The sequence below is a fragment of the Phaethon lepturus genome, unplaced genomic scaffold (genome assembly GCF_000687285.1).
Source record: "Phaethon lepturus isolate BGI_N335 unplaced genomic scaffold, ASM68728v1 scaffold15571, whole genome shotgun sequence".
In the NCBI taxonomy this organism is placed as follows: domain Eukaryota; kingdom Metazoa; phylum Chordata; class Aves; order Phaethontiformes; family Phaethontidae; genus Phaethon; species Phaethon lepturus.
Genome location: NW_010517161.1, coordinates 1 through 54504, shown reverse-complemented (window position 1 = coordinate 54504; position 54504 = coordinate 1). Strand labels below are relative to the sequence as shown.

At 37.3% G+C, this 54504-nt stretch overlaps 1 protein-coding gene across 1 annotated transcript; it reads right to left on the bottom strand.

Moving 5' to 3' along the window:
- Nucleotides 1-9510: 9510 nt before the first annotated feature.
- Nucleotides 9511-54244, bottom strand: LOC104627902 (usherin-like). The gene is made up of 13 exons (XM_010296304.1): nucleotides 54212-54244; nucleotides 53612-53670; nucleotides 53424-53484; nucleotides 49176-49371; nucleotides 45263-45904; nucleotides 39413-39596; nucleotides 34201-34364; nucleotides 29897-30055; nucleotides 24896-25390; nucleotides 22944-23216; nucleotides 21291-21448; nucleotides 19852-19996; nucleotides 9511-9749 (listed from the first exon to the last, which is right to left on the bottom strand). Exons 1-13 carry the CDS (start codon nucleotides 54242-54244, stop codon nucleotides 9511-9513), a joined length of 2808 nt encoding a protein of 935 aa, XP_010294606.1.
- Nucleotides 54245-54504: the final 260 nt, after the last annotated feature.

Here is a 54504-nt window from a genome sequence, read left to right as displayed (position 1 = left end):
AACTGCACCACTCAGCTTGGTGTTGTCTGCACCAGATGACAGGTGGGTGCACTCGATCCCACTGTCTATGTCATTGATGAAGATATTAGAGTACTGGTCCCAACACACACCCGAGGGACACCACTTGTCACCAATCTCCATCTGGACATTGAGCTGTTGAGCACTACCCTCTGGATGCTGCCATCCAACCAATTCCTCATCCACCCAACAGTCTACTCATCAAATCCATATCTCTCCAATTTATAGAGAAGGATGTTGTGGGGAACCGTGTAAAAGGCCTTGCAAAGTCCAGATAGATGACACTGGTAGCTCTTCCCTTGTCCACTGATGTGGTCACTCCATCATAGAAGGCCACTCAGTTGGTCAGGCAGGACTTGCCCTTGGTGAAGCCATGCTGGCTTGTCTCAAATCATTTCCCTGCTGTCCATGTGCCTTAACACAGCTTCTAGGATGATCTGCTTTACCCTTTCTAAAAATGGGTGCAATGTTTCCCTTTGTCCCGTCTAAGGACTTCACCTGACCACCAGGACTTTTCAAATATCATGGAGAGTGGCTTGGCAACTATATCAGCCAGTTCCCTCAGGACCACGGGATGCATCTTGTCCAGTCCCATAGACTTGTGTATGTTCAGGCTCCTCAGGTGGTCTTGAACCTGATCTTCTCTTACAGTGGGAGGGACTTTGGTCCCCCAGTCCCTCCCTTGCAGTCCAACTACTCAAGAGGTGTGGGAAGAGTGCTTGCCACTGAAGACTGAGGCAAAAAATTTGTTGAGTACCTCAGCCTTCTCCTTGTCTGCTGTTATCAGCTTCCCAGTCTTGCTCATAAGGGGGGTACACTTTCTTTGACCTTCCTTTTCTGGTATATTGCTTTTCATATACCTGTAGAAGCCCTTCTTATTATTCTTATTAGAAAGCTTGGTGTAAGAACTTAGTTTGTAATAGTTCTTCCCTCAGAAAATCTTGTTTACCTTCTTCAGTTCAATGTAAGGAAATAAAAAAAAAAGGATGATTCTTAAAAAGCTATATAAGGAAAAAATGCCAGCAGAGCGACAGAGAATACATAAAGCCAAACTAAACAAAAAGTTTCTCTCCTTCTGTTCCAGTTCTCTTCATCTTTTCAGGGTAAGACTGAAGCAAAAAAATTTAATAGCATTTGCTGTGAAGTTGTGTCTATAGATTAGGAAAACTATAGACTGGTTAGCCTAACCTTTGTCCCCAAGAACACTATGCAGGAAGCCACAGACACACAAAGATGATGATTTGGAACAGTCACTGTGGATTTATTATGGCAAGTTGTGCCAGACCAACCCGATTGCCTTCTGTGATGAAAGGACTGGCTCAGCAGCCAAAGGGGAAAGCAATGGGTGATGTGTACCTTGGCTTTAGCAAGGGCTTCAGCATGGTTTCCCATAGGATCCCTGCTATCAGGCTGAAGAATTAGATGGACCACAGGTGGACTATAAAAGTGAGAAAAAAATTGGCTGAACAGCAGGACTCAAAGGCTTGTGACAAGTGGCACAAAGCCCAGTGGACAGCATTTACAAGGAACTGGTACTGGGACCAATTCCATTTAACAGTTTTATTCATTCAAATGAATCCTGGGCAATGGGATGGAGTGTACTGTCATAAAGTTTGCAGGCAATAAAAAAAATTGAGGGCTGCAGTGAATACACTGCAATTCAGAGGAATCTTGACAGGCTGGAGAAATGGGCTGACAGGAACCTTGTGGAATTCAAAGGCAAATGCAATGCAACTTTGGGTTGCATTCTCTGGCATAAAAAAGATAATGAAATACTGGAATGAATGCAGTAGAGGGGCACCAAGATAGTCAGAGGGCTGAAGTACATGATGTACAAAAAGCTGAGAGAACAGGGTTTGTTCTGTCTTAAGAATGGAAGGCTGCAGGAGGTGACCTTGCCGCCTTCAACTACCTCACAAAAGGATATAGAAAAAATGGAGCCACGCTTTCTTGGAGGCATACAGTGACAGAACAAGAAGCAATGGACCCAAGTTCAAATACAGAAAATTCTGTATAGTAATAAGGGGAAAAATATTACTAAAAGGCTGGTCAGATTGGAAACTGAAACAGACTTCCCAGAGAGACTGTGGAAATATCCTTGGAAATATACTTGGCTACATATGGAGATAAACCTCAACTAGACAAAGGCCTAAACAGGTCTGGTTGAACTCACTATGAGCAGGAAGTTGGACCACATAGCTTCTCCTCCAACCTAAATTATTCTATTATTCTATGATTTAGGGATTAAAACTCATTTCTAGCTACCTCAAACTTTATCAGTAGTCATAAAAAGAAATGCTGGAAAATATCTAGAAGACAGGAAATAAAATGGAAGCAAAACTTGTCCAACTCATGCAATCTTCCCTCTTTATAGAAAATTGTAAACCAGATCTGTTATGTATACAAAGCTCCTGATGAAAAAAAAAAAAGCCAATTCTTTCCTTCTAAGAGTTATTTAGAGAAATGAACATCTTTCCCAGTTTTATTGGGTTAATCTGAGTTTATAATAGGATATATGTTTCAAGAATATTCTTAGAGGTCACTGAATCAATCCACTTACTCCAAAGCAGAACGAATTTTACATAGGTTATTCCTGACAAATGCTCATCCAACTCTTCTTTCAAATCTGCAGTGTCAGGGCTTTCTTTTTTTTCCTCACAACAGTATATTCCTTTGCTTACTTAGCCTGTCTTTTAGAAAAAATTTCTTGTGAGAAGACAACCTACCTTGCTACATTTGAAGCTTATTATGAGTCCATTGCTCCTTTACTCACAGTAGACATGGATAAAAGTTCATTCTCTTCTTATAAACTACACATTTTTAGATTTAAGACCATCATCAGGTCTCCTTTTAGTCTTCATTTTTGAAAACTACACCATTTTTTTCAGTCTTTCCACTGACACTGTTTTTAGACCTCTAATTATGTTCATTTCCTCAGTCTTCAGTCATAATGCATCCCATAAACTTCTTTTGGGATGCTGGAAAAGGCCTGTTTATTTGGCTCCATACATTAATGAAAATATTTGTGTCTTCTACTATGAAATGTTTGCACAAGATTAAATGGAGCAGCATTTGTTTTACATCACTGCAAAGAGTTCACTGTGATGAAGAGTGATGAGGAGATCAAACACTGAATGACCACCACCATTCTCAGCACTTCTGCTCAGAACAAATGAACTCAGAACTGATTAGGAAAGATCGTTACTGGAAAGATTCTCCACTCTGAGAAATGTGTGTGTATGTGAGTCAGAATTTGGCAGTAAAAACACTAGCACAGATTATTTTTTTTCAAATACACATTTTTAAGACCACTTCATGACACTAAAAATGTCATTGTAAAAAATCTCTGCTTGTAATGCTGAATATATGAACCTGTTACCTCATACAGTTATTTCCCAGTTATTACAGACCTGAATTTGCATCATGTAGAGGTTGGGAAAGAGGACATATTACAGGCAAGACCCACTTCTTTTTAAGTGTAGTATCCTATTTCAGAAAACTTGGATTCAAAGCAATGCCAAACACAAAAGTTTCTTCATAGTAGACTGCATTTAGATCAATATTACCTGAATAACTTTCTTTTTAAACAAGTAGCATCCAAGAGGAATCACATTAAAATAATAATAGCCAATTCAACTGGTTTTTAAAATATCACAGTTACAAAGAATCTTCCATCCACCTCAAAAAATGAATTATTTTATCACTAAATAAGTAAAGGCTTCCCTTCTCGTATGGATATATAATTATAACTTCTGACATCAAGCTCAAATTGTCTTTCAAACGACACATAAAACACGCTTGGAGGATTTGTTTTGCTCCATTTCATAGAAAGAATATGTATGTTATTTACAAAACCCACCACAATGCCACAGAACTGTTAATTTAGGTTCAATGTTATATTTGAAAAGTAGTCCTATTTTGAGATGTCAGGAGGAACGTAACCTCCCACACGCCCATCTTGCTACTCTGTGATTTCCTTTTGTAGCAATTGAGTCACTCATTACACAGTGAGCGGTTCTTAGGTACCCCTACAGATACACTGAGTTTCTTTTTATGGACCACAACCATCTCCATAGAATGTAGTCCAGGGCATTTTCTCATTCATTCATGTGTCCAACTGATTGCAATATCTATCCTTTCTAACTATAATCAGCCCTATGCCATCAGGACGTTGTCTGGCAATGGATCAATGAGAGCAAAGATTCAAAAAGTGATTTGTTTAATCCATGACTATACTTTAGACAACTAAATGGCAGTCCTGAAACTCCTAGCTCAGATGTCATTGTATCCCAAAGACGTTCAGGGTTCAATTTTCAACCCATTGCTCTCTGGGCCCAGAAGTTCCTCTTTGAAAGAACTCAGTAGTTTGGCATGTATTTGCTCGATAAAACCAGAAAATTAAACTTCCTTTTATCTGTCCTTAGGAGCGTAATCCAGTATACTTGCTCTCGAAAAAACTATTGCACAGCTTTTTGATAAGACTTCGAATAAAGTTTAAAGAGTAGCACTGTTTCTATCTGAAGGCATAGTATCCAGCAATATATATTGCACCCAACAGCATGCACATGTGCTTTCTCAAGAGTCATATTTTCAATTAAAAATGTGATCCCCTACTCTCTCTAAAACAAAAAGTTGAAGCTGCCTAATCCTCAGGAAATATTTATGAGTTACGGAATCCTGAACAGAAGGTAGTGCCTCAAATTAGAAACAAATTTGATTCTAAGCAGGGCTCATTTACATAGGTCAAAATTCCTACATCATTTTTTATTTCAGCCATTCAGGCACCTCAAGTCCTAACCCTCAACCAAGGCGCAAAAGGGAACTGAGGAAAAACTCTTTTCAGAAATATATCCGTTGGCTAGTTGTTGATATTCACACACACTTAGCAGTTCAGCATGCTATTTTCCAGGGATTTTATTCAATGATCTCAAAGGATCTTACTTGTAAGCTTTGGTATGCCCCTGCTAGAAAGTACATGAAGACCCTAACCTCCCTGCAGAGAAAACTATGCTCATCCATTTGGTAGTGGTGAAAGCCAGGTGAACATGACATCATGCTCATTACGTTCATCCTTAGACTTTTTATGGACCTAGCCCTTAGACTCAGCCATTAAAGAGATAATACAAGTATAATTTGAATTTAAAAGATGTTAAGACACTTAGCTATTTACAGTTCTTTGAACTCCAAGTTTTCCTGTCTACACCCTGCATAAAATAGACTGTACCTCCCTGGACCACTAAAGAACCAGAAAGACAAACACAACAGCATTTCTGCAGCATTCTGACTCCAGACCAACAGCCACACCACACAAGCTGTACTGATAAAGCAAACCACACAAAATAACCAATCTGTAAAACCTTCTAGCCATCTCTAGAGGGCCTTAAATTCCCGCATGAAGTAAAATCTGAACCTCTCCATTTATAAAATCAGAATGATAGCACTTTGCTGCCGCATGGGGAAGATATGAAGATAAACACCTGAATACCCCAATCTTCAGTGTGATGGGAGACAGATGAGTTCCTTAGCTAAAACAAGAACGCTAGCAGTTCCTCTGCCTGGTGGTACTTTGATAAATACAATGAATGCTGTTGTATCTAAGAACTTCAGGGGATATGAATAAGTATTAAAAATCAAGTCTGCATCCTTGGGGAAATAATACAACAGATGCCTAAAACACTTCTTCACCATTTGAAGAGCTGAGAAGTTGCATATGGGCAGTTCTGGCAAAAACAGTCTTTTCCTTTACCTGACTTTCTCTCAACTAATGTGTACTCAGAGCACATCTTCCTGTGCAGCTGGAGGCTTTGTTACAGACAGAAGGACACTGCTTAGTATGGCCAGCTTAGTATAGCCTGCTTATTGCCTAACTTTTTTATTTTTTTTTTAGAAGATGAATTTGGAAAATTTCCCAGATAATACATATGCCCCTATTACTCGCACCTCGGAGTGTAAGACCAGCCAGGGAGGTAGTGAGGACAACTGCATTTATTAGCAATGAATAAACTGATCTGTCTTTTCCTGGATTAGCAGTGAGAGATCCCAGACACTCTAAGAAGTATCTGTCTGCTGACTGACATATACAAGCTGGCACACTTTTGTGTCAAAACTGTACACAGCTGCATGCACACTAAAGTCATCTCATCTATGAAGCACAATTGCCAACTGCTTGTCTTCAGAGATGGGTAATGAGAGAAGGCCTCAACAACAAGTTGCAGAACACAGTTAAATAATATTTTTCATTCCACTAAGTGTCTGTCTTTCTAAAACTGCTTGTCTTCAGAGATGGGTAATGAGAGAGGGCCTCAACAACAAGTTGCAGAACACAATTAAATAACATTTTTCATTCCACTAAGTGTCTGTCTTTCCTGGATTTGCATAAATTTTCCCTCCACCATGTTTTGGAAGAAAGACTGATGATGTACATAGAAAAACCCAGATTTTTACTTCTCAAAAACTTAACTGAACTCTTCAGTGCCTGAATTACACATTTTTAGGTACCAAAGAGGCTGATTTAACCTGATTGTCAGTCATTTCCAGCAGATGTCTGGACAAATTGCCTAGCATATTTTTATTCTAGGTCATCTCCAGGTAGTCAGACTAATAGCTCGTCTAAAAGAAAGAACACAATCCAAAGCAATAATAAATCATATTTGTCCACACACCATTATCAGCCATCAGGTGCCAGTATGAAGGTAGCTTTATTTTAACATCTTCCCCCAACCTGTCTGTCCAAACTCTCTCAAATCACCTCAGTCATCTCAATAAACCTTACTCAAGGCCACAGTCTCAGCTTGTGGGGCGTAACTGAACTCCAGACTGAAACAGCATTTGTGTAGATTAGTGTTGGGCTTGCCTCATTCCACATGGACAGGTGTGTTAACAAGCATAGCATCATAGAGAAGTTTGGGTTGGAAGGGACATTTTAAGATCACCTAGGGAAACCCCCATGCAATAAGAAAGGACATCTTCAACAAGCTCACATTACTCAGAGCCCCATCCAACCTGACCCAGAATGTTTCCAGGGACGGGGAACCTACCACCTCTCTGGGCAACCTGGGCCAGGGTTTCACCACACTCATTGTCAAAAATTGCTTCCTTAGATCTAGTCAAAATCCACCCTCTTTTAGTTTAAAACCATTACGCTTCGTCCTGTCACAACAGGCCCTGCTAAAAAGTCTGTCCTCATCTTTCTTATAAGCCCCCTTTGAAGTACTCAAAGGCTGCAATAAGGTCTCCCCAGAGCCTTCTCTTCTCCAGGCTGAACAACCCCAACTCTCTCAGCCTGTCCTCACAGGAGAGGTGCTCCAGTCCTCTGATCATTTTTGTGGCCCTCCTCTGGACCCGCTCCAACAGGGCCATGTCCTTCCTGTGCTGAGGGCTCCAGAGCTGGACACAGGACTCCAGGTGGGGTCTCACCAGAGCAGTAGTGGGGCAGAATCCCCTCCCTCGACCTGCTGGTCACGCTGCTTTGGATGCAGCCCAGGATACGGTTGGCATTCTGGGCTGCGAGCGCCCATTGCTGGCTCATGCCCAGCTTTTCATCCACCAGTACCCCCAAGTCCTTCTTGGCAGGGCTGCTCTCAACCCCTTCATCCCCCAGTTTGTATGGATACCAGGGGTTGCCCCAACCCAGGTGCAGGACCCTGCACTTGGCTTTGTTGATCCTCATGAGGGCCACATGGGCCCACTTCTCAAGTTTGTCCAGGTCCCTCTGCATGGCATCCCATCCCTCAGGCATGTCAACTGCACCACTCAGCTACCAATCCCAGTAGTACAACACCCTTTTTCCCAACACTCTGAGACTTCTGATAAGAAATAGGAAATCCAGTGATATCTTTAATTCTTTATCTGGCTGATTATACTATTTAATTGTACTACAGCAATGGGGCTGACTGGAGCTCCAGTGAAAAAAACTGCAGCTCACAATTCCTCTGGTGTTTAGATCATCACAACTGACAACAGAAGAAATATATTAAAGTTTTGGGGTTTTTTTGTTTGTTTGTTTGGTTTTTTTACTAAATATATAGTAAAGGGTGCAAACTTAAATGTCAGGAAAACCACCGAGCAATTTGGATGAGGAAAGAAGCCCAACAGCTGTTCCTACAGATTCCTGCACAGAGACAGGTTTTGCAAGTCAACATGGTGTCAATATTTAACTAACACATTATCACTTGTTATTATTATTTGACTATCAGTCAAGTAAGCACCTAGCAAGAAAAAAAAAATTGGAAGTGATCTTCAATTTTCATTTTTTTAAAATCAGATTCACTGAGTGATCATAGAGAGACGAGAAGGTGATTTTTGTTTTAAACAAAAAACGAATTTGCACACACACATACTTGCAAGTACCAAGATACCTGTGTTCACATATTCTTGACAGGATTACCTGTGGTGACCCAGAAGGCAAGGGATGTCAGCTACTCAGTCCTCTTCAAACTTCTGGCATTCTTCTGGGTGTCAAAAAGACTGCATGTTTTTTGCAGCCCTTATCTGTCTTAAGAAACAAGGCTCAGTTCCAGGTTAAGTCGTACTTCACTGTGGTGTGGCCTTCACACTACCAGCATGCCATCCAATGCTTGCTCTCACAGTTACCTAGATTCCTTGTGGATGTCCCCTTGCTGTTATCAGTCTCATGACTTCAGAGAGATGTATATATACACACACACCCCCTTCATACACCTTTTCTAATTTCTTTTTTTTAAACCTTCAGCTCTGCTATTTCTTCTTGTACTTTTAAAAACTCATACTTCATGCACACCCATGTAGTATTTCACTTACAGACCTCTGTAATATCTCAAATGCACAACCAGGTTCATCTAGGTATTTTTCCACAAAAATACACTGTCTGTATCTTTGCTTTACCCAAGAAGTGAAGACATCAGCAAATTATGAGAATCACAGAACACAGGATAATTGGTCTGCTTCAATCTGAAAAACACCCACTTCCCCAAAAAATAGCTAATCAAAAAAGAGATGAGAATACCCAGTGGCCCAGAAACAGCAGACCTCTATCAGATTGGCAGCCTTTTTTCTTTCCTTGACAAAATAAACAGGACCACAACACAAATGTTCTGAGCATGGAAGAAAGCGCTTTTTGAGTGCTCATGCAACCTCAGGAATCCTCAAAAAGATACCAAAGAAAACATGCCTTAGTATTCACAGCAAATTCATTGAAAAGTATTTATCACAGAAGAATAAATATCCATCTTATATTTACCACTAGGAAATGAGTCAAAGATGCAGCAACGTTCACCACCATGTACATCTCTATGTCCAAAGGCAAGGGAATACAAATCCCACATGTCCCATAACGTTTTCCACAGGCTTTTGATGCAAGAATCAAAATAGCCCATACATCACTAATAATCATGTTATGCTCATAAATTAAACACTAACACTACGGATTTTACCACAAAAAATTATATAGAAGATGATAATAAATGGTAAAACAAATGCAGAGTACAATTGGTACATTTTGTAAGTCATTTAAACTCACTTACCTGTAAAGTAAGTATTGGCAGGGAGAGTGGAACTAGCGAATCTGTAATATCCATTTCCTGGGAAACGGATCCCTTTCATTACTTCTGTAGTGAATGTAGCTAAAGATGAATCCATCCTTTCCACCTGGTAGATGGGAGAAGGCCCATTAAGTTCTTCAGGTTCATTCCAATTTATCTTTACCGTTGTGCTGTTTATTCCTTCAACACGAGGGGCACTAAGTTTTCTTGGAGCTGTGCATAAAAAAAAAAATTATCTAGGTATCACTGGCCACAATACTTATTTATTGCATGCAGCGTAATTTTTGCAAAGCATCCTGCTTCAGTTTCTGATCATCTTAAGAATAATCACAGATAGCCATAGAAGCTTAATTAGAAAAACAAAACAAACCCAAAACATTCTTAATATTTATAGGAACTTAACTTTCAATTCCACAAGAAATACCTTATTTTTTTATTCAGGCTCTGGATAAACATCTCTAGTATTATATCCAAAATATTTTTTTCACATTCTTTAAGAATCTGAATCAATGTCTTCATAAAAAGTATATTTGTATTCCTTCCTTAGCTAGCCTCTCATGCCATACTCCCTGTAAGCATGTATCTGTATGGTTTTCGGCATTGGATTTCAGGGGAAGATCTAAGGGGAATCTGAACAGTTAATTAACTCTTGTTACATCTCAGCAGTACGGTACATGACAACACAAGTCTTTCATCACTGAACTTATCCTCACCAACAGAAGCAGAACAGCTATCCATCCACAATACTGAATGCCCATCAGGTAATTTTCCTCATGGTGCACAACGCAAGACATTAGCATATATCCAGATAATTACTCAGTTCAAGAAAATGATCCTCTCTAATATTTCTCCACCAACACTGGCACGCAGTAAGACTCCACACACATTTCCAGGAAGGTATCAGCATAAGATAGTTTTATGTTATTACATTGAACCTCCTACCATTAAAACGAATATGATATTCTTTTAAGTGTTCCGATAGCATTGGTCACTCTATAGCTGAGTTAGGAACAAAAAAAATTAATTTTTTTTTTAATACTGTACAGTAAGCCACTGGAGGGCAGCATGACGTGTTTGGATAATGGCATGATGGACAGACAGGTGGGAAAGAAATGGACCATCACTGAAACAATGAAAGGCATCATCTGGAGAAGTACAAGAACAGTCTACTACCTATAGAATCTACACTCATCTTATCTTCCCCTTCTTTCCCTGATAAAGAAAAGGATTTAACAACAGAAACTGCATTTGTACCCAGGAAGTGAAACACAATGAAAACTTGTAAAGATTACTTGTTCCCATAAAGACATAGTAAAGAGCAATAAACGCCTTTCAAGTAGAATAAAACCTGAATTAAAACATGGGCCTTTGAAATCTGACACATTACTTCACAGCACAGCATTATACACAGTGTTGAGTTCTTTAGAGAAGAAGAGATTGCTTCATTTAGGATGAATTAATAACATTCTTTTAAACATTCGTGCATTTCCAAGTTCATTAACATATTTTTCATTTTTCCTATTTGCCTGTAGCATGTTGCTACTTTTTTTTCTTTCTTTCTTTGTCTTGCTCCCCTCTAACTTGATAAATATTCTTGGAGAAAGGAGAGAGTGGAGGAACTGGGAAACTGCCAATGACACTATGCACTGTAAATTCCTGCTTAGGCATCATTTATGACTTCACAATCTAATTACTATCTCACGCTATGGTAGAAATTTACAATGTCAAAATTGAAGTAATGCAGCGTGAGGTCATAAGCTTTCCTGCATAAGTAGGGCACAGCACTAATGAATTGTGGTATTAATGCACAAGTTTAAATAGAAAACATGGCTTAACAATCAAAACTTCACCTTTGAGGCAACCAGTGTACGTCAGCATTTTAAACGTGAACATGAGGTGGAGCCCTCCAGTTCAGCTTACTAAAGGTAAAGCAGAAATGCTAAAACTCATTGTTTCTAAAACACATACAGGTAACTAACGCTCATGACAATAACTATATCTTCTTTTAAAGTCTAGTATTAATAAACGGCAGTTACTTGAAGACCATAATTATGGCATCTCTGATACCCAAACCTGAAGCTTTTATAGGGCTTACGCAATTAACTACTTAAATGCATCGTAACACTTGCTTCTCTGACAGGGAAGTATTGATTTTTTAATCATTTTCAAGTCTCCTCTAGCACAAATAAATGTACTACAGTTACAGTTAATGCACTGTGTACACGCATTAAACACCGGCATGACACAATTTATTATTTTGTGATATATGGAACAGAAGCCTACCCTTTCAGAAAGTAACATCCTAGTTATAACATTAGTATTTAAAGTACGGTCTCATTGATGCTTGAGGATTCTTGTGTGTCAAGACAGTGGAAGACTGTACATAATAGGTTACATAAGTTTAAAAACAAAACAAAACAAAACAGAAAACCAAACTCCACACAGGAACAGACAGGACTGAAGATAAATCTGTAGCACTAGCCCAGCAGGGTACTAAATGCTGAAATTAAAAATATTCAAGACTAAAAGATACAGTATATATTTTCCTAAAGGTGTCACTGTGGTACCTGTAGCTACTTTCTAAAAGATGAATTTACTATAATTTTACCTATTTAATTTTTTTTAGTCACGTTCTGTTAAGACACATCTGTCAAAATAATGAGCGTACTACATTTTAGGGGATTCAAAGTCACAGTTTGTGTATTTTAATTATATAGTTTTAATGTCTTGCTGTATAATACATATTTAATATATTATAAAGCTAAAACAGTATTTAAAAGCCCATGATTGCTGCATGCCATTGTGTAGCAGAGGGCACAAAAAAGACCAATAAAGACAGATGGTCCATACAGCTTACGTTGAAGTCATATATCTAAATATAGATGTTGCTACACAGGTCATTACAAATAAGCCTTTCCCATGTGTGTATGCACACACATGTACACAGAAATGAAGTTGGTAAGTAAAGAGCAGTTAATTTTGTTTTGTTTGAAATAATATCATTTTAGTTTTAGACTCGAAGACAGATGCCAGCATTTCGCTCTGAACAGATGGTAATTCCATCTAATAGTGCATCTCTGTATTAGTAAGGTCTGTTGTGTATACAAACAGTAATAAACACTAGGTAAGGATCAAAATAAATTTTAATTGTTGACATTAAATTCTGGCAGCCACAGTTCTAAGGATACAATACTCCTTTCTCAAGTCTGTCAGGTTTACTAATACAACTGCTAAAGCTTTTCCATACTCTGCCAGATTCTTGTCCCAGGAATAACATGTTTACACTGTGGCTAAATTTAACAGGCTTACATATGTTTGAATAACTACCGCTCCGCATACTGTAGGTAGGTGTTTGTGTACTCTTCCACAGAAGCCTTCAATTAGCCACTCTGATTAGTTCAGGAAGGTAACAGTAACAAAAAGTATACAGTTTTTAATTAGTGTTTAGTTGAATTCAGAATGCATACATACGACTTAAAATAAAAGTGTCTGGCAAATTTGAGGAGAAAAACTTAAAGAAAACCTTTTTTTTTTTCCGTCTTGGAGTTTATCTTGCAGGTAAAATTACATCCCTCGCTATCGGTCAGCCATTTCAGTTTTGCTACAAGTTATTAGTCCAGAGGACCCTGAGATTGCCAGAGCATTTCTGGTATGATTTTTCTTTCTCTGTGATTCACAAGAGTATCACTCATTTCAACAGTAAATGAGTCAAGAAATAATACTTGTATATTCTGACAGTATTTTGATTTTTTTAGAAGATTCTTTAGAGTCCACTTAGGATTCTTCCCCCTAAAAAATAAAACCCACCTATAATGGACATCAAAAGAAAATTTAATAACACGGGTATTTTACAATCATATCTCTTTAAAAATAGATGTAATACACAGTATTTTTTTAAAATCATGAAAAATATATTGCTTCCACCATATGGGACAACCAACGACTCACCAACCGATTTAAGATGCAGCATATTGAGCTGACCATATGTTACAGTGCTGTTGAATGGCTGAGTGATTCATGCCCGTCACATTCTAGTATATCAATTAAAGCTCCTTGAAGTCTGCATGATTTGTGTCTCTGTTATTAAACCCTGCTAATTCATCCCACTTACACATCTGTTATAAATCTCTAGGAGTGCTGCATGATTCATGGCAATCTGTGAGCATGGTACAGCAAATTCTTCTCCTTGTAATTAACAGTAAATTGTTTTACTGCCATGCAATGAATTTTTCAGTTATATTGCAAATGAACTCCTAAATGCACGGTTCTTTCCTAAGAACTGACTTATATCATTAGACAATTAAAAAGTATTGCTTTGAACCAAAAGCTTTTAATCAAGAGGAATGCAACTTAAACATAGCTTAAAAACCTTGCAAATTTGACACGGAGGGAAAAGAACAAACTGCTCTATTTCCTATTTTAATACGTGGTTCGTAGGGGAGAAGAAACAAGTAACTTTTAAGTCCCTAGCCCCTGAAACTCAAAGAGCAGTTTAACTACAGCTTGAACACTTGGCAAGACAAGTTTGAGCAGATACTATTCATCTCAGAAGTTACTTAAGTCATCTGTCATTATGAAATGTCTCAGATTACTTTACACTCTTCTAATTGTAAAACAGTGTCTTTATTCTTGAAATAAATAATTGGATAATTAGCCAAGCTGAATCATCAGAGGATTCCAATGCTGCTCAAGTGTTCTTGTCAAAGGTGAAGCAAATTCATTTCAGCTTTGCCTCTGCAGCTTTCTGAAGAGGCTTTGATTTTTTTTCCTGCTACATTCTTGGCAGCAGCCTCAAATTCATGAGTCCATACATCAAGTCAGTAGTTTAACAACAAATGAAATTAAATTCAAAGAAGGGAAACTAATTGAAGGACAGCAACAAAAGTGTTTGGTAATGTGCTTTTTAATATGGCATGCCACATTTGCATGATAATTTTTCCTTTTTAGCATGGAGCAGAAAGTGACTAGCTTAATGAGGGATTATTCAAGACAGGAATGAACAAAATGCATTCATAACTAAGAACAAAGATTGTATTATGAAACGGAAACAGGCAACTGCCGAGAAGTAACTGGATGATTGGTTTATGCATTATGAATAAAAAGGTAGAAAAATATTTATATTAGTATTCACTAATGACTATATATACAAGATTGTTGTAATTAAAATTATAAATTAACATATTAAGAGTGCTTGTTTAATCACTTTGGGTCCTATTCACAATGAAGAGACTTATGTACATGCATGCAAAACAATCTCTATTTTCAGGCCAGCAGCAAATGGCCCTCGTATTTCTCTTCTGTAACAAAGGAAGAATATACATTAGTTATTACCTGTTTAATGGGTATTTGTGATTTTAAATTGAGGCATAGCTTTTTGTAGAAAGTAGCCTATGACAGGCATAAACAAATGCTGTATTGCCATGACAAATGGGTTGAGGCTTTTGAAAAGGGCTTGCACCAGACCTTATCCATGAATGGAAAAAAATGGACAAATTACTCAGATTAAAAGGGTGATCAAAAAGAAAACGACATCAAGGAGTGTAAGACAGCCCAGAAAGCCCATCAGCATCATTACCCCAGCAAACCCAGAGGCAACTCCAAAGCCACCAATACAACTGCTTGAGAATTCTGCCAAGAAGCCAGATGCAGCTGGTGCTGGAAAGAATATCTTCTGCAAATTAGCTTCTGAACCCTGTAATTGCCATCAAAAGCAACAGATCAGGAATACAATGTGCTGGGGTAAATGACAGCAATCACAAAGCCATACTTTGGTGTCTCTTAAAAAATGCTTTTTAAATGAAGTTTAAAAAAAAAAATGAAGAAGGGCAAAGGAAAGATGAACTTAATTACAAGAAATAAGCTCAGTCACATAGTAGTTAATGAAACACAGCTGTATCGATTGTTTAGGGCACCCTTTGACTATGTGATTTGAAAGGGGTAAAGTAAGCAATCATACCAGTCCAAGCATTCACATGACTAATTCCATCCTGTTGAAATGTCAGAAATTACTGGGGAAAGAAAAGATGCTTCTCTGCGTGACTGAAAAATTTGGAAAACATGCATGTTTTGTCTTGGTAGATTCTGCAAAGAATAATGCAAGTAATTAATAATTTTATGCAAACACGTTGTCAAAAAATCACTTTTAAGGGACCAGATCTGTCACTGGTACCAGCCAGTACAGTTCTATAGAATCCAAGGTATCAGCTCAGAATCCTAAGCAAGATAAAACCACAGACCAAAAAGCACTTCTGAAAATAAAAAGTAGCCTAAGATCTCACAACGACAACATGCTGAATGCCATTCTCAAAAATAAACAGGAATTTGAACTCAGAAGAAACTGAAGAAAGGAATAAAGTAAAATGTGGCTGTAGGTGTTGAAATGAAAAAATGTATAATTACTGTCCAGTATTGCTTTCAGTTACATCCATGCAGTTCCACTGTAGCAAACACAAAAATGAAGCTCAAGTTGGATTTCAAAGTTTCAAAGTATTAAAAATGAACTTTCCTCATCTATCAGCCAAGGCTTTCAATGGGACTTGCACAATGTTGCAGTGCATAAGTAACGTTTAAAATATCACATGTATTGTGGGATGCGCATCCTTAGTTTGACATCTAAAATAGTGATCGAAAAAGTATGAAACTTTTTAATTATTTGAGTCTTTAAAAGCCAACTATCTGTGTATTGGTATCTCAGCATACCAAATGGAGGTTCTAATTGTGTCCGTTCACCTTCTCTTTGAGTAACAGACATGGGTTAATTCTCGTCTTCCATTACCTTGACATGCTTGCTTTGATCTTTCATCCCAATACTACATTACCATGTAACATTGATCTTCCAACACTTTTTAGCATTCTTTGAGCCAGACATGCATCAGGCACACCTGAGAAAGCTCTTCTATTTATCACACCTATTCTTCTTCCTGGTTTCATATGCATTTGTGACAGCTTCTACTCAGCTTTTTCATAAAATAACTCAATTCTTACTAATTTTATTTTGTTTGCTGCCTGACCCTCTCTCCTCACATTCTTCTGGCTCAATTGTCTTCTTTTATTACCATTTACAAATGTCGTGGGTGTGTATATTAGTCGGGAGGAGATTTTTTGCCAGTCTGACAGACACATGGACATATGGCTGGTTTTAGTTTTCTTTCACTCTCCTCCTGCAAAGCTACGCATGAGATATCCCTAGTACGGATGCCTATACTGAACCAGGTTAGAAGGGATCTACTTGCTACATTTTCTTCTGGGTTATTTTAAACAATTTTAAGTTATACTCCAAAACACTTCTCATTGAAAGATCAGCAGACTGTTTCTGATGGTCCTACTCCCGTAGGTCTTACCCCTAAATTCTGCCTCTGACTGCAGAAATCTCTTTTAAATCCTCTCTCAAAACCTCTTACTTTTTCCCTCAACTTTTTTGTTTCTAATGATTTCACACCCTTGTTTCTGCCCTTGTTTTTATTTGCTGTGTTACTCTGTATAAAAAACATCTTGCCAGAGAAAAAGAGAAATGATAGATTTTGAAGAGTATCTTTTTTAGTAGCTAGTCTTCAAATTAACCTAATGTATATGAACAAAGCTTAAAAATTACCTGAGACTTTTAGTGGCAAATTTTAGAAGGCATTGGCAATTCCAAAAGCAAGCCCCATTTTAACACACATGCCAAAATCAGAGTCATCAAGGTACCCAATGATTTAAATGCTCCATGTGATAAATCAGTATACTCCACAGATGGAAGGAGTAGAGATGGTTTTCCACTATCCTTCTCAGGATCAGAGGAGAAGAATTAGTCTAATTTAGTATAACCTCTAGCCCAACTTGGAACACATTTCAAAGCTCCTGGATTGTGTTAGGGTGCAACGGGACCATCATGCTGGAGCACATTTCAGTCGAGACTTCCTCCAAAAAGTTCCCTCTGCCAGGGCATGGAGGGGGACTGGCGTATAGCCAGGGAGGCTGTCTCTGTGCCAGGGAGACATTCCTTCACGAAACAGAACTCCTCAACAGTCCTAGAAAGGCAGTTTTAATTTCTTTTTGCACTGTTCACTAACACAAAAGGGTATTGATGGACTACGACTTGACCATTTACTTTTACAAATGACGGGACTGGTTTCTCCTAACTTTGTTCCAAGTTTGAACTCGCTTTGATCTAAAAGTCATCATATAAGTAGCGTTTCTTTTAAATTTTCTTTGGAAAAAGAAAATTTATAAAGTTTTACAGAACTTATGAAATGGAACATGCACAAAAAAACCCCCACCAAACCTGGATGGGATTATTAAACTATTTTCTCCAGAAATGAAAAATGTCAACAATGAAAGATAAAATTGCATGTAAAATTTAAGTGCTTTATTCTTTAGTTTGTCAAAATTTAAGACACTGCATTAGCATGCTTTAAAACCAAACAGAAACCCAATACAGGACTGACTCGTTGCTTTCAAGGTAAGCAGGAAAACACTACGTTGCAAAAACAGCTAATAAATCGGGACATGCCTGTTATTCTATTTTGTATTCTCCTGTCTTCCCTAATGTGATAGTATTAACACAACCAGGGAGGAGATGGTCATAAACAAGCCGTCAAGCATAATTAAGCTATTGTTTCTGAATCTTTTAATAAATGTATAAACGCAAAGTTGGATCATTTGTAGTAATAAGGTGTGCCATTTAGGCCATATTTGTTTCCATGGTTATCAGCACAGACTGGAATGCTGTTCATTGCATGGCTGCATGGTATGGGATAAAGTCATACAAGTAGGAAGCTCTGTAGATGGCCAGCTTGAAACTTTAAGAGGTGGCAGTCCGAGGAAACAAAATCAATTTTGAAATCAGCAGTTCAGCAGAGAGAAGACTAACAGAACCATCTTTGCTCACTGAAACACAAAGATGATATGGTGAATCAAGGAACAAATCATCTATCTTCCACTTGGGAACAAATGGAAAGGCAATTTAATAAAGAGAGAGATGAAGAACAGAGGACACACTAGAGGTAATATCCCAACAGCTGAAATTCCACTTCAGTTCATGTATAGAAAGCTTCCTATGTACTGGCTCTGGGCAACTCCTTATTCCCTATCTGGAAGTTCCTATTTCTCTTCTTTGATTATGCAGAGGAGCTCTGATGGAATTCAGGCAATTCACGTACAGCCCAGAGAGCTACGAAAACATTCTGCACAGCAGAAACTTTCAGGTTTTTTTTCCTATGGGATGCCGAATTACGTAAGAGAGGTAATTTCAAAGATCATCATCACAACATCCATATGATAACGCCACTAATTGCTTAAAATGAAAATGCTAACATTGTGAAAGTAATTAATGTGGTTTAAATGCCTATACAAAAGGAAACCACAATGTGAAGTAGTCAGCTCTCTGTAGGTGACCACCAGTATGTCACATAGCATGGATTTTGTGCTTATATTTACAATATTAAAGAGCTGTACTGACTACCTCGTTCCATGAATAAGGAGACTTGTGAAGCTAATTTTCCTAACAATTTCTCTCTCAAAACGCTCTTGATCCTCTGATGTCTAAGAAGTGAGCTCATGCCAATCTCTTCAAAGTAAATACAGGCTTTCTCCATCTCTGTTCTGTACTGACGCTTATTTTCTCCTAAATTTGTAGAAAGTTAGTACCTTTGAAGTCCCTGACATACATGGATAAAATTAACTCAAAAATTTATTAAGGTGCACAGGCACACATACGCAGTTTCTTAAGCATTTTTTCTGTAGGAAAGTGTGAGTATACATATCTACAAAACAAAATCTCACGGGCTAAATAACCAAACATTTTCAAACAAGCTGACCCAAAGCATATATGCTGCTTCCAATTTAGACACATGAATACACTATGTACATATGTTAGAGTTTAGTACAAAAACCATGCAGCTCCCCCTTCACGGGTTAAGCAAGGCATAGGCACAGCATGTGCATTTTACATGCCCTGTTATGTAAACGTGACGCACACACTAAAAAACCCCAACAACAAATTAACAACTTCTTAGCATCATAACTGAATGAATGGGTTCAGACACATTTCTGTGCAGTTACTGTCTAAATAAACAGGAACAAAAATAACCATATCCATAACTCGCAATTGAGAGAGCAGTACACAAATCCTATTGCCACAGTAGTGTACCTTAAACCTCCGTTGAAAACATTTTGGTTTTAATCTGTCAAGATAAACAAATAATAATTAAGCAAGTCAGTTTGTATTACTACAACACCCACCCCTGTCACTGCGCATCAAACTATGATCACCTTAATGCTATTCATTAGTAAACTGCGTGTCAGCGTTGCACTTTGATACAGACTGTTTCCTTACCAGCTGCCAAGGTCTGCCCCACGCCCGGCTCGCTGGTTACGCAGCCAATTTGGTTGCAGAGAGTAACGGTGAAGTTGTACGTCCTGTAAGGTTTTAACCCCGTCGCTACGTAGGACAGCTCATCAGCCTCAGCTATATGCAAAACCTGGAGAGCAAACACACGGGCAGACGGCAGCTGGTTAATAGTATCTTCATTCCTATTAATTGATGACATGTCCGCTAGTAAAACTTGTCTCTGAATTTGCAGGTTCCTTCATTTAGATGTGGGAAAGCCTGCAAAGACCAACTGAGGGAGAAGATTATTTTGGAGAATCCGAACAAGCTAGGATTTAGGTGATAATACTTCCCATCACACTGTTTTACGAGGTAATAAGCCAGTTCCTGAGTGGATAAGTGAGGAAACAAAGTTATTGCCTCATAAAGCTGTGTGGTGGTGCAGTTACCACTACAAACAGTGCAGCTACAACCCAGATGACGAAGATGACACTATTAAGTGGTGAAATCCGACCACCATTGAATGAGGGACATGATTAGCTGGCATCAGGAGGGAGGGGAATAACTAATACCTACAGACATTTGAATCTGCTTTACTTTAGCATTACTTTAAGCTATCAGAGAGAGTGGAACACAATAAACGGTTGTATTTTAGATACCTTCTTTATCAGATGTTTATTTAGATGAAAAATCTTGCAAACCTACCACCAGAAGCAATTTACATTTACGTATCGTTACAAGAGCCCCAGGAGCAATAGTATCCCCACTTCATAGACAAATAAAGTGAGGCCAATCTGTGGTACCACTGAAAGACAAAATCAGCTCTGAAATGAGAAATACAATGTTAGAGCACCAGATCCACTCCTGCATTCTGATTACCTATCATGTTTCTTTGCTCATTCCTAAGCTTTTAGCTTACTACTACTGCCATGGTATTTGTTTGCCAAACCCAATCACTCAAAAATTACAACAGTATTTTAAAATCACATATTTAGACTTTATAAAATTGGTTTTCTGCTATTTTAGGTTTCTCCACTTCAAAGATTTGTCCATTATCCAGGAAGCCAAACAGGTACCTTCTTAATGAAAATGCAGATTCCTACAAAGCAACATGGCTTTAAGCATATCAGCAAAGATAGCAATAATACAGAATCAGAACATGCAAAGATCAAGGCAATTTAAAAGTTGTTGCTCAATCTCATCCCTCCTAATTTTGAGTCTCACCCACTACTGAAAACAAGTCACCTCAGGAATACAACTTAAAACCTGAAAGTAGCATATAACATTACAGAGCGCTCAGGATAAACTGATAGGTGAAAAAGTTAGATCAAAGGATATACAGCAAATCAAGGAAACAATTCATCACCACAACATCAAGGAGGACATCAGACTATTCACTTTACTATTACCAGTTAGGAAAAACTTAATGTAACAAACCACAATACCTGGGCAAATGGCGGCAAGAACCTTTGTTCTGTCATCAAACTGATGCTGTATCCCATCACTTCTCCTCTCGCTAAATTATCCTCAGGTTTTTCCCACAACACATTGAGGGAATAGGGTGAAAGAGGGAATACTGACGGAGGTGGCATGAACACTGGGGCTAAAATCAAATTAATAGAATAACATTCATAAAGTAAGTGAACAATGTGTACAATGCAAGCTTTCTCACTGTATTTGTGAAGCACCATTTCAGAGAGTCTTTTCTTTTTTAACCTTAATTTCAAGTCAAACAGGAATTTTCAGATTATTTTGATAGCACATAAAGAGTACCTCACCCATCATTCTTCTGTTTTCTGCTCTGGCCATGAATGTAGAATAAAACTCTGCCTATACTTTCAAAGAAATACTAATCAGCACTAAAGTCCTAACCTCTGGAGCAGGTAGGAAAGTACATACAAATGAAAAAGTCTTGAAGAAAAACTTCATGCAACCTGGGAAAAAACTGATAAAAGCAAAAAGTGTTCAATACTTCAACATCCTAAAAGCAATTTTGTTTGCTAGGCCAGTTTGAAATTAACATGTCTCTCACTTCTTACAAAACAGTTCCCCTGTCTTCTATAGTAAATCTGTAAAAGGATTGTTTGGACTGCAGTCAAATCCCCACCTGATTACTCTGTAATAATAGGATACCAACTCATAGCACTTCTGCTACGTACAAACAACCGCACTAATGGACCTCTTCCCAAACACAATTTAACACTTTTATAACGTATAGTATTTAAGAACAGATAAGCACAAAGACTCATTTTGAAAGGGGAATTAGTTTAGCCTGCTATTTTGCAGAAGCAAATGACTGAGGACATGATTTTCAAGCTAACAGCAAACAAAAGCATCAGCAACGTAACAGAGATGTTTAATTGCAAAACATGGGCTCTATCAGCCTAAAAAAACTTGTATTTCTAATGTAAGAACTGAAACAAACAGCTGTTATTTCAAATAATATGTCAAGCAGCAAGCCCTTCTGAAAATCTGAACGGAAGGGCATAATAAGAGCTGCTGTGAACTGGTTCAATTTCCAAAAAAAAGGTTCATAGTATGACACTTGGCCTCCATAAAAGCATATCAAAAGTTTCAAGCACTATACTCCTGAAAAGGTAAACCTCTCAAGTTCTTCAAAAAAATTGCTTTCCAAGCAATCAAAGCCTCAGTTCAGGAAAACTCATTAGAGCTGCTTTCCTGAATATACATACCTTCTTGAACAACATTCCTGATTCAGACCAACTGTTAATACATTTGTGACAAAACCAATCTTTTTTCATGTTTTCTCCCTTTAAAGAACATGTAAATAACAACTGGGAAAATAATGGAGAATTCAAACACTGCTCGGTAGATTTTGCAATCTTGTAGTTTTGAAGTTTCAGTTAAATTGACCGGGATTATTTTCTTCAACAATATGACTTTAGGGTGAAGAAAAGGTTTTTTGCTTAACATGTTAAATTCTGAGATAATCTGACCTATCTTTAATTAGTTGAAAAATTATAAATTGTCCATATTTGAATCATCACTAGACATATGTTATTTAAAAAAATTTAAGAATGCATTCTAATTTCGTTTTTCCTTTAATTTGTATCAAACAAATTCAAACCAATACTTACCAGCCTCTCCTGTTCGTCCCGACATCCAATCTGAAGATACGCTACCTGCCATGTTTACTGCTAGCACATGAAATTCATACTCTGTGAATGGCTCCAGGTCAGTGACTGTGGTACTGGTCTGCGGTGGAGCCAGGGCATTTTCATTAGGAGACTCCATAACTGGTTGAGGACTGAGCCATCCACTGCTTTGGAAAATACGAATTTCAGGAGGAAGAAAGTTCCCAGCTGGTTTTATTTTTTTTCTCATGTAAAGTTCGTATCTTATAATTATGCCTAGGGAAAAAAAGCAAGCCAGAAACATTAGTGCATTTAAACAATTTCTAGAGTTCTACTGAAATACCAACACCTATCAATCAACATCATAGAAAATATAAGTTTTCCTCATTTCTGCTGTTTTCATCCAAATGCTCACTTTGGCATTTCTTCCATTACACTGTTTATTTTCCCCTCTTTGCAACTTTGGGATTTGAAAACGAATGGCTGGATTACAGCATGAGTTCTTCCAAATTTACTGGAAGACAATATCCTAAAGTTCTGATCAAATGTTACTGGAAATTACTTCAGACCTCTGATTTTCAGAGAGATATTTAAATATTTTTTACACAATGGGTAGGGAATTTTTGAGTGACAGTTCGATGCTAACCTTCTAGAACATGCTACTGGACAGGAAATGTGTGCGTGTGTGAGCGTCAGTATTCCATCAAAGTAAACCTATTACCTGCACAGGAAGGTCTCATCACTTTGGAAAAAAATAACTTCAGTGTTGTGGTATGAATTGATACATGATCTAGGTTGGATTGTGGAAGCAGTTTAACTGTAGGAACAAAGTATTAAAGAACTGACTGGAGACTTCCCAAATGGGAATGATGAGAGACACAGCAAAGGCAGGAGACAGCTAATTACCATATAATGTATATATTTGTGGCTGTACTCATGCACAGAACTGGAGAGGTAGCCTGGGAGAAACAGCTTCTCTCTTTGTCCTTCTAAAGACCAAGAAATCTGACCAGATATCAAAAGAAATATGAGAGTATTGCTTAAATCTATCTGTACTGGCAATTACATAAATGGAGTAAACAATGGCGAGTATATGCTACAGGTTGAGGGACAAGTGCTAACAGCAAATATCATGGCCTGCATTGTAGGAACTGCTCTCTAAGTATATACAGGCACTCTTGTACAGGCATTCTTCCTGTCTAATCTGCTCATAGCTGGCAAATGAGATGTTTGAAGAGAAAGCTGAGCTCCCCATACACAGACGTTCATTTCGTGAAGAGATCAAAATGCTTATTTTCGCATGCACAAATGTTTGCGCATGTAAGTGCAAGTTCACAAAAGTCCATTGCACATACATCAAAAGATAAATTGTTTACCAGTAAAATCTGTGGCATCACAGAAGTATCCTACAACAGCTGCGTTCTCAGTTTCAAAAACCTAAAATATTATTACGCAAGTTAGACCAGCAACTCTTGGCAATCACCTAATCCCTAACAAAGTTAAACTGGTAATAGAATTAGTTACTACATATGACGGATGGCTTTAAAAACAGACTTCTCTGTTAATTCTTAGTTTGTTTTTTTTCCATAACTGTTATCTGCTTATTTATTCTTTGTCAGGCACTATCACCACATCTGTCTGAACTAGGCGATCTGGCAAATAAGGAAAAAATTCATTTTACTCTAAGTGTTTAATTATAAATGTGATTTTTGCTTCAACAGATGCCACTAAGGGCTAAATCCTGGACCCAGCGTATTCAGTTGGAGTCCTGGGCTCCAAAAGAATAAAACACAGACTATGAGGGTATGTTTAGTGACAGACAGGCAAATTAAGACAATGCCTTACTTCATTCTCAGTTTATGTTGCATGGATAAGGATATTTTAACCAGATTTCAGAAAATGCTGCTTTTTCTTTGCAAAGTGTTTGACTTACAAAAGGAAATACAATGTCCTACCATTTGGTTTCTCAGGTGGTGACCATTCCACAGCCAGTTCTGTAGAGCTGATGGTTTCTATCACCGGAGGGTGTAGCCCTTCTGGAGGAGCTTGTGCAGTCATTACTGTTACTGGCTGGCTCTTTAAGCAGCCTCCACTAGTACAAGCTTGCACAGAAAAAACATATTTTGTAAATGGAATGAGATTCCAAATAATTGCTGAGGTTTTTAAGCCTTCATACTGACCACAGGGCTGAAGATCAACCAAGCTAGTGCATGTCAAAATGTATTTCTCTATGGGCCCAGAGTCATTAGAGAGGCTTGTCCAGTAAAGTAAAACAGAGTGTTGACTAACAGGAAAGACAGGATTTAAATGCAAGTTTCCTGTAGGCGTCCCAGATTTTGTTCTGTATGTCACCAAGGCACTTCTTGTAAAACCATGAACATTGCTGGCTTGGACGTAATAGGAGTAGAAGGTATATGGAGATAACATAGTATCGGTGAAGGTCTGAACACCTAAAAACAAACAGATGAAAAGAAAACTATATCAGTCTAATACATTAAAAAAAAAAAAAATCTTAATTTGCATAAAGTCTTTCCAGCCCTAATCCAAGATGTAAGATATCTATGCCCATTTGCATGCTCTTCTTGAGATCATTATGAACATTGTAACTTCTCAACTTTTTTTTTTTTTTCTCTAAACGGGGAAAAAAACTCTCCCCTTTTCTATCTTCCACTGCACGTTGGCATCATTAGACACGTAGTTTTTCCACTGAATTTCTCCTAGTTCCTGCTTTAATCATGAACAAGATAATACAATTATCTTCTTATTCCTGCTTTGCTTGGAAATAATTATTTAAAATATAAATCAGCATCAATATTAGTGGATCTGATTTAGGAAAAAAACATCAAGCCATTCTGTAAATATTCACACCTTTGTGTTTGATTCATTTCATAGCGTAAGACCAAATACTTCACCTTTCTGTGCTTTCACTTCCTCACTTCTAAAATAGTGCCTAATAGTTCACTTGTAAATAGTTAATTTGATCTTGGATGAAAAGTGAAACAGAAATGCAAATAATTTTTAAAAAGGTATATCCAAAGCCTATATTTACCTTCCTCACCCCCTACTTTCCATTACTCCATCCAGTTTTTTAGCAGCCACGACCATGAACAGGTCCTGGGTATATCCCAGAAGCAGTTACGCATCTTAGTCGTTACAGCATTAACAGGAATTGAAGTACGATCATACCACCATACGTTGTTTTGCCTTAAGAAATAGTGAACACTGAGTAATATACTACATGCCAGAGCATGGATACTCTTAAACTTTTTCAAAGCAAATGGAGAAGATACAGCTATTTCTAAGTCCTCCCTGTATGTCTGCACTGCCAAGCCAGCCCTGAGTCCAACTTAAAAAGGAGGACCACAAAATTATTAGTGTTGCTAGATATTCAACCCTTGACATTGCAGTACAAAAGCAGCAGTGTCAGCCCAGTAATTGCTTACAGTGCTTCAGCTACCTACAGCAATCACAAACTTCCTGCTGGAGTCCAGCAACAAGGAGACTGAGTAATCTCATCTTCATACCTTTCAAACCCTGGTACTGCAGGCCAGGTTGGAGAATGGCTCTGCCAGCAGCAGCGATGGTTATTGCTACATCCTTGTGCATGTGATCAAACATTGGAACAGGCTGCACAGGGAAGTGGTGGAATCACCATCACTGGAAGTGTTCAAAAAATACGTAGACATGGCGCTTGGTGACATGGTTTAGTGGGCATGGTAGTGTTGGGTTGATGGTTGGACTTGATGATCTTAAAGGTCTTTTCCAACCTTAATGATTCTGTCATTAGTATGAGCAGGCAAGTGAGGTAGCAGATTTCAGTCTTTCCAGTGAGATTCAGCTGTTTATTCTTCAGCTTTTGGGTCAGCATGCAGTTCGCAGCTGTGGGTGCAAGTACTCGAGCGTATTACAGAGTTGTTGAGCCCTTTCTGAGCTGCATGGACACACCTGCCCTGGCTGAAGTGCCTCTGGGCACAAGAGTGGGTCCCAAAGCCAATTCAACAGTTGTTAGACAAGACTCTTGGACAGGCTGACAAGAATTCTCGGAGCAGGAGCCTGGCAACCGGTTGCAAGGACACCAGCAAGTAGGAGCTTGCCCTGTGTCCAGTTCCCAGTTTTGTCTCCTGAGAAAAGAATGGCCACAGAGGCAGCAAAAGTCAGCATGCTACAAACTTGGGAGAGCTGCACTATATGGGATGGTAGGATCCCCATCCTATGGGCCTTCAACTCAAAAGGGCCACAAAGAAGAAAAAAAGCATGCAAGAACAAAAAAGAATATAAGAATGAAAAACCCCCAGCAAGACTGCTATCAGCAGCAGCAGCAAGTACCACAAATCCTTGTGAGATGACAAAACAAGAGTACCCCCTGAACTAGGTTCTAGGACCTCCCCCCATCAGAACCCACCCCTGCTCTAGAACCACATGCTGACCTGGAACCCAATATAGACCCAAAAGGGAAGATAGAACATTATCCAGAACATGATTGGGAACAAGAGAGTTGTAACGTTATCTGGAACCATCAAGATAGATAGAACCTGCTCTGGAACCAACAAGTGATCTAGAACATGCTCCAGAACCAAGCAGCAGACATGAACCAACCAGCAGTCCTGAACCAACAAGCAAGCTACCATGATCCCACTCTAGAGCCAGCAAGGAAACTGGAATCCCAATCTAGAACCAGTAACTGAGCTAGAACATTATCTAGAACCAATGTGTTGTCTAGAACGCTGTCTAGAACCAGCAAGCTACCTAGAGTGTGCTCTAGAACCAACACGGTACCTAGGAACAGAACAGCCTCTCTACAAAAAACACTATCTCCAGAATTCATACCTGCTCTAGAAACAACTGCACCACCACCACCCTAGTTCTACAAACAGACCACTAGGGCCAACCCAGACTCTAGGACCCCAAGGTCTAAAATGTCAACACCAAGCACATTACTTTCCCCTTTTCTAGTACAGGGATTGCAAGACGCAGATCACCCAGAATGCCAGAAAAGTAGCCAGGCACCATCTCAACGTTAAGAGAAAGTTCATTCACTGTGGATGAACCAGGTGGTAACTTTATTTCTATAGGAATATAGGCTAGATAAAATTGGATAAAGCCAAAAGGTAGAAGGTTCTACTTTCCTCAGGTGAACAACTCCACCACATATTTAGCTACATTTATAAATAATTAGAACCAATGTGATCTGGAGTTAGACTCATAAGTAACTTTTGAGGTCTGGTTTTGTTTGGGGTTTTTTTCCACATTTTAAAGAAAATACTTCATTTTATCCTCAATACAAGGATTGGTATCTCCTGAGCCTCTGGTTTCCCAGAGCTGTTAGGAAAACATTGTTTTAATTGGGCATTCTGCAATACTATCAGCCAGATCACCAGGACAATTTAGAAGATTATTCTTAATTGTCCTTGGGAAGTTCAATGTTTCTATAAAACTCTCATTTAGTCATAAGATAATGTTCACCCAGTTGCACTCTTGGGGCATTTCATAAGCAGTATAAATTCCACACTATACTGAGAAAAAAGTAACATTATTAAAAGTTCTGACATTAACAAAGTATTCGTGATATTCAAACATCAGCAGATGATTTCACATCATTAATTAGGGGTATTGCCAGGAAATGTCAACAAGGGCTTTTGGAACCAAACCTATGTTTTTATAAAATAATGTTTTGTTAAATAAAAACATGCTAATGTCTCATTATCTAGCTAAATACATTCAGAATTTTTCACTCTCTGCAAAGTATGTAGGTACAGTTATGAAATAACATCCTCAACAACGCACTCTGAGTTTCAAGTACATTACAGAGCACAAATTTATGGCAAAGTGTAAGAGCTTTTCTTCTGAAATTAATTCATATTAGGCTTTTAAACCAAATTAAGGAATTGGAATATTTTCTATTAGCTCTCTAAACTTTTTTTAATGTTTCTTTTTCTCCTCTCAATCACTTAATGCCATGCTTACATGGGGTTGAATACCTTTCTTCATAGTATGTACCGCAGACTGTGCAAATTCACAGCATAAGCCACAGAGCAATCAACTGTAACACAGCAGCACGCACCAGAACATAAAAATGCTAGGTGCATTCCAAAGGGTCTGTGCTTCCACTGAATAATAGCCTCTTTTTTAAATTTTTTTTCCTCCAGGGTACATGCCAATAATTAGACAGACTGAACTTCCACAAAATATTAATGCTGCATTGGTATGAAAATGCAACAAACTAAAGAACCTGCTAGAACAGAAGTCAAACGTTAGTGATATTAGAACACATCTGTCTTTAAAAAAACCCACTTGTGTGCCATACATGGATAAAAACAGGATCCAAATCCATCTCCTTTTCTGTGATAAGAGGATCAATAGTAGCACAAAATGGCCTTTCCAGCTAGGACAGAGTGCCGAATCCTTGAGGACTGCCTTCTGAGGATCCCTTTGCAAGCCTCAACATGAGAGAAGTGGTGCTGCTAAAGGCAAATCAGGAGCTACACTGATAGCTTAACAGAAGGTGCTAAAAGTTAGAGACCACAAAAAGCTTTCCTAATCTGTTAACAGTTTAAAACCGGGAAGATGAAAAAAGCGAGTTTAAGCACATTATGGTCTCTTCCATTCACCCTAATTCCTTCTCTGGGACTTTGCCTCTTAGATTTTGGAGCCTGTGTATATTTGCAGGGAACACTTTTAGTGAATCAATTAAAGGTTTTCAGATTAAAAAGTTAAAAATTATCAGCCATTTTGGGTGACCCAGTTTGCCAGATTTAAGACTGGAGTATTCATTTCTTTCAAACAAAATTAATAAACACAGAACAGCAACTCGCTAAAGGAAAACAGAATACTGCATTCAAAATCACAGATAATGATCATGACAGAAATGAGAAATAATTAAGGAAATATGCAAATATATATAGATATGTGCGCATACAACGCAAAAGCTTTGATGTCATCTTTCTATAAATACTTACTATAAGGGTAGTAGTCTTCAGCTGTATAAATTTCAGCCTCATCCCTATACAGCTGGTAAGTAAGCTTGTTGGAATTTGGAGAGTCAGGGGAACTCCATGAAAGACTGATAACAGAGGAATTGAGAATTTCTCCTGTAGGAGGAGGTTGCTGGAATGGAGCTAAAACATACACAAAACCAGAGGATGTAAAAATGAAGGTAATCAATAATCACACAAATTTAAATGAAAATGCAAAGAAACTGCTAAGTTTTCTAAGAAGAAAAACTGTCAAGTAAACATACAGTCACTCAGGCAAGACAATAATTGACTAAACTGATCCATCCAAATGCTCTCCAACAAAGCTTTTTATCCAGGTACATGAAACAAATTTATACATTTAAACAAATGACAAATAAACTTAATCCCCTCTCTGCCCCCAAATTAAAGCAACTATACCGGTTTTCCATACGCTTTTTAAAAAAATTTATTTCAAGACCACGATAAAACAGTAACATGTTTATCTGTTCATGTTATTGAAGTCTATAGTTCAATTATAATTTATTTTTTCAGAGGATTCATTCCATTTTAGCATAGGCCGGGCATAACTTCCTCTAATAGAATAGAAATGGAAAGTCCAACTAACTACAAATTTTACTGAAGTGTTACAATAAGCCTACTTAATTAAATGACAAAAAACATAAAGGGGCAAATTTTGAAGGTTATTTAGGCAATTCACTTCCATTTGTTTCCAATGAAATTTAAATCAATGAAAGCGAGGTGTCTCACATTTTAAGAAATCAGCTTGATACTCTTATTTACCAAAATACTACTGTGCTATCACCTCCATTAACTTTGGGAAATGTGCTTCTTTATTGCACTAGCATCAATAAAGAGAAAAACATGCCTGAAGTTCACAAAAGTCTCACATTTTCAGAAAAAGCAGTCAAAGTCCCTCCTATGTCTCTCTTATAATCCAACAGTATGATTACAGTGTCTTTCTAAGATAATGGCTGTCATTCAGAAATTAAACTTTATATGCATAGATGCACACATATAGACACGTGTGTGCACATAAACATACGGTTTAACAGTTGGACTCAAAAATCTTAAAGGTCTTTTCCAACCTAAATGATACTTTGATTCTATATTTATTATTCAAGTTGGAGCATCTTTTCCAACCTAAACGATACTATGATTCTATATTTATTATTCAAGTTGGAGCACGAGTCCGTATCGTGCTATCAGATTGCCAGCCAGCCTGTTACACTCAGGCAAGCGCTACCCTCTGACCCTCAGTACACCGTGCATTAGCACAGACGACCACCAGTCTGCTTGGGCAGCTAATAATTGCTATAGCTTGACTCAAAGGCAGCCTGTGCCATTTCCCTACCCTCTTTACCAAGGGAGGGAAAACCTGGAGAGCATGGACCTAGAGAACAATAGTGTGCTCCAGGTATGAGAATAGCCGAGGGCAGTACAGAAATCAACACACAGAATTAGCTACCAGGAGATGGATCCAGAACCGCCCAATAAGCTTCTCTGTCTAACATTAAACATTATCAGAAAAATATCAACTTTAGAAACATATGGCTTTTCTTTTTTTTTTCCTCCTCCTGTTTATAAACTATCATCACCTCCATTACATGGATATTTGCTTAATATACACAATTCACCAAAAGTTAATGATCAAAATCTGTTCAGCCAAGCTAACAGGAGACAAGAAGCAAAGAGTGAAGTTGCAGGTAGAAAGCGACATGAGGACCTCAAGCCACACGAGTGATGTAGAGGCTTACGCCAACATCAGTGGGTCACATTACGTATGGGTTTTTAATACAAATGTAAAATGTGATTTTTTTTTTATTTAGAGTAAGATAATGAAAAGCCTTGCTTCTACTGCAGTCTCTCAGCCAAGAAATAGCAGAAAATATTTCTAGAATTCATTGGATTGAACAGAACATGTAATCATCATCTTTCATTAGAAAGCATAGGTTGTTCTGCTGCCAATCTAGAGCTTTTTGAGTTCAGCCGAGTTAGGAAGTGAATGTATGCTAGAGGATCTACAGCAGTGAAGTTTGAGAATCAAAGGAAATAAGTGCCCCTAAATCCCTTTGGCATTTTTAAAAGTTTCTCTCCATGTAACACATGCTTACCAGACCTGAGCAATCACAGAAATTTACTGGCATAACCTTCATTCTCCATTCTCAGTCTCACGCCATTGCATGTTGATCCCATGTGTTTGCTGTTTTGCATTTTAGATGTGTAAGCAAAGTACTGTATTTCAGGGTTCTTTATGGCACATCTAGGATATTGTTGGGCATCAAAATTGAAAATAGGCCTTTTCCTTAAAGACTGTTAGTTGGACAGTGACAGAAACTTATGTTTGCCTCCCTTGGCAAAGGCTTGTAACCAGTAATGGTATGTGTCAACAAAATACTGTTCTGCAGCGAAAATAACCACAAATATCAAACTAGGCAAAGCTCCATATCTGTGCAACAAGTTAAAATACTTTGGAATTAATAACCAAAAGACTGCAATTGCTATAACATTTATGTCCAGAAGAGGACTCCGCTTGTCATTTAGAATACTGCCTGATGTATTTTTTTCTAACTAAAATCTATGACATTGTTTATCTATATCATATTGTTATTAATCGATTTTATAGTTGAATTACCATTGCCCTTTATTCAATGTATATCCCAACTTAAATAAGTACGTTGGTTTATGTTTGCAAAGCACTTTGAAGATGAATAGCATCATAAAAGCACCATGTATTATTATTATACATTCAGTTGAAACATCCTACAGTTTTTAAAGAAACAGGCCAATCACCTCTCTGCATAATGAATAGATACTATGCCTTCTACAGAAGGCTATGGGAAAAAAACAAAACAGAACTGTATCTAAACACATCCAAACTTGGAGAAAAAAAAAAATCGTCTTTGGAAACAAATCAGACTCTTCATCCTATCTCATTTAGAGCACTGTGCCTTCTGCAGTGCCCATTATTTGAAATTTAAACCGATTTACGATGAAACACGAACTGGAATGAAAGTGAGAGCTGTCTGTCCTTGTAAATGAACATCTCTGCTTGCAAATCTACACAGTGTGGACGTATCACAATGATGAATGTCCTACAAATACCTACGCAAAATACACAAAGAAATGTTTTGTTGAAGGAGGATCCCGAAACATACTCCGGAGATCATTTGGGAATGTCTAACGCTGTTGTTGCATTACATATGGCTACCTGAGCTAACTCTTGGAGTAGGAATGGACTGGCCATTATTAACCTGCTGACAGAAATAACCAATTCTCATCTGCAGGCTACCTCAGTAACTGATTACATGGACTTCCAAGACTGGGCTGTTAACTGCGTACAGCAGTAAGGTGTGTCCCAAAAATGTAACACAACATTTTCAGAATTAGCTGAGGTCCTACCCACACAGTTTGGCATTGCATGGTATCATGTCCTCAAAGCCCATTTCAGAACATTGAACTGAAGGTAACAAAAATTTAATTTTCTTATTACACATGATAATCTCCTCCTTTAAAATCCCTGCCAGCTTAGAGACTCTGCACTAGCGAGCAAATCTGAACATTTCATTTCGACTACTTATGACACAAAGACTGAAATTGTGCCATCTCTTCATAGTCAGACTTACTGCAAGGGGACAAGTGCAGATGTGCCATTGCAAAGTATTTCATTACAATTCATGATCTCACCGTCAACATAGCATTAGTCCTACCTCACACACTCCGATTTATGACACTCTGTTACACCGCATCGCGTATTTTCCCAAACTGACTGAAAAAAAACAACCCAGGAGGAGAAAGGCAAAGCAACATTGCACTGAGCAGCAGATTTTGAACTCATCATCAGGAGCAGGTCTTCAACAGACGTTCTGTTCTTCAGACCTTCTGAAGACAGGTCTCCTGCCTCCTGTCAAGGGCAGGAAAGGGGGCTAAGCTGTAAGTTGTACAAAGACTATCACAATTCCTGTGACTAAAAGTGAACTCTGCATTGGTCACTACAAAGAACACGGTGGAAAGTACAAGGGAACTTTGGGCTATTACTTCTCCCCTGGGTTAGACTGCAAGCATAAGCTGTGTGTGTGACACGAGGCATTCTGTACATCTCTCTGGAAAACACTCCTGAGATACTCACAGTGAAAATCACCCAAACTTCAGGAACCAGAAATATGGGGCAGGGGAGAAGTCGAACACTGTTTTAGTACTGCTGACCTAATTTAATACTCATGAAATCAATAATAAAAAAAAAAACATTAATTTGAAAGACATGCTTTTAAGACCTAACATCCACTTACTTTTACTGCAGCCAAATAGGTTGTGGACATCCAAATTACTAGCATCAGGAACACAGTTGTCACATTTCAAGCCAGTTACGAATTGTTTACAAACACACTGTCCAGTAACAAGATGACAAGTCCCACTAATGGCTCCTGCAGGATGACAATTACAGTGCTGACATCTACAAACAAGAACAAATCAAGGAAGTGATCAAAACACATTAACACTCCAGTTAAGCACAGTAGGGCTTTGTTTAAAAGATTCTTGGGTAAATATTTAAAAAAATCATAAACAGTTCAGTAGCCTAAGAAACGGAAGAAAAATCTATTAGCCTAATTAAAAAAAAGTAACTTACAAAAAAGGTGCCCATTATAAAAATAAACATTAAAATTTCAATGAAATGGAATAATATTCCAATTTAGATAAAAACTGCTTAGAATTAAAGAGCTCTCATATATATTGATCCCTACACAAAAAAGATAATAATGTTTGGGAACAACCACATTATGCACTCAGTCCTGCAATGCTTACTCACACAACCTTTCTTGCACAGCTGTAGAGTTCAGTGATACATGTGTAACTGGCTTCATAGGTTTCCGCACAAAATATGCTACCTTCCAACTTAGAGGAAACTAGGCTTTTGTTGAAAAAGAAATCAGTTAATAAATTGTTGTCCACAAAGGCAACTTGAATTGAAAAAAATAACACGCCGTGAATAAAGGAGAATGTGCGTAGACAAAAATCGGGAGGAAAAAAACACAGATTGAAACAGTGAAAGGAAACAAAATAGCAGAAATACGAATATTGTAAAAGAAAGCACATTTTCTTTGCAGCCTGATGGACAAAATTGAAAAGAACTGAAAAGAGTAATTAATTGTGTAAATTAAATTATTTTTAATTAAAGAGAACAAAAAAATTAAAAGCATTGGTATCACACAAATGCCACATTTCCATTCTGTAAATCTCTCTGGCATCAGTACAGTACTTTCAGGATTAATATATGCTTTGGCTTTTGCATGTGAAAACTCTCATGATCAACTTGTTTTTCACTTGATATACTATTCCCCCACTGGCATTCATTTATAGTCGGGATACCAATGTCAGATTATGCAAATATTCAAAGACTTGGAACATCTCAGAAGTTAAGCAAAGCAATTTTTTCCTTACTGCAAATACTGTTATGCTACCCGTTGCAATACAGACTGCCACTATTAGCATAACAGAAAGTCAACAATGGCAACTAAAACTGTATAATTTAATTCCAATTTCGCTCTATTTTAATTGCTGCAGACTAAAAGAGTTTCGAAAAAACATGGACTGGGAGAAATGTGGGACTGTACAGGGCAGCTAAAACATACTGGGGAATCTACACATGACTCCCCTTGCCCCGAGCTGGAAGAGTCCCATTCTCAGGCATAAGCAACATCAGCCCAAAGGGAATCTTGAATTACTCCAGATGCCAGGTCCCAAGATGATGAAGCTGCAAAAAGACCTTGAGGAAGTCCAAGGGAGAGACGGTCATGCCATGTCCCCTTTGCTCTGCTAATCCTAAGACTAGACAAGAGTTGTTCATTTATATTTGGCTGATCTTTCCTTGGCCGGTTTCACCAGATCCAAGGAAATAGGTGGTGGTGGCTTTACACAGGTTACTTCACCATTTTTCCAGTCATTACCATCACCTTGGTCTATCTCCTTCTATGTATATGAACGGAGAAATAAAAGTGAGTTCAATTATAGTTTAGGTATTGGATTTTTAAGCCAAGGGGGAGAGGAGGGGAAGGTGGAAACTGTTTTCACATCAGGACACTAAAATTCAGGTCAATAATCAGTGAAATAGACATTACATGTGACAGATTTTTAAACAAGTTTAAGAAAACTCTTCACATACATTTTCTGCCCATCACAGAGCTCTCTCTATCTGTATGGAGTTTCTTTACTCCACAGCAGCTCATGCTGTGTGATCTCCTGAGTAATCATTCAACACCCTTAAAAGGGCTGATAAAAGCTAAAGCTGCAAAATAAGCTGCAAATTTGTTTTATGGACTAATATCCTTTTGGGAATAAATAAAATACATTCTCTCTTGGAAACCACTATACTGTAGTTTGCTCTCTTTTATAGTCAAGAGAAAAGGACAATTTTTTCAAACTGTATTAAGTCTTTTCATCTGTAGACAGTGCATCCAAATCGCCTTCAAATAGGGGTTTTGTTTAGACTATTTAAATGTCATGACTGAAAAAAATGCTTTAACTAGAGAGAAAAAAATGAAGACAGAATTATTTGCTCAGTAAGACAGTACTTCATTATTTCATAATTTCATTACATGACGATATTTAGTACATACAGTTTGCGGGGGTGTTAACAAGTGTCTCAATAGGTAAACAGTAAAAGACAAGCTTCTCTTACTGCTCCTGTATATTACTGCACCTCTTACGAACAAGAGCCCCTTGAGTATCCTGGTTTTCATTATCATTCACACATAAGACAATGAAACTCGCATACACATACAGTCACAGTAACCGTTTTCAGTGCCTGGCACGGTGGGGCTGCTTCCTTCTGCATGAAATAGTAGCATTTTTTTCTAGGAAAAGTCTAGGCTCCCTACATCTGCCTATACTGAATTAGGCTCCAGATCCTGCAAGCAACAGCCCACATATCATCATACTCTGTTTCACAGGATTACACATTACATTTGTGTAATCACATGCATAATTTTCTTAAACTGCAGGACGCTAGAACTGGCTTTGTTACTATGCATAGTTCATGCTTTTCAGTGAGGATTAAGGATTTTTTAAAAAATAACCAATTCTTTGAAACTTTTAATCGTGTAATAAATATTTTCAGCATTCTTCTTAAATGCTACTTCTTCAAGATACCCCGAGTCAAATATATTTGAGTTTTATTAAAACAGAATTATATATAATCATGGAAAACAGACTTTTAAAACATGGAAAGAGAAATGTCAGGCCAAGATGAATTGCAATATTGATTTTGTGAGGATAAATGGTTTTTGTAATATTAATACAGAGAAACCTTTATTACATTGACTCTCTAGGTGCAGTTAGAGCCTCTCCAGCAATCTGTTTAAAATCTTCATTTTTTATCCTTATGGGAAAACCTCACTTGCTAAATGGATTTCATAAACAGTAATCTGTCAAGATATATATATATAGATAAACAATTTGTGATGTTCATTGACCGGTTCATTATAGTAAACAATATAGAAGTAAAGCATTTCACATGTGTACCAATGCCCACAGCCATTACGGATCTGTTCAGACCACAGCAAACATCCAGTGTCTCTAATTCTTTAATTGCCAAGGAAATCTTCCTGCTTCATAAGCTGAATTGCATTAAAGAATATGGAGTTCCCGTTTTATCTCAAAAATGTCAGAAAATAAATCAGCTCACATATACATTCCTCAGAGGGGGAGAATTTTAAAGCCTCACACTCTGTGTGTCACAATTTTTGTTTCTTTTCTGCTGTGGCAAAGACGTATCCGTCTTGGCACAACTACAGATAGCTCATATCCTTTTCGTCCTGTAACCACAGCGCCCTTAAAAGACACTTGGAGCAAGGATGGTTTAAATGACTTTGCAACTTTACAAAGAAAGAAAAAGCACATTACTCTTTTTAAGAAGATATTAACAGTTAAAGAAATGGATTAAAATAGATTAACAAATAAAGACCTGGATTATCATTTTCAGTGGATAAATGTTTCTGCTTGAGGACCAGAGGTACCCTGCCCAAGTAGATGCTAACCAAAAGGAAGCCAAGCATATGCAATACAAGTTAATCATGTTAATGTACTACCGGAGCAGTCTTCAATAGTGTCATGAGGATTAAGTAGTATTAAGGCATTAAAGCCAACTCTGATTCAAATTCAATTCCAGAACTGTAAAAACTTTCTATCTTTAAAAGATGTGGGTCTAGATGATTCTAGATATTTTCACATTTTGAATTTCAGAAGACAGTTCAAAACGCAAGCAATTGGAGGCCAAAATCTAGTTCAGGAGAGCTATTGCTTAACACAGACTGGGGGGCGAGGGGTGTAGAAATCTACTCCAAGTAACTAAAAAAAGAAGATCATTAATAATAAGGAAAATATATTTAAAAGGGAACTTTGGTATTACACAGATTTTATTCCTTACCATTAGAAATGACAGGAAGTGAAAATAGGAAGTCCTTATTCCTACATATTACTTTTATGGCCATTAGTAGATGCCTCTGTGACCCGCAACAGTAAAAAATAATTTTAAAAATCTCCTAATGAGTGACAGTAACATAAAAGTTAAAGTGAAAAATCTGCAGAATAATGTCAAGAATATGTAAGATGACTCTGATAATCACTGCCTAAAAGCATATCTACCCCACACTAGCTGGGGGAAATGAGCACAGGGAGGTTACATGTTGTATAGAATTTGCTTCTGCCTGGGGATTTTTTTTTTAAAGGCAAATATACTAAACAAAAAAACAATTTAACACCCTCAGTCTGCATGAAAATATGATAGCATTAGAGCTGTGCAATCTTTCCAGACAATATTTAAAAGGAAATTGAGATTGTAGGGATTAAGCAAGAAAGATCACCCTGGAAAAGAAAGATAGAGCAATAGTTGGAATAACAATGCACTACCTATAGCTACGTTTTTCCCCTTACATCCCAGGGAATATATCCATACACTTTCAGTGTACCTAGAGGCCCTAGGCTACATGTGATAAACAATTTACCCTGTGGCACATAACTAAATGCTGAAAAAGAATACATTGCTTCAGAAAAACAGATTTTGAAGAGGAAAGGTGCTGTGAGTATTTCAACTGCTGCTAAAAGAAATTTGGAAAGACAGGGATATCTAATTTTTTACTTCTTTTCTTCTCCATTAAAATGTCTTCCTGAAATCTTCAAAAGCATTCACTTTTTGAAAATCTTCCTCTTCAGCGAGGAAATGTAGAGAAACAATTACCAAATAGCTATAACATTAGATAACATTAGCTTTATACAGTTTTCATGTTTTTTCTACTTAAGTCTGTGGCAAAACTATTTCCTTCAGCTCCTGGGAGAAAAGAGGGTTGTATAACGTACCACATGTAAATCAGAGCGCACACATGAATTCAAAGAAGGATTAATGTAACTAGAGCACATCTTTTCATTGTCACTAAACCTTTGGATGAGCTACTATGAGAAAAGTGTAACAAGGAGGTTATATGTGACCTGTAAGAAAGAAACACTCACCTCCCTGTGACAGAGTCAAATCCAAAATAAAGTTCTTTGCAATGTTGACACGTCTGTCCTGTTACAGAAGCATCTTGGCAAATACACTGGCCAGTAAGTTTATCACAGATCTGATTCACTGAACCAGCCATGTGGCACAGGCATGGCAGACAGCCAGTGACACTGGATGGAGAAAAATAAAAACCTGGAAAAGAAAAGGATTTTGAGACTAGATAATATGCAAAAAGTGAACACCGTAAGATTATTATTAACATGTGTATAATCAGGGATGAAACAACAGAACTAAACCTTAGGTAACACACACATCAACTCAAATAAAGCAATATAGTCCTCCTGCAGAGCTGAGCTTCTAAATCTTCTCATTGGCACTTTGTAAAGCTATTATTCATCCTCCAGTTGCCAACTCCGATTTTTTATTCTCTCTCTTCAGACTTTATTTTAGTCAGAGAAAATGCAAAATAGGGGGAGTACATTAACATGTCCGTGGGGAAAGTAAAGACCCAAGGACATGAGAGCTACTAATGAATGCACCACAAGCGGTAGAAACATAAAAAATAACATGCAAGATCAGACATTTATCCATTCTAGTCTGGGACCTCATCCCTGACAATAGCCAGTTGGAAAATGCACGTATTTTCTTAAGAAAGTATCTTCACCTTTCTCAACCATGGTTGGCTTAATCCTTGAAACATGAGGATGTTTCTTCGAAAAACCTACATCTGATGAGCATTCCCAGGCCTGTGTAACAACACATAGTTTGCATGCTACACAAGTACTTTTACAGGAGCTAATAAACTGATTTAAAAAGTTACTTATCTGCTATAAAAAAAGCTTTCATTCTGAATCACATCCTTCTGTTCCTGTATTATTTCCAGTTATGAACTGGAGCATTAATTTCACCTTCCCTACAGTATATTTGGTATGCTTCTACTATATTGTCTTTCATTCTATTGCCCTCACAAGAAATCTTTATCTGTGCAAATCTCTAACACATTACTGATAAGTACAGTTAGATAGAGTTTATACACCTCAAATCTGGTCATTGAAGAATTTACCCATTATTCATAGCCTCACTTGAAATTTCAAACAAAAGAGCTTTTAAGCACATTTTTTTTAGTGATGCTGTAGCACTAGCATAATCTCTTTTGCTAACTATGGACTTCTTCCATTCTTACTAATTTCTTTTCTATGTGTCTGATCAGAAGACAATTCAAGTAAGAGAACACTAGTACGAAATATAATTACATAATTTTCAAAATTTATTTTCTATTTTTTACCTGATTATCAATAGACATTTTACTGGGTTTTTCACACAAATTGCCCTTTTTTTCCTGAGTGGTACAGTTGATTAAAAATGTAGCAGTGTGTATGAGTTCTGCAAATGATGATGGCAACACAGTATTAACTGGCACTCGTCAACTGCAAGTACCTGTCTTTGAACATCAATCCTAAGATAGGCCCATTGATAGGAGTTTCTGTCTCTCTCAGCTAGTTACTATTACTTATTATTGCACAGCTGCAATAGAAGAATTTCAACCATTACTCAGACATACAGTATTTGTAGAGACTTCTCGAACACTCTCCCTCCCTCTCTCCAATTCAATCAGTTTCTTCTTAGTCATGTTCTCAGTTACCAAATCTATTCTGCTGTCCAACAACTTTCTGATGTCCTGCTTTATTTTAAAGAGCCCCAAATCGTATTGTAACATGTCATATCACCCAAGCCCTTATTATTTATTTTGTCTTACAAGAGATAGCTTTAGATATACACCCCTAGGGTGGTATTCTCTGTCTTCGCAGCAGTGTTGCGCTGTGAGCTCATACCCAAATAGCAGAGGAACTAAACAAATTGAAAACATTAGAATTTTACTGCTCAAACCTTTGTTCAAGTTTAGCCTCTGGTCCTCAGTGAGATAAATCTCAAGTGGACAGTGAAGTGATATCAGTCTCCAGTTAACATACATTCACATCATAAAAAACCATGCTGTTGGCACTTTATTCCAGAGAGGCTCCGAACTGAGCCACCACAGAGACTGAATAGCTTGAAGTTATTAGTGAGGCAGCATGTATTATCTCATACTGCAGTTGTCTGCGCAGTATAGTGCCCATCCTGTGCATAAATAGAGGAGACCATTTCCCAGCAATGTCACTCTTGAGCACAATGAACGACTCCACTCAAAGAACGTAACGGGAAGATAGGAAACAAGCTTAAGCCTGGACTCCTGCAGAAGGTCAAAGCACTTCTTCAGGACCCAGCTTATAGCTGCAGTAATTGATAAGCACTCGGGCTAAAACAGATCCTTGTCTGTCTGAAATTTTGCATGAAGCTAGTGTCTAAGAAAAGACTACGGTGGGAAAATCAGCACATCTCTAGAAAATAAATTCATTTTAGCTGAGCAGGATTGATCGCTGTAGTATTTTTTTTTTTGTCCTAGCAGTGAAATTCATAATTATAAAGAGTCTATACCTTAATGTTAAACATCCTGGCTCTCCTGATGTCATACTGCCTGAACTACTGTAGAGCAGTGAAGGATTTGGTATGCTATTTTTTTATAATAAACTTTTAGAAATGATCTAAAACTTTAGCTAAGTTTCTGGATACTACCAGAAGTGGCATGTAAAAATAAAAAAATTTTTAAAAGTACAAGTGAGGGGTAGGAAAAGGGGAGAAAGTCCTTCCCCCGACTAATTTAATTAAATTAACATGATTAAATGTAGATAAAAGAGAAGAGACACCGGATTACAAATTCATACTGTGTGTCACAACCATTATTATTATTTACTTCCACCACCGAGAATTTGGCAGGAAAGCATAAGAAACAACTTAATGCAAGTTCAATTTACAGCAAGGTTAGAAGGGCTCATAAAAGTTGCTTTATGAAGGATCCGCTGTTGTATAATAGAGCCAATTTCCAATTTTAAGACAGCCACTGCAAATCTCTACAAGATCTATGTATATAACTAGTATTATGCTTATTCTTTTTCAGATTTTTTTTCAACTCAACCATAACTGATCACATTTGTCAATCAAACATACTCTTCAAAAGGAAGAATGAAAGTCACAGCAAAGTATTCAGCCTTCTTTTTTAATCATACTGTTACTATTTCTCCCACTGTATAGCTCATGGAAAAGGAACACACAAACAATTCCTTGGCACTTTTACATGCTTATCAACTATGGCAGTAATGCTTATTTCTTAACTACAAGCTGTGCTTCAAAATCCACAGTTAACAAAATCAACAACGTTGCCACAACATACTTCACATTATTCTGGCCAGGAAGAGAGGTAGTACGTACACAAAAACTCAGTATTGGTGCCTGGCCACACATCCTGCATGGTGGTTACATCTTTTCTGTACTATGTTACCATTTCATGAAAAACTGTGGTCACCGAGTAAAGAACTTAAAAAATGCTTTTTTCTTTTTTTTTTTCCCCCCAGCTTTGCTGCTCTCATAACAGGATACAAGACCTGCGTTGAACAGGATTTGTATGGCACAAATTCCAGTTGGTGTGGCAACACCGTCCCGGAATGAGGCAAGGACAAACTATTCGCAACTATTTGAGGGCTGGAAAAATAAAAACAAAACCAAAAATGTTTTCTACCACTGCAACCTAGGACATCTCAAAAGCAAGTGTATGTACAAGCTAAAACTCCTCTTTCACTTGGTTTCATGTTAGGATCAAGTGTTCCTCTCTTTGCATGTACCATTATTTAAAAAAAAAAAAAAATTAAATGTACAGAAATCTACAAAAAATGTTACTTGTATGAGAACAAACCAGAAGAGAGCAGGTCATGGATATAGCCTAACAGATGAAACACATGGCTGAATGCTCTGGAAAGAGTTGTTTTTTTGTAAAAAAAAAAAAATTTCTCATGATAAAATAATTTCCCAAAGTTACATCCAGTTTGAATTCTTCTCCATTGGCAACTCTTCCTGCATTAAGATTTTGTTAACTTTTGGAAAACTCTCAAATGTTATCAAAGCATACAGGAGATGTGCTACAATGGGACATTATTTTGAAGACCACTAGCTACAACAGAATTACACAGAATAAAAAAGAGAGACATATAACCTATATTCCACTAAGGAAGCTTGGACCCCAGAGTTGTCCCAACAGCCTAAGAAGTCCTCAGTATGCTTTCAGGTTGCCAGTTTTAACTAATTAATTGCGTGCTTTTCATTAGGCTGTTGGCTACATATATACTTGGAGTACATTTTCTTATCTTTGTCCCAAGGCAAAGCCATAGGACATGTTTAGAGAGTACTTGAAACCAATTAAACTCTTCCATACTTCTACAGCTTAATACCAGTATCACTGGCAGGTGATACTCACCCCTGTTTTATAGAAAACTCTCATTTGGAACATACTAAACAAAGAATATTTATATAAAAGTTAGATATGTTAAATGTCTAAATGAGCTTATACTGGGATCAACACTTAAAGGTCACCGAAAATACCACAGTACACTGCACTACATTAAGAGCAATACAATGCTTTTACAATGATAAGGTTTTACACTTACACCTGCAGAAGAAACCTCAGTGTTCAGCACATTTACGCTTACACTTATTACTTAGAAAGTTTAAAAATAATTCTTACAAAAAGATTTTTTAATTTTTTTTTTTTAACGGAACTATTGTGGAAGTATTCCTTCGAGTGCCATGTAAGCTTTTCTACAAACCAGTCTGTTCATACTATCAATTAAACCTTTTTAAACCTTTTAGTTCTGCATAAACCCTGACCTTTCTTTTTCAAGGACAAGGGCGGTCACTGACTCGGGAAGACTTGACATCACTCCTCTGCCGATCTCTGATTAAGTGGCTGCTGTAGAGGGTTAACAGGTCAAATAGCACTGGAGGAGGAACTAAGAAAAACAGAATGCTGCCTTATTTATTAGTATATGTACCTAAAATAATTTAAATGAAAGTATTTTTAAAAATACTTAATGGAGGTTAAGCAGCTTTTTTAACCTCTGTTCAAATTATTGAATGGCATATTAAAACCAATGAAGCTATAATGTACCTTTTAATGTGACCTGCTACCTTAAATAAATTACATATGTATTTAACTTGAACTACATCTGTTTAATATTGTTACTAAGGGTAGGTTAATATTACCTATAGTTTCACTCTACCCACCTACTTTTTAAACCAAAAACATTAAAATATAACTACAGAGCTTCCCACTTACGATGAACATTTAAACTCCGTTTACAGTAATATGGTACAAAATCTTGAACTGATACCCAATAACTGCAGTATCACCTACTTGTAGCACCAAACTGTAAGCAGTCCTTGTGAAAGCCAGCACATCCTCAACACAGCAAGGCAGGCAAATGGTTTTTAAGTGGCACGTTTGCCAGCCTCATCAAAGTTTAAGCAACCATCTTGGTACCTCCTGCCATGCTCAGTTTTATGCGTGAAGTGCCCTTCCTGAAGGGCTTGCACTCTGCCTTCCAAATACACATTTTTCATTACATGATAGCTGCTGTTTATCAAACTATGCTAGTTTACCTTTTATTCAGTGAATGGGCCATGACTATTTGTATATTTTCTCAATATCTGGAAGCACTAGTCTTAACCTTATTTTGGACATGTTGAAACTGCAGTAATAACACAAATTACACAACCTCTGGCAATAGAATGAGTATTTGATGGAGATCAGGACCTTGATACTTCCTTCTCACTAACACAGTTAGGAAGAAATAGAAAAATAATTAACATAAGTCAGAGACATGTCTGACATGAAGCTTTCTTAAACACATACTAAAAACTATAGGAACAATGATGATATCCAACAAAGCAAAACTTACTACATCAAATAGATTGTCTTCCAGTTTCCTTACCTGGTTTACACTCATTACACCTTCTCCCCTGACGCTGAGGCAAACAGACACACTGTCCAGAAACGTGGTCACAAACTGTTCCTGCCAGTGTGCCCAGAGCATCACAGTCACAACGCTGGCAGCCGAGGAGGTTGCTCATGCTGAGGTTGTATGTATGGAGTGTGCACTGACTGCACTGAAGGCCAGTTACACCAGCTTTGCAAGGACACTGTCCCGTTGATTTGTCACAAAGCAGAGAGCCATTTACTGTACCTGCCTTATCACAATTACACGGCAGACAAACAAAGGAATGACTTTCCTGCACTTTGCGGTAGCCATCTAGGCATTCGTCGCATTGTCTTCCTCCGGTATTTGGTTTACATGCACATTGCCCTGTCTTCACGTCGCACGTGGTTCCAGAAAGCGACCCTGCAACGTTACATTCGCAAGCCTTACAACCAGCTTCATCCAGCCCATAAAAGTTGTCCACGCAGGTGTCACAGTGAAGTCCTTTCACTCGTTCTTTACAATTGCACTGCCCAGAGAGAGGGTTGCAGAACTGGTTCACCGAGCCGTGGCTGTTGCACCAACAAGGCTCACAGCCATCTTCGTTAGAATATCGGAGAGCTTTAAATCCAAAATTGCAACTATCACACTTGAGACCTGGAAGGGGAAGGAGACAAGGTATTAATAAAAAAAGCTGAAAAACTATTAATCTCAATTTTAAAAAAGGGATAAGTATACTACACTTGAGGAAAAAAAAGGGAGAGAGAAAGGAAAGGACTAATATTCTTCACCACCATAATTAACAGGAATGAAAGGGCTGCGCAAATCAATTGAATAAGAGTGGCACACCAAAATTCTGTTTACTTCTCCAATTTGTTTCAGAAGTGATGCGTTTCTGCTGGCTTCTCAATACAATTTAAGATACTTCTGCAAGAGATTCTTTGTAACATTTCTAAGACAAACCAGAATTAATCTCTTTGTCCCTCAGAACAGTACCTGTTGCACAATCAATGCTTACATGAACCCTTGACCCTATATTGTAAAAATGCAATATACAGGGAATTGCACTGGGCTTTCAATCTGTTTTGAAAACAGACTTATATATTGTATTAAAAACATTAAATATACTCTAGGACATCACAAGTTAGACTAATTATGATGAATTATTTATTTAACACTGTACTTCAGTTTTAACATTGATTACATTTATGTTAGTGTTTATTGTTAGCCCTTATGGAAAACAGAAAATATTTTCCATAATCCAAAATGAAATATTTTTATCCCAATGTATGATTTAGTTAACTTCTGCAGTACATTAAAACCTAAACTGTTTTCTTCATACTTCATCTGGTAGTTTCATTAGCTTTGTTTTCAAAGACATCACTTGCTTTATCCCTGCCCCAAGGGATGGCATTTTCATTTTAGTTTATAAAAACATACATTACAAGAAAGCAAACTAGATTATTATATGAGAAATGCAAATTCAGTTATGTATTTTCCCTTGCAATAGGAAAACCCTTCACTATGAAGCCATCACTTAATTGTTGCATACAGAAAAATATAAATACAACGTCCTAGCAAATATTGTCATCATTTAAAAAATAAAAAACTATACAAAAATACATCTAGCAACTTACATGTAGAAAAATAAAACTAAAAATGGTAGGAAATGCATTATACATATGGATAAAACCTCAAAAACTCCAACATAAGGCAAGTTCCTTTAACAGTGATGAATGACTCACCTAAGGCATATCATTTAATTTCAATAAGGAAAATAAAAAAGGACCACTATTGCTGCAAATTTTAAAAATAACTGTATTGTTAACAAGAATTATGACTCATTTTGAACTATTAAAATTGGTCTACATGGATTCATATCATATCAGTTTTAAAAATATGCGCAGTGCTTATTTGAATATGCCATACATATTCCTGACAGGTAATCTATTCCTAACGATACTGAGGGAGGCCTACAGGGCATCACATTCAATGTTAACAAGTACAGGGGAGTTAGCACGCTTGGCATTTAATTCACATTCTTCTACCTTTTTATTCTAGATGAATGACCTACTTTAATAAAATTATTGGTGCTAATGTATTTTACTGGTGATAGAATCATTAGTAAGATTTAACAGTTGTGTTAACTCTAACAGTTCATGTTTCATAACACCGCAGTCCGTAGTTGCATTTTTCTGTTATCATGTTTGTTTAAATAGATAAAATGGCAATAGACAGACTGCTCTAAAAACCCATTCAGAAATCCAAAAAGAGCTCTTCGTTAAAAGTTTGCTGCACACGTTCCGGTATACAGAAGCTTATTTACAGTTCGTTTGAAAAACAAAAGATCCCGTCTGGAAAGAATTATGTCTTTATCCTGTGAACAAACACTTGCGTAACTACAGCCTTCCACCATATTTACAGCTAAATTTGCAGAACGCACGATTTACACATTTCTTGTATGACTATTTCAGTGGAAAAAAAAAATATTTCTTACTGTTTTCATCAAAGGGAAAAAATATTTTAAATAATACGTAGACAATCAAACACATGAGAACCAGACTGTGCATTTCTCCTACACCAAACTCCCCCTGAGTTGAGAAAGGTTTTCACAGGTGGACACGTGAAATGTAGGCAAATAATATATAATTAAGAATGCTTTGAAGTCCGTTTTATTGAATGCAGACAATGGTTTTAAGATGCATGGAAAGTCACAGAGATTATTGACTCTTAGCACCCTTTTTTGTCACACGGAAAACACAGGTACTTGGTATTCCACAGCAAAGAGGATAGAAACTGCTTGGGTTTATGCCTGTTCAGAGTTATTTTCATCGTTTGTTGTTAATTTGGATTTGCTCTTGGAAATTAAAAGAAAGAAGACAGAGTTTTACAATATTACAAATAAGTCAATATTCACAAGTCAGTGAATTATAAATTAAGAGATTCTTGAACACTGTTAATATAATACAACATACAACCATGGTTAGCTGAAAAAAAATTACTAATTGTGCTAATAACAAAGCAGAAAAAGATATCTTTTTTCTTTTTTTGAGACATATGTATAGTCTGAGACATGTACAGTTACCATGCAAGGCTCACTTTATCAGGAAATTCTCCTTGCATAATATTCCCATATATCAACATTTCAAAGTGTATTATATATACTGTGTATTTTGGGCACTTGATAAATTTTGTCCTTATGTGGCTGTGGCTCCCCTCAAATATGCTGGAAGTAATAAATTGCTATAATCAAATCTAATTTCTGAAAAATACCTGTGGGAGTAACAAACAAAAAAGCACGTCTTGTAAAAAAAATGATAAATAACACAGAAGGCAGCAGTTTATTATAATCAGCTTGGCATTGAATTACAAAATTAAAATTATGTGGCCCTTGATAACTAACCCTAGCTATGTACATGATCTGTGGAATTATATTGACTTATTTTGCATTTCATAGGAACAGTTCAAAGAAATATAATAGAAAAAAAATGGATAGATTTATCACAAAGGACCCTGTAGCACAGAATATTTTGAGAAAAAAATCCATTTATTTTGGTCTATTAAAAAAAACTAGCATGGAAACTATTTGGTTAGAACTCATTAAGTATAAAACATTTTGAAAAAGTGTTAATTTCCTAAAAGAAACATCTATGCAGTAAGCAAATTACATTATTTCTGTGACTTATTAGTATGAAGCTATGTAAGCTAATGTAGCTATGCCATAAAGAAACTTCTAAAGGGTTGATTAAGCTTCAAGCTGTAGTTTGATAGAATTACTAAATTAATAATTTTTCAACAGTTAATTTCATTCATTTTTATAATCTGCCTTCAGCAAAGAAGTTTACTCTACTTTTCATTTAGAAATCAAGTGTGTTTTAATTCCAGCGATAACAAGAGAAATGGCTCCAAACTCTTGCATTACACATACCAATAACATTTGCTTTGCACTTGCACTGGCCTGAATTTTGGTGACAGGTAATATCTCCATTGACTGTCCCAGAGGTATTACAGTTACAGGGACTGCAGCCGTCAGGGTTTGACTGTTGTAGATTGTAGAATCCTTCCTGGCACTGATTGCATTGTCTGCCAGACACATGTCTCTTACAATTACACTGGCCTCCAATCTAGAAAGATACAAAATATTATAGAATGATGAACATAGCTATTTTTAGATGATACATTCATTAGCAACAAGAATGGGAGTATGAGTTGGGGAGGAGAAAACTTTAAATGGAACAGAAAAAAATAAACCTGTGTAACACACACTTTAATTTGCTGAGAGAGAGGGAAAAAAAGAAATATTAAACAGAGTGTAACTATTCAATTTTTAAATAGAGCTTAAATGTCCTGTTCTTTCAAAACAGAAGGAAAAAAGAACTGAGTAAACAATGTGACAATATTTACCGTCTGGACAGAGAAAACTGCAAAGAATAATTACAAAATTGTGTTGTATAAATGGTGACTTCTATTAAAACAAACAGTACTTTTTTGAATCACAGTTACTGCAAAATACACTATCATTTTCAGAGGTCAACTTTTGCATTTTTTTGTTCGGACTTATTTACTTATTTATTTTAGTGAAAATGTTAGTTAAATAAAAACAAAGTGAAGTTCAAAGATTTCCATTCTGATTACTCATGCAAGATAAATATTCTCTTCCTTTACAGAAGGATGTGATCCAACAGCTCAGTACCTGAAACCCGCTCCCTCTTTTCTTGGTTCAGCTGGGATCCGAGTGTTCCACTTCAGTGGTGGAATATAAAGGACCTCTCCCACTCCCCAAATGGGTAGCATTGCTATTGGGAAGGAGCTGAGGCATCCTTTGTTATGCCTGGGCCATGGTCTGGGAGGATTTGTCTCACATCTTGTGCAATATTTAAGGGCTCCTGGAAAGCTATCTCAATTTCAAACCTCTGAAAGCCAGAAAAAAAAAAATCCCTATATTCATCACTTTCTGATATGGTGGGAAAACTGACCACAGGGAAAGGGCAATGGCACAGGGATGGGGAAACGAATGGAAGACATCAGTCAATAGATGACAACAGGGAGTCAAAGCAACACAGAGGTGCAGGAGATGTGAATTGGCAAAAGGTTTGGGATTCGTCATCAAGGAACAAAAGAATTACTTTACTAGCTCAAGTGTTCTGCGGAATGCAAAGAGGGCAGCAATTAAACTCTGTCATAAGTAATTTTCTCTGGGTCAGTGTATTTTTTTCAGTGCAAATATTTACAAATATGAAAAAGTACAGTGATTCAAAACTAATTATTCATCTACAACATCAACAGTTGTAGTTCAATATACTTTGCTTTTAACTAGCTACCAGAAAAAAAAATTTCCCTTAACAGTTGTCCTTTTCATCTTAAACCTATGAGTCAGGCAAAGCTGAAACAACAGGGGAGTCCTGTGGCATTAGAGACAAAGCTGCTTGGAAGTTCCACCTAAAATACCTGTTATTATCACACCCTCCAATCTACAGTAAAGCTCTAAGCTTTATTAATAGAAGACAAAATAGAGTATTTCAACATCTAAGAGTAAATTCTCAGTGCAGAAAACACTGAGTGAAAATTAGACAGGCATGTGTTCCTACCCCTTCCTCATAAAAGGATTCTGTAGTCCAATAAAACCTCTTCAATATGCTTTCATGATGGAGATCTATTACTGATGTATCAGCCACATTTTTCAGGAAGATGAAGACATTAAAAAGGCAAGAAAACAATATTTTATAAACAAAAGGCAAGTACACAAGCAAGTATAAAAAGGTAAGAGTTAAGAGACCACAACATCAGAAACCACAGCAACAAGGATTTTCAAGTTATTCCCTTTTAGATTGCATTTGATCTAGATATTTAGTTTATTATAAGAGACCCAGTCATGCATCATAGCCATTCATCAGAGAACTCACATCTGAAAAGCAACTCCGAGTTTAATCCTAAATGAAGAAAAATACCTAGTTTAATACATAACTGTAAAAGAAACATTTTGTGTTTGTGACCATAGCATACTCAAATTACACAATAGCAAGTATTATACAAAGATACCTCATTAGCACTCAACCATACAACTCATACCCAAAAAGACTTTAAAGTTACTCCCAAAGCTACCACATAAAGGAAAGCATTACATATAAAAAGTCGTCTTCAAAAAGTGGAAACCGGATCAAAATAAGGATGTTAAATAAGAGAGGATAAACACTACCAAATTTTAAAACCAGAAGGAGGCAATACAAAAAACAGCTTTTAATGAGCAATATGCTTAAGGCATGAAGGAAAAAAAAAAAAAAAACCCCACACATTTTTCAAATGTCAGAAACAAAGGAAGACTACCAGAGAATCAGTGAGGGCAATAAATAATTAAGTGCTATGATTAGCAGATTCAGATTGGACATCATAACTTTTCACTAAGAGGGAAGTGCAGCATCATTAACAGGTCCCCAGAGGGGATGTGGAATCTCCATCCCCAGAGGTATCAAGACTCATCCAGACAAAATCATGGCTGACTGGATCTGGCGCTTATAACAATCCTGCTTTGAGCGAAGCAGATCACCAACGAATGCTTCTATGATTCTGTGTAGCATTCAGGAAAGATAGAACCACGACAGAGACTGCAAAGGAAGTATTTCACAGCTGTTCGCTATAAAAGAGATTTTACCATTCTACATCAGGAACAAGTTTCAAGACTGGTTTCAAACTGAAATGTCAAAAGGAAAAGATTTTAGCAAAATCTCATGTGTTGAAAAGTGATTACGCATCAGTCAAGAGTTCTAGATGTACTGAAATATAAAATTACTGAGTTTTTAATTACTTAAATAAAGCTCAGTAAAAGGAATAAAAATTATAAAAGTTACATCAATTTCCTAAAAAGGCTGTAAGGAAGCTTCTGAGATCTACAGAATGCAGATTTACAGAGCGAATTAATAGAAAAGAAAACATGAGAGTGATATATTGGAAAAGATTGGTACTTTTTTGCAAATAAAAATCATGCTTCATGATTCTACTGCATTTCTTTAAGTCAGCAACACCTGGAAATATTGCATATACTGAATCAAACGGATGATCAAAAAGTCAAATTAATTTCTACATCAAGCAGTACAAGCTTAATGCCTGAGGAATGCTGACTATAGGTAGACTATAGTAGACTACAGTGATGAGTCCAAAATTAGCTATTATCACTCAAGAAAGGAGCTGTTAAAGCTGCTCCATTCCCCCTAAAATAATTTGAAAGCTCTGAGGCAGTTAAAAAGGCAATAGCAATACCAGAATTATTAGGAAAAGAACTGAAAATTATACAGAAAATTTCATTCTATCATAAAAATCCATTGTGTATCAACATTTTGCACAGTATGTGTATCTGGTTACCCTCTCTAAAATAAAAGAGGTCGCAGAGTGAGTAGAATAAGCAAAGATACAAATGAAAAGAGACAAAAAAAATACTTTTCCATTTGGAAAGAGATGAGTAAGATGAAGGGAATACATGCCTATAAAATAATGAATGGCTTACAGAATGAATATTCATTATTTCTCACAATATAAGGAGAGAATATCTAGGAAATTATCAGCAAGCAGACTTAAAAGAATGAAAAAATTATTTTTTTGTTTTGAAGTGCATTAAAAATTTAGATTAACTCCATATGTGGACACCAAACATGACAACTCAGACGAAATCCCTGAGTTTGGCTCAGGTAGTCCCAAAACCATAAATAACTGGAAACTAGAAAAGTACACCACAGAAGGATCGTGCTTCTTAACACCAGCTCCTAGTAACTATCAGAGAGGATGCTGTGCTAGATGAAAGTCTCATTTCATCCTGTATGGCTGTTCTTGTCATAAATACATGGAAATCCAAGTCTAATCATGAACAAATGGTAGTCTTTTCCAGATGCAACAAGTGAAATGTGTAGATTACTGCATGCTAAGAGAAGGAAAGAGCACCAGTACCTTCAGCATAAATTTAAGTGTCAAGCTATTACAAGAAGCAGTAATTTCCACCCCATTCAGCTGCAGAAAATGTATGTCCCAAAACTTTCTCTTAATAGAGTGAAAAATTATGCCTGAAGAATAAATATAACACTTCAGAATGAGGGAGAAATAACTGGCCAACTGAAGAATGATTCAAATTTTCTCCAGGAACCAGCCATTTAAACCATTTGGAGATCTCCCTATATAAATGTCCTCCTACCTTGCCTGTCACGTAGAGAAGAGTTTTCCATCTGTAACCAATACAAGTGGCAACTGGTTTCCTGGTTACAAAAAGAGTGAAAGTCTTTCATAGCAGTTACAGGAAGGTATAGGAAACTCAAGTTTTTGTTAGAAAGGAAGGCTTATCAGATTGCTTCTTAACAGGTCTAAAAATAAGTTTCTACGTACCAGATGAGAGAATCTGTAAATAATCCACTGACATTCTTCCATAACACTGATTTCAAAATCTTGGGGAAAAAAGTCAAAAAGAAAAAAGACATTCTATAGACAAGACTAAAAGGAGCCTTTGATTGTGTTCACAAATCACTATTTTGTTTTTGACTTAGCTGTAAGTGTCTAGAAACCTTTCCTTTCTGCTGCTTCAGCTGTTTTCTGTCAATATAGAACATGAAGATGAAAGATACCTATTGAAATTTAGCCTCAGAAACACAGAATAACAAATTCATTTATATAACTCCACTTTAACCCTGCCTTCTATAGTAAGCACTGTAAGATACATGAGTATCAGCTAAGGGAAATATGCCACTGTAATGCACACCACATTAGAGTTTTTATCCTTCATATACTGCATACACTTGAAGTAGCTGTTAGAGAAAAAGTTGAGAAATATGGCTCAGATCAAACTGGTAGATGGAGGTGGGGGGAAAGTCATCAAAAGTCCTTGTAAAACTGGGAAGGATTGTAGGGCTCTAATTTCCTGCCCTGGATGCTAAGCTCTTCAATATTTTCAGTAGCATACTCTGAAGACAGAAGAGAGAATATGCTTACAAGCCTCACAGACCACCCCAGCGCAGGACGCATGGCCAGCACTGTCACAGCCCTGATGGCACCAAGCAGCCTTAATGGCCCTGAGCAGCCTCACTTGGGGCCTTCATCCACACCCTCCGCCCACAGCCCAGGAGCTCCAGGTAAGCTCCAGTCTGGGCACCCACACCTTGCTTGGGCTATGCTGCAGTTGTGCCTGTCCCCTGCCTCTTGGTAGGATCCCTTGGACTTGCCCTGCAGCCACATCTCCTCTCTCACCTCCCTGCTCCTGCTGCCCACACTACTTCTGATACAGG

Excerpts from the sequence above, each read along its gene's own strand:
- LOC104627902 (XM_010296304.1), bottom strand. The coding sequence starts at position 54,244 with ATGCGTCCTGCGCTGGGGTGGTCTGTGAGGCTT. Across the intron at positions 25,391-29,896 it reads TGAAGACTACTACCCTTATA|GTGTTCAGACCTTCACCGAT; the intron begins GTAAGTATTTAT and ends GTTTGTTTTTAG. Across the intron at positions 21,449-22,943 it reads GGGACGAACAGGAGAGGCTG|CCCCAGTGTTCATGCCACCT; the intron begins GTAAGTATTGGT and ends ATTTGATTTTAG.